At 40.8% G+C, this 72,089-nt stretch overlaps 1 protein-coding gene across 2 annotated transcripts; it reads left to right on the forward strand.

Moving 5' to 3' along the window:
- Positions 1-26,019: 26,019 nt before the first annotated feature.
- On the forward strand, positions 26,020-43,279 carry Agr3 (anterior gradient 3, protein disulphide isomerase family member). Of its 2 annotated transcripts, XM_051144982.1 has the most exons (7): positions 26,020-26,151; positions 30,701-30,764; positions 40,747-40,799; positions 41,411-41,487; positions 41,683-41,746; positions 42,200-42,283; positions 42,808-43,279. In XM_051144982.1, the coding sequence occupies exons 1-7, from the start codon at positions 26,046-26,048 to the stop codon at positions 42,855-42,857; spliced, it is 498 nt and encodes a 165-aa protein (XP_051000939.1). In that variant the 5' UTR covers positions 26,020-26,045; the 3' UTR covers positions 42,858-43,279. The 2 variants fall into 2 exon arrangements, with proteins under 2 accessions (XP_051000939.1, XP_051000947.1); XM_051144990.1 differs by lacking the exon at positions 42,200-42,283.
- The last annotated feature ends 28,810 nt before the right edge of the window (positions 43,280-72,089 follow it).

Genomic DNA, 72,089 nt, shown 5'->3' on the forward strand with positions numbered 1-72,089 from the left:
TAGATAGATAGATAGATAGATAGATAGATAGATAGATAGATAAAGTCCAAAGTTCTGTGTCAAGGTCAGAATACAAAGAGAAAAAAATAAGGAGAAAGAGGAGGAAAAAGTAGAAAAAGAGGTAGAGGAAGGAGGCCTTGCCTACCCTGTAACTGTGGTCTCTACCTTTCTCAAAATGTAGCAAGGACTTGCAAGCCAATGTTCTTCATCATCTAATACACACACACACACACACACACACACACACACACACACACACACACACAAACACCACACACCACCAAGCAAATGACTAGGATGCCTTTGAGTTAAGGGAAAACCACAATAGACATTACAAACTTTTGTAAGAAGACCGATGTTGTGAATGAAACAAAGACCTGAAATATAGAGAAACTAGTTGAGGGTTGTCAGGGAGGGCTGCTCTGTGGGACCTTTGCACACCTCAAAGGTGAGGCGTGGAAAGAAGTCAGCTGAAATGGAAGTTTCTAGTTTCTTTAAAAACTCAATTGTGTCATGTGATGGCTTTCTGGAAACTGTGTTTTGAGAGAGCACACCATGTTTTTCTGGAAGCTGTCTTATGAGAGGACACGTGATATTTAGAGAGAATATAAATAGAGCCCCACAGACAGTTAGATGGTGCTTTTGTATTGCTACATTGTAGAGAAAAATATGCCAGAGAATTTCTCGTGGTATTCTGGCTGATTCTGGCAGCTTCCCCTGACTCGTGCCGAATTGGCGGAGCCCTGCTGTTTCTGCTAGATCTTGCTGCAGCTACTGAATCATGTTGTTGTTTGGTGTTTGCTATTGAACTGCACTGCTGGTATCCAGACAACACAGAGTAGAATTGGCCCAAGGAACTATGTCTAAACAAGTCCACAGCCACCTTTTCCTATTAACCTTCTTTGCCCCCTACCTCTGGTTGTGGGTTAGAAGGGAGGTAGAAATGTTTAAGAACCCTAAATAAGGTAGGTTTTGGAAAATCTAAGTGTATAGTCAGTAGTGAAAAAACTTGGGGTGGAACATTCCAGAAAACGAAGAACAGTGCTTTTGTGCTATGGCCAGGAAGACAGGCAGACTGCAGGAATTTAGGAGAAAAGCACCAATCCTGGAGCGCACAGAACATGAGCAGTTCCATGAGAATCAGGAGTGTTGAATTGAGAAAGAACAGAAACATACTCATGTTAGCCTGTATGGAGTTTGGACAATATTGTCAGCCGTTAGGAAATCATCTATTCAGTGGGTTTTATCTGATTTTCTTTTTATAAAAAAAAAAAAATCACCTTTCCTTCTGTATTTTGAAGGAATTGGATTCTTCGTGGGTAATTTGTAAAAATGCTGTGAGGGACTCTTATAGCTCATGGTTTTCTTTTTTCTTTTTTCTTTTTTTTTTAATATGAACAAAAGACATATAAGGAACAGTAGGAAAACATCTGGGCATGAGAAACGCCTGCACAACATAGTCTCATAACCAACATCCTTTTATAAATAAATCCAAGTAATTTGAGACAACTTTCCTTCTCATGTTGTTTTTGCTATGTTAAGCAGGCTGTATGCAAGAAAGAAGGCTGTTCTGTGTCCCCAAGCTTTCGTCACTGGCACTCCTGTATGAGGCAGGAAATACGTTCCTGGTCCCCGTGAACTTCATTCTAAGCTTGTCTGATCATGTCTCTTAACTATAGAATGCCATTTCCCTACTAGTGATGGATTTTCTGGACTTTAATTAAAATACCTTTTTGTCACAAGTTAAATTTATAGTTCATTGTGAGAAGCAGCTGCTGACAGAAGAACATTCTAGAACTACACAAAGGAAAACCCATCGTCATTTTTCATCCTTTTATAGTACACATCATTTTGATTTAGGATCTTATTTGTGTTGGATAAAGCAGAACTGACTGCCAACTATGAGGTTTTGTCTTTTTTCATGAGTCTCACCAAGTGGCCTGTGCAGACTACACAAGTGCCCAGGACATTATGGGTTGGTAGGCTCCAGTAAAAAAAAAAAAAAAAAAAAAAAAAAAATTACCCTGTTGTGTGTATTGAGAGCTGAGGTTGCTAAGCACAACATTGGAGTATTGAAGTCAGTGACTCACAGAATCCCTCTGTTAGACTTCCCCAAAATGTAAGCAAAAACTAAAGTGTGCTGCTGGGTCATGGAGTCACACATGTGGCATCAAAGAAGCACTGACACTCTTGGTGTATGGCACAGGTGGGTGCAGAACCACAGAGACCTAAAGCATCTCTCTCCAAGGATGCAGGCTTGGCCCACGGGTGTGCAGCTGCATCTCTGTCTGTACCACAGTGGAATTGAACTGAACACTTGGGTCTAACAATAGGAAGATGAGCAGCTACTGCTCTCAGTTTCACACAGAACATTCCTCATTCTATTTATGGATTCTTGCAACGTTTAATGGTTTTTAACATTGACAGCCTATCTGGTTTTCTTTTTTTAATTTTTTTTTATAATTTATTCACATTACATCCAGACTGTTATCCCCTCACTCTTATCTTCCTGTTCCTGCCCTGGCTCCCTCTTCCACTCTAGTCCCCTCCCCTAGACCTCTGGTCGAAGGGGACCTCCTCTCTCACCTTCTGACCACAGCCTATCAGGTCTCATCCGGGTAGCCTTCCAATCCAAACACTAGGCTCAGCAGGGCACAGAAATGTGGACTCTGCCCTTGAAAGGATAAGAAACAAGATAGCTCTACCTTCCTCCCCTTCTCTGCCTGCAAGTACAGAATGGGTGCTGTGGGGAGGGGAGAGCTGCCAAGCAGCCTCAGAGTTTAGTTAAAACAATCCTGCAACACACGGCTTCCTGGGGCCTCCATCTGCAGCCAGCCCATTGCGCATGTGCCACAACTCAAAACTTACCAACAAAAGTCAAAGCAATTTTAATTTATGTGGCTTTGTTCTATATCTTAGGAAGTTAAATGTATCTTAAGGTAAAGTGCTGTCTGGGAACCGTCCCTATGAGTTAGAGCAAGGGGTGCAGACTTCAGGTAACAATTGGCAACAAAGCCTGCATTACATAATGTGATTGCACAGTACCCACATGAGAAGACATGCATGCCTGTGTCAGGACAGATTTTTAAATAGTGACTAGAAATTCCAGCAGGCTTCATGTTAAGAAACTGAATGGAGGCCTGACACCTACTGGATTTGCCTGTCCACAATGCCAGGAAGCAGAGCCCTCTCTGCTATATACCACACCCAGGCAGGATGCTCTTTCATCTGCAAGAATTTGCAGCACTGTACACACACACACACACACACACACACATACCCCACATGAAGATAGTAAAGGATTTGTGTGGGGAGTAATAGGAGTCAGAGAAATGTTAGGAAGGGTAAGGGTTACAGCAATGAGACTGTACTTCATACATGTTGAGGCACACACACTTGTCTCTGCCTCTCTCTGTGTCTGTCTTTCTCTTTCACTGTCTATGTCTCTCTCTCTCTCTGTCTCTCTCTCTCTCTCTCTCTCTCTCTCTCTCTCTCTCTCTCTCTCTCTCTCTCTCTCTCTCTCTCTCTCTCTCTCTCTCAAACATTAGGCCTTGCCTACCCTGTAACTATGGTCTCTACCTCCCACAAGAAGAAGCAAGGACTTGCAAACCCATGTTCTTTATTATCTGCCCCACCCACAAGCAAATAACTGATGCCTCTGAGTTAAGGGCAGGCTCCCCACATCATGGGGAAAACTCATAAAAGTGAAGGCTCTCTCGAACGCAGCTCTCTTCCTCTCCCTCTCCCCCTCTCCCTTTCTTTCTTTCTCTTGCTTCCTCTCTCCTCATCCTCCCCTTCCTGTTCCCCTTTCTCTGCCTTTTCCTCCATTCAGCCCCACCATGTCATCCATGGCAGCTATCTCTCACACTCCTTTATGTTAAATTATCTCTCTCCGTGAAGCTTCTCTCTGGGTTTTAAGGGAAACCTCTCTTTCTCCTTAAGACCCCATCATCTTTCTCTGGAGAGAGGCTGTAGCCTCCTAAATGCCTTCCTACTTCAAGGACTGATCATGGCCCCCAAAGTGAATAGGCTCTGTCCCCTAATAAAGCTCATTCAGAAGAGTACTTGGCCTCAGATTCCTTGTGCATATGCCAAGTGAATCTTCAGCTCACTGTGTCCTATAACAGCTACAAAATAAAAAGCAGCATCTTTCCTAAGTAACAAGTGTGCTGGCCACAAAGGGAAGCGATCTGACAGACTTCAACAGTGCTGCAGCAAGTGGTCAAATCTCCTGGACTCCACCCAAGTTGCCGTCCTGCTATAGTCTGCTGCCACCTTCTGCATCCTCAAAGTCACCTCCTAAAAAATGCAAGGCCAAAGTTCCTTGGGGGTCTGAAGCAGAAGAAGACATAGCAAAAGTAATTCTTCTTAGGAGGAAATGGGCTCAGGAAAGATATTCTACATTTAGCCTTTGCATCTAATCATTAGGAGGAGATAAAACATAAAAGGCATAATATCCACAGAAGTCATACTTTAAAATCAGACTCTAAAGAAAATAACATCTGTAAGGGATCATGCATTGGAAGGCAATAAAGTAAGAAGTGAGGGTTTCTGAAGCTAAACGTCAACCAAACATTGCATTTTCTTTTCTTTATTTTCTTTCTCCTGCTCCTCCTCTTCCCCCCCCCTCCCTCTCTCTCTTCTTTTTCTCTCTCTCTCCCTCCCTCTCTTTCTCCTCCTCCTTCTTCTTCTTCTTTTCTCTCTCTCTCTCTCTCTCTCTCTCTCTCTCTCTCTCTCTCTCTCTCTCTCTCTCTCTCTTTCTCCCCCTTCCTCTTCCTCTCTCTCTCAATTATGAACTAAAGACATGTTATGAACACAAAGGTGATTTTGCTTAAAGACTTTATATTTAGTAGCAATCTTACTTAAAAGAGATGGTGCCAATTCCAAACTAATTGTTTCAAACTGCCAAAAGGGCAGGTCTGAGAGTGGGATTTGCATTTAGTCGGAGGCCAAACTTCAGACATTCAGAACTAAAGCCTGCGGATACGTACAAGGAGGCTAGTAGGTCATGTTCCAGCAGACATTCATCAGTCATCAATATGCTGCCATCACCTCTTACAGATGATGGGGGAAAGCAGATGGGACATAGAGCCAAGACATCACACAGCCCCTGAAAGGAGAAGTCAGACTGTGAACTTGGCTTACTACTGAGCACTGAGATCCCCCCCCCACCCCCGAAAAAAAGGTAGAAAGCTAGGAAAGAAATGACTTGTTCTTTAGAAATGGAAATTTGAATTTTTCTTCCGGACAGATATCTACTACCATGCAGTGTTCTCTGAAAAGCAGCTGTAACAGCCGTGGGCAAAATGAGGGATGAGGTGAGGATGTGCTCAAGAGGATTAGGTTGCTTGGAGAAATAAGTCACAACTGAGGAAGCAAGGGTAGTAGAAGGGGCAGAGTGGTGATTTTACAGTAAAGCGACAGACTTTGCTAGGAAAGCTGGCTGCATTTTTGTCTCATAGGTGAGCATCAGGGAGCAAAACATGACCCCAGCCATTTCTTCAGTTAAAACACATTGAAGGCAACTCCATGTCTTATGCTTTGAGTTGGGTGCCTGGATACAGAGCAGAGATAAACACAACCTGGAAGGAGAGTAGAAGTGGTGTGTTGTGTGTGTTTGTGCATGCTGTGAGTGTGTGCTTTTGTGTTTGTATGTGTATGTGGTATGTGTGTATGATTTGTGTACATGCACACACATGTGAGCATTTTCTACTGGGCCTGAGTCTAGTAGGTTCCAGTAGAGGAACTAGAACAGTATTTGAGCAGAAATGAAAATCAGTTTTTTCACCAGAGAAATACTTTGAACTTATAAAACATTTCAAATAAGCCTTACTTCCAGTCTACTCCCTAGACAAATATTTTTAAAAATGTGTTTTAATCTCTATATAAAGGTAACACCTCACCCCATTCTTTAAAATGTGAGTTGGCTCTAGAAAGAGTCTAACCAGCCGAACACCTCTGGACTGGTGCATAGTTTGAGCCTGTCTCCAGTGTCTCTGGTGTCTAGGGAACGTGATCCATGATGGGAAAAAAGCACATCTCATGGGAAGTGATTTGATTGAGAAACAGAATCCAGCACTAAGGTAACTTCTGAGAGCCAGAGCCCAGCAGCTCCTTAGCAAGAAGTGGGCTGTCCACTCATCTTTTATCTAGAGGGACATAGGACATTGCAATCTCTTAAATATGAATGAACCCACCAGCTGTAGAGACCCCCAGGGTAGCCTAACTACCTTTAGAACTCTGTAATCTCTGTAAGACATCTACTTCAATAATTTTGCCAAAAAGAAAAAAATACTCAGGCTGTGTTAGGCTCTTTGTGGCTTATTTCCAATATGTTAGAAATTAAAGCAACAGAGCTGTATATAAACTACAGACCAGCAAATAAAATGGTGGAAAGAACACTAGAAAGTTCCTCTTCTAGTGGACAAACGCCACATGTTCTCTCACAAGTCTGCTTCCGGCAGACAAACACCACACACCATCACACAAATCTGCTTCACATCCCACACCTGGGATCAAAACAAAGATATGCTTACATCCACTAGGTCCTCGCCATCCGTGGTCCTTGGTTGGTGCATCAGTCTCTGCAGCTCACCCCTCCCCCACCCAGATTTGTTGGCTCCCTTGGTCTCTTTGTGGAGCTCCTGTCCCCTCCAAGTCTTTCCATCCCCCAACTCTGCCATAAGACTCCCTGAGATCCACCCCAAAGTTTAGCTGTGAGGTTCAGCATCTACTCCAATCCCCTGTTGGGTGGAGTCTTTCAGAGCTTTGCAGGTTCTTAATTGTGGGGACCTTGTGGTGAACTGATGAATAACTCTCCTCAAGAATGTCCACAGATGCAGTCCTCAGAAGCCAGAACCATGGCGCTGCCTCACAGGGCAGCAGAATGTTGCAGTATGGGGTAGGATCCCAGAACAGGGAGACATTCTTAGATATCCAGGTAGGGCCCATGTTACCGCAAGGGCCCACTTGAAAGGAACAAAGAAAGTGCAAGAAATAGAGATGGTCACACAGTGGTAGAAGCAGGGGCAAGTGACACAACTACATAAAAAGGAAGACAGTGGCCTCTGCAAGCAGGGAAAATGGACAACATCCTCCCCGGAGTCTACTGAAGAAAACAGCAGCCAATTACTTTGTACAAAGTAGGCTTCATGTCAGACTACTGACCTTTAAAATTGTATGATAACGGTGCTGGGTTTATCTGGTGAACACAGACCATGTGTTACAATACAAAAGAGATGGATGTGTAAAGTATGGGTGTTTGGAACATTGCGGTAAGTAACTCATAAAACACACTCCATGTCTGCTTCACCCTTGGCAGTTCCTTTAACTCAGAGCTCTTGTTAGCTCCTCACAGATAAGCTGGGATTGGCCTGGCTTCCTCTGATTGAAACCCCTGTAACCACACAAAGATGGTGAGAATATGTAGTGCAGAAGGCCAGCCCCAGGAGATACCAGGATGGACAGTGACAAACCAAGGCGATCATTTTCTCTCCCTGAGTGTGTGACTCCAGGATGGTTGCAAAGATGCAGGGAACAGAGAGCCCTGACTAGAGATGGAGAGGGGCAGGGGTCAGGTCATGGAGACAAATGAGACAGGAGAGAAAGGAGCAGTGACCCCACATTGCTCTCTGGTTTCCATAGCAACAGTGACCCTACCCAGGCCTCAAATGAGCCCTGAATGGATGAACAATAGTAAGCTGCATTCCAGCTCTTCACGAGACTCAGGGCAGCTGGCCAGATGGATCCCTCCTCCCCTAATTTCCTGAGAAGGTTCTGTTCTTTGACAACTCCATGGAGCCCAGTCAGGGTTTCTCAGTCCTAATCCCATCCTTTTTATCCTTTTAGAAAGTCAGTGAGGGCAAAGGACTGGAGTAGAAACACCAATAAAGAAGTGTGTGAGTGGCCAATAAGCTCATGAAAGTATGTGTAGTGTCATTAGATATTAAAGTACTAAAAACCAAAGAGTACAGTGAAAGACCCCCCCCCCCCACACACACACACCCAGGAGAGCTATACTCAAAAAAAAAAAAAACATTAGGCTTGAAGGCAGGTAGATATTGGGTATGCATACAATACTGGTAGTAATACTGAGAAAAGCTTGGCAATTTTTAGTAATTTAGACTTTGGCAGAACAGCGTAGTTAGAATAGGGCAGCATACAGCACAGTCTGCTCCTAAGTGTATAGCCAAAAAGGTTACAGAAGAGATATTCAAATGGAGCCTGAGTTCAAATGTAGCCAAACATTTGAATACAGAAGAGGTATTCAAATGAAACAGTATTCATCGTGTTGCTAGTCACAGTCCTATAGATGTGCAAACAACAAAGCCACCATGAGTAGTACATAGACAAGTTTTGGCATCGTCATGGAATGGAATATGACTCAACTATGAAAAGACTGAACACTGATACACACTGCCAAACGAGTGGCCCTTGAAAACACTGCTATAGGAAAGAGAGCAGCCACAGGAGGCTGTACAGTGTGTAAATCCACTTCCAAGAAACATCAGTAATAGGCACAGCCACGGAGACACAAAGCTGAAGACCAGCATTTGCCAGAAAGAGGAAGCAACTGTCTTGGGTCTATAGGTTCCCTTTGTGGTCACAGATCCAGCTGCACAACACTCAGGAAGCACTAAATGCACCATTGCCCTCTTCTGGGTGGTTAGAATGATGCATTGTTATGGAAGGAGGGAAGGGAAGGGGAGAAGAAAAGAAAGGAAACAGCAAGATAGAAAATGGTTAGGCTTGATTTTAGTGAGCATTTCAGAGAAGTAGAGGCTCTTCTGTTGGCGTGGGAACATAGATGCATATGTTATAGCCATGCCCATAATTTTTAATATATTACATAATCTTTAATTTAGAAGACTTATATAGTCATGGTTATAATAACCATTTCAACTTACAGTTTTGCTATGGATACAGGAAACACTTGGTATCTTGGCTGTGCTCATGGTACCTTTGTGATCTGGGATGTTCTTGTCCCATAGAGGTCCAGTCTGGGCTAAACAACACTCAGATTCTCTGAGCAGTCTCTCAGAGGCAGACCTCCAACTTCACAGGAGCGCTACAGTCAGCCTGGAGCTTGGCGTATGTTTCTACAATGTGGTAAAAGCCTTCGATTGGCAGGTGCCTGGTTAATTTGGCTGGTCTAGTCTCTGAGTGGAAAGCAATACTCAGTGCAGATCACTTGACCTTTTATGTCACTACTTAAATTTGATAGTGACCATTTAAACTGATTCAATGATGGGGGCCAGTAAATAGAAAGATCAATATGCTGATATTTGATACTTCGAAAGAACATTATAGAGCTTTGCAAAAATGATGTACATTTCTCACACAAATGACAGAGTGGCCATCTGTACTAAAAAAGACACCAAAGGAAACACCCTTGCATTTTATTTATTTTGCTTATCAAAATAGTCCAGAAGTGGTTTTCCCTATTGATCAGCAGGTGGCGCTGTGAGCATATCTTTGAAATTGAAAAAAAAAAAAGCAAAGGCCTTGTTCTTTAAATTCTCAATTATGTGAGTTAAGCCAGAAGCAGAAAGACTCAAATGGTATATACTCACTATTCCAAGGGACATGTCCCATGAAAGTCTTCACTTACCAGGAAAGTGGGATAGAGGTGAGGACATCCCATTGGGACTCTAGGTGAGAGAAGTATGGGAGAATGGAGAAATAGAAGGATCCAGAGGGTCATAGAAACCTACAAGAACACTATGACGGGTGGATCTGGGCCCAGGGGTTCTGCTCAAACTATGGCACCAACCAAGGATAATATGTGCAGTGAGCATCAAACCCCTACCCAGATCTAGCCAAGGGACAGAACATTCTCCACAGTTAAGTGGAGAGTGGAGACCGACTTTCACATGAACTCTGGTGCCTATTTGACCATGTCCCCTTGATAAGGAGGCCTGGTGGCACTCAAAGGAAGGATAGCAGACTACCAAGAAGAAACTTGATACCCTAGGATCATATTGAGGGGGAGGAGGTCCCCCTTAGTCACAGTCATAGGGGAGGGGAAATAGGGTGAAAGCAGAAGAGAAGGAGGAATGGGAGGATACAAGGGATGGGATAACAATTTAGATGTAATATGAATGAATTAATTAAAAAATTATAACGCAAAAAATAATAATAAATTCTCAATTATGGAGGACAATTGAAAAGTCCTATTAAGTGACAAATAAATGCTACTATTAGTGATACCAGATGCTCATAAAATCCCCTCCCCGTTGTTAATTCAATTATTTCATAGAAACATCTTCTCCAATATATCTGAAAGTTTAATGAACACGACTGGGTCGTTTTGTAGATCTCTCTTGATTACAGCTCACACAGAAGTATCGTATACTTAATCCTGGCAAACCCAGATAGTATTATACCTGATTTTCAAAGAAAAAAAAACTGAATCTCACATAGGTTACATACTTTACCCAAGTCACATACCCCAATGAGGAAGCAAATCAAGGGTCAGAATCAGGTCTGGCTCCTGAGTGCTTAAGCATAGCCATGCCAAGGTACTGGAGCGCTTCAGAAGCAGGGTAAAGTTGGTGAATGTGCAGGTAGATTTCCCTAAGGACTGAACATGCTGCCAGCCCTAATTCAGGGCATTTAAAATGCAAATTTCATTCAACCCTAAATGCCATTTGTAGCCAAGTCCCAGAGACTGTTTAAAACTAAAACAAGCCTGACCTTTTTTTCTCTGTGGGGAAAGTTGAGGATGAACAGTGCCAGGAGTCAGGAGTCAGGCTGTGCTGGGCAATGACCTGGTACCACACTCCCACACTCCTGTAGGCTGAGACCATTCCCTGTGGAAAGGGGGTGAGCTGTGTAAGATGTGTAGGGAAAAAAATGTAGCTAGCACAAGCAACTAAATATTAAAAAAAAAAATTTGTCCTACATGACTTCGTTTAGAGCTAAGCCTAATATATAAACACAGAAAATATGGGAACTGCTTGGCACAAAGGAAGTTTTAAAGTTGGTGGATACTTTGTATGTAACTGTTATCCGTTACAAGGATACACACTTTCTTAAAGGTCATTAGGTATGATTTTTAAGTGTTAAGCGAAATACACTTCACCATATTCAAATTAAACATTAGTACAGATGTAAGAATACTGTTTTCCTATATTCAAATCATGGCAGCTCCAGTAACGTCATCCTCAAATCAGTCTCCCATGGATGATGTACATTCTGGTCCCTCATATTTTCTAATACGTTGAGATAGAAACCATTGCTGTTGAACAATGGCCATTAGTCAGGCACTTTTCCCTGTGTCTATCACATTCATCAAGTTGGCTTCAGGCCCCTTCTTTATACTGAGCCCCACTCTTCCCTTTCAGCTTTGGTCAATGTACACCTACCATCAGCAGAAAAGGGTAGGACACACAACAACCATGCAACAACCTTTGCAGTCCTGTGTCTCCCTTTGCAAGCCTTTGCTTCTCTCCCTTTGCTTCTTCCTACATCTGAATTCAATAAAATATATGATGTGACTATCCTACTTTGGTTTGTCAAGCTTGCAATTGTTAAAAATAACATACTTGGAAGCCATCATAGCATCAATGTAACGTCTCATCATGGCAAGAATACAATCTAGCTATTCTGTGAAATCCCTAGCTGGGCAATTGGCTCAACCTTAACAATCACATTATCAGCCATGAGTGAAGGCACACACTTTTAATCTTAGCACTCAGGAGGTGGAGGTAAATAGATATCTGAGTTCAGGGCTTGTTGTATCATCTTTTAAGAAAAGGAAAACACCAGTTTGTGGTGGTACAAACCTTAATCCCAGCACTCAGGAGGTAGAGGCAAACAGACTTATGTGAGTTTGAAGCCAGCCTGTTCTGCACAGTAAGTTCCAAGACAGCCAGGACTACCTTGTTGCAAAAATTAAAAAAAGAAAAAGAAAGGAAGGAAGAAATGAAGGACAGATGAAAGGAGGGAAGGGAAGGGGAGAAGAAAAGAAAGGAAACAGCAAGATAGAAAATGGTTAGGCTTGATTTTAGTGAGCATTTCAGAGAAGTAGATGCTCTTCTGTTGGCATGGGAACATAGATGTGTGGATTTACACATACCTATTTCACTGCCAGATCCAAGTTAAATGTCACTGTCTACTTGTTGTCTCAGCTCTTCTTTTGTTGTAGGGCTATCAGACGTCAGAATCCAAGATTATATTCTGCTCTGGTTCCCAAGCTTAATGGGCTCTTGGGTTATAAGAACAACTTCTCTAGGGACAGACATTCTCTGGGATAATTTGCTGAGAGAGAAGAAAGACGAACATTCCCTTCCTCACTTCCTTTCTCCACCCATCCTCCCTCTCATCACCAGTCTCTCACTCCCTATCTCTCTCTCTCTCATCATCCACTACCCCTCTCCATCCATCTCATGATCTCTCACTCCATCACTCCTGTTTAGTCATTCATCCTTCCCTCCCTCCAGCTTTCCTCTGTTTTGTCTCAATTAAAAAAAAAAAAAAAACAAGGCAGGTAATGCTACCAGAAAAATTCAGACATCTGATGACTAGGGAAAGAGGATGGGCTAGAGAACACAATGTGGAATAAAATTAAATGTAATGGTATAAACATAAGTAAAGAAAAGTCCTTTCTCCATTCTGTTGTATGAGAAGTATTCTAGTATGCTATATGGAGCCCATGGAATTGTCCAGAGACTGGATATCCATACTTGAAAATGGACTCTAAACTAATATGTTGCTAAAAATAATAAAGCAGGCACCTATTTGTTCGGAGGTATCAGTGACCACAGACACTTCTGAGACTGTATGGTGCTCCACTTTCACTGGCAAATCTAGAAAGAGCAGGGGGAGGTCAAATTTGTTATTATTAAAACATTTCACATTACAAATCTCAACCTAGCTATGTCTCATCTTCCGAGTAATAGTGCCTTTACAAAATCATGTGATGTGGGAAAATACCTACTGTGATACCATCCAACTGCCCTTTAGTTTCTAGCCTGAGCGGCCTCCCGTTAGCACTTGTCATAAGACAGCAAGAAGCACTGGTGAGTAATGTGACTTCATTATCAGCTATCATCTTCACAGTCACTCATTTTCTTTTTCTTTTACACAAAGCAGCACAACTTGGGCTTGGCCTGTCTTATCTCAGAACCCTATGTGAAAGCTGATGGGTCGCCCACCCTCCCCCCTGGGGATTCTCTATCTGCTTCCAGCGACCTTTTGTTTCTCTCTTTAGTCCCTAACCATTCTGCATAATGCGAATATCTCTGTTTAAAACAGTAGTTGTCTGGGATCACATCAGTAACCAAGATTCGGACTTAAACTCAAAACTCCCGGTCCTGGAACAGAACAGCAGGAGACTAGAGGCCGAGGGCATAAGACTGCATGCCCATTGCTCGGTCTGTTTCTCACAGCCACATACTGCTATGGACCCGCTAAGACAGTGACAACAATGGCAGCAAAGGGTTAAAACCTGTGCACTGCTGTGTGTGAAGGCCAGGAAATCTCTTCTATCTTGTTCTTGCTTCTTCCCCAGTAGGTACTGAAGAATCTGTTCCCCATGATGGCCCAGCAGGAGCTGCATACAGAAATTGACTGCTCTGCTTCATAAGGGCATTCATGCCACACTGCTATGTGTGTAGCCTCCCTTCCATAGTGGAAGTGTGGACTATCTAGATTTATAGACCAGCCTCTCTATTTGTTGTGGACTTGAGCAAGTCACCCAGCCCTAGTACTGGGCTCACAGAAATGAGGTAAAAGCTAGCTTCCAGAGAGGTAGCAATCTGCTCACATTCTTCTAAGCTCTCCTTTGCTGTTTGTACTGCCTAGTTCTATGCCAATTTGACACAAACTAGAGTCATCTGAGAGGACAGGACTTTGAGGAAATGCCTCCATAAAACTGAACTGTAGTCAATGCTGTAGGGAAATTTCTTTTTCAGTGATTGATGTTGTAGGGCCCGTCCACTGTGGGTGGAGCCACCCATGGGCTGGTGGTCCTGGGGTCTATAAGAAAGAAAGCTGAGCAAGCCATGAGGAGCAAGCCAGTAAGCAGCACCTCCTCATGCACCAGCTCCTGCCTCCAGGTTGCTACCCTGACTTCCTTCAGTGATGGACTGTTAAATGCAAGGATAAGTGAAGTAAACCTTTACCTCACCAGTTTACCTTTGGTCATGGTGCTTCGACAAAATTATAAAAGAAAATTTTCCTAACCTAAAGAAGAGCATGCTTAGACAGCTACAAGAAGCTTTCAGAACACCAAAGTAGATTGTACCAGAAAAAGAAAATTTCCTTGCCACACAATAATCAAAACACTAAACATAGAGAACAAAGGAAGAATATTAAAAGCTGAAAGAGAAACACAGTCAAGTAACACATAAAAGTAGACCTTTTAGAAATACACATGACTTTTCAATTGAGAGACTAAAAACTAAAAGAGCCTGGACAAATGTGCTGCTGACTATAAGAGACCATACAAGGTTCCAGACCTTACTTAGTAGGCTCTCAGATCTTAGCACAACTGACTCCATGATGGAAGTACCATTTACGCTGTAAAACTCAGTACAGAACCACCTCACAAAACTAAAACAAAAGCCTAATCCATCAAAGTCCATATAGTCCTGGGAAAGTCTCAAAATGTACTAACCTTGCTTTTTAGCTTCTGTAGTTCCACTTCTGGCTAACAGTTCTCATTAACTGAAGTATGTCGATCCAGAATATGGGTTTTGTGCTTAAAAGCTCACCCTAAGAAAGGCTCGGTGCTATACTGGGATCCCAAACACCCAATGTAGTTGCCGACTGGCTAATAAAGACTTTCCATTGGCTTAAACCCATGTCTGAGCACTCTTCCCTGGTGGAAACCCTGCAACATTTCTGGAGGCTCCAGTGAAATCCTAAGACCAGAACTGGAGACGCAGGGTGTGGTGTGGTCTCAGAGCCCCTAGGAATGAGGAAAAATGCTGCGGTCAGTGGCCTTCTAGGGGGTGTGCAACCTGAGATGTTCCGGGTCCCGAGAGCTCCCTTTGATTAGTCACTGCCTAATGCTTCAGAGGGGTCTGAGATCTCCATTCCAAAAAAGAAACAAATTAGAAAGCCAAGTGGCTTTTCACCTCTGGAGGTAAGTCTGGTTAAGGCACCTTCTGTTGGGATACACAGGGAAGGTACTGGACAGCTACTGATCCAGTGTCCAGGATCCATGTGAGACGTCACTGGATTTTTCTTTCTGTTCAGGTATATGAATGTGTCTTAGCCACCTGTGGTGGTCTTTACTGTGTTCCACTGTGTGTTTGTGCTGCTGCCCTGGCTGCATGACAAATGGCCTTAAACCAGTGGGGCCTATTGATATTCTGATGACATACCATGACCTGGTACTGCCCAAAACTCCATGGTAAAAAAGAAATGGATGACTCAAACTCACAGGTTGATGGATGACATGAGAGAGAAAGATCATTCTCCCAGAAGCAACTCATAGGACCATTAGTAGGTGACCTTCACCATCCTGCACGTCTGGGGTCCACAAAATTTTCTAACTTGCTCAGACCAAGGTACATTATATGTAGACTGTATGCCTAGTGCCAGATGCATCAGGTTTGTGCTTAAGTGAATTCAAAACAGAGAGCCCATACCCAACAGACCAGCACCTCAACCACCTCTGGAGAAATTGCATTTACCAAGATCTGGCCTGTTGGGGAGGTTAAAAGTACTTGATAGCTTTTTAAAAAATAATTTATTCAGACTACATCCTGGTTGTTATCCCCTCACTTGTATCTTTTCCCATTCCCGCCTCAATCCCTCTTTTACCCTATTTCCCTCCCCTAGACCTCTGACAGAAGGAGACCTCCTCCTCCTCCTCCTCCACCACCACCATATAACCACAGCCTATCAAGTCTCATCCAGGTAGCCTGCTTCCCCTTCCTCTATGTGCCTCTGTGCCTCCCTACTGAGGAGAACTGGTCAAATTGGGGGCATCAGAGTTCATGTCAAAGGTGGCCCCTGTGCTCCCAAAAACTGTGGAGAATGAACTGTCCATTGGCTAGATCTGAACAGGGGCTCAAGATTTACTGCATGTATTATCCTTGCTTGGTGCAACAGTCTGTGCAGGGCCCCCTGGGTTCAGATCCGGGAGTCTTGATGGTCTTCTTATGGGGCTCCTGGAACCCATGCTTCCATGCCACTCTCACCTGGAGTCCAGCAGCAAGTCCCAGCATCCATCTGTCCCGATCCCCACCTGAGTGGATACTCTCAGAGGACATCTATGTTGGGTTAATATCCACTTATAAGTGAGTATGTGGATACCTTTTCAGGATAGGTAGAATCATTCCTCACTGGAGCTGAAACTGCTCAAATAGTAGCTAAGAAGCTCCTCCAGGAACTGGTCCCCTGATTTGACCTCCCCCCCCCCTCCAACAATGAGGTCTGATAATGGCCTGGCTTTTATAGCCAAAACCTCTAATAGTAAAAGCTTAAGTCATCGATTGAAAACTTCATTGTACATATAGACCTTAGAGTTCTGGACAGATAAAAAGAATAAACAGGACATTAAAAGAAACTTTAACAAAAATCTCATTAGAGTCTACCAAAGGATGATAGGTTAGTCTCCTGCCTTTGCTTTGCTTTGGCTTGATGCATAGGGAATGATTTAGTCTCCTGTAAGATTATGTTTGGAAGACCTCCTTGTAGAAGAATTTTAATTCAGAACATGGCTGCTCTGGAAAAGAGATTACATCCAAAGACAGTACTGTGTGACCTGGCTGGAATACAGACATATCCTTAGTATAACTTTTAGTCTCAAACAACGAAGGTCAAATTACTTGGTAGAAAGAAACATCCAAGTTTGAAAGTGATGTCTAATTGAGAGATAGACAAAGTGAAAAATCAGAAAAAGATTTGATAAAACAGGATATGCCCAACTCTCATGAGAACAGAAAGGAAGGGGAGTTATTTGAAAAGGGAATTGTGGAGGGAGAGAGAGAGGGGGGGGAGAGAGAGAAGAAGAAGAAGAAGAAGAAGAAGAAGAAGAAGAAGAAGAAGAAGAAGAAGAAGAAGAAGAAGAAGAAAAAGAAGAAGGAGGAGGTAGTTTTTACCAGGACAGATGTACAAAGAAAGAACAAGTTAGACACAGATGAAGACATAGCAAGCAAGAGAAAAAAAAGGGGGCCATAAGATTAGAACATATTGCCAAAGTTAGTATGAGTTCAAGCAGAGAAATTCAGTCAGAAGCGGAGAGAAATCTGTTTAAATCCGTCAACATGGAGAGGAATTTGAGCCAGAACAGCTGAATTGAATCAGCCAGCCAGAGCTCAGAAAGAACTAGAAAAGATGAGCTTATTTGTCAGTAAGTCTCAAAGGCTGGAAACACTCTGGACCTATATTATACAGAATCTAGAAGCTTCCAAGACTAGGCCTAGGTTAGCAGACAAACACAGTTAGCCTTGGAGATGACAATTAAATCAAGTGAATAAAAGGTACTCTAATACCTCCCCAACTGTTTCTCAGGGTCAGAGACCAGCAGTTGGCAAAACTCTCTAACCATTTCTTTCTTAAGTCACTGCAGGCACTCCAGTCCTCCATAAAGGCTAATCATTGACCTACTCGAGAGACCCAGTCATCATCAGTTATCTCTTGTTCCAGTCCAGTGGCACCGTCTGAATCAGGCAGGTAGCCAAAGGGGCACTGAAACCAACTTGGAAATGACTCCACGCTGTGATTCTCTCCAGCCCTATGGCTGTAAAGATAGCTGCCATTACACCGGGGACTCACCCTACCCAGGTAAACAAAGTAGAAGCCACTGATGCTGCTGCCAAATGGCCTGTCTCCAGACTACAGAACCATAAAAATTAAGCTTTCATTGGTTCCTGGACTCTTCCACCATCTGCCTCTCTACCTCCTCCTAATACTTGCAGTGGGTATGAATACAGGGATATGGTCCAACCCTCATGGCCCTGAGAACTGAGGAAGACAGATACAGAGAAGATATTGGCTTGGGTGACTACAGACCAGCAACCTACATTCCATCTTGACCTTTACTTGCTGATACCTACTTCAGGTGTCTGGTTGTATGAAGAAAAGGAAAGATAGGAGAATCTGTCTTTTGAGATCAGAATACAGAGATTATAATTCTATATATATGCCTTGGGCTTGGGCCCCTGGTTTCTAAAACCAAGGGAGTTTCCAGTGGGGAGAAAATGGGACTTAAAACTGAGGCTTCCTAAAGAAAATTCTTTAAAAGATTCTGGCCTTTGGAGAACAGAAAAAAAAAAACAAAAAAACAAACAACAAAAAAAAAAAACAAAAAACAAAAAACTGGGGATACAGGAAGCATTGCTGGAGATGGAGTTAATCATTTCCAGCCAGAAATCAGCGAGGATTGCTTAGACACCCAGCCCCTGTACTACGTTGGCCCTAACCAGGCTGTCAGTCCATTGATTGACAAAATTCAATGTGACTTGGGGAAGCCTGAATTAACATTAGAGAGTTAGAGGGGCTCAACTTATCTAATATCCAAAACCTTTAATCTCAGCCCTTCCCCTTATTCTGATGCCGGCTATTCTGCCTTAAGGGTTAGTTCATATGGATGGCAACAATATTACTGGGCCTCTAAGATGACTTTGTGAACGTGTACTAATGGCTTGACTAAGCTTGCCTCTTCTGATGCTTTCCAAACTAAGCAGATAGGTAGATCAGGACCTAGAGGTATTGAAAGTTTCGGTTTCTGAATTAAAACAATAATTAGACTCCCTTGCAGAAATGGTCTACAAAATTGGAGAGGCTTAGACTTCTCAGAGATAAAAGAAACAATGTCTGGCTTTGGAAGAAACCTGTTGTTTCAGGTTGTAATTAGAAAAAGATCTGACCATGGCTGTGGAAATAATTATATCAGTCTCTGTTCTCTTGGTCCCTCTGGCTAACTACTCTGCTACCAGCACTGGCTGGGCCTTTTAATTTTCATTCTGATTGGCTTAACAGTGAAGTCCTGCATCTTAAGCTAAAACAGGAAGGAGTCCATGATTCGACTCGTTCTCTAAGACCAGTGGGGAATGTAACAGGGCCTCAGACCTTAGTAGGCTCCAGACCTTAGCACAACTGACTCCATGGTGGAAATACCATTCAGGTGGTAAAACTCAGTACGAAAACAGCACCACCAGCCAACACTAAAACCAAGGCCTAATCCATCTGCCTTAGTTAGAGTTTCTATTGCTGTCACCACAGCAACTCTTATAAAGGAAAACATTTCATTGGAGCTGGCTAACATTTCAGAGTTTTAGTCCATTATCATCATGGTGGGGAGCATGCTGGCATACAGGAAGACACAGTACTAAAGAAGGAGCTGAGAGCTCTACAGGCAACAGGAAATGACAGTAACACACGAAGAAATGGAGAAAGAATATCCAAATTAACTACATAAATGAAAACAGGGACATAATGACAGAAACTGAGGAAATCCAGAGCATCATATGGCATACTTTCAAAACCTGTACTCTGCCAAATTGGCAAATCTAAAAGAAATAGATAGTTTTGTCTATAGGTACCACTTACCAATGTTAAATCATAATCAGATAAACAATTTAAATAGTCTGTTAACCTCTAATGTAAATAAAAGCAATCATTAAAAGTGTCCCAACTAAAAAAGCTCAAGGACAGATGGTTTTAGCTCAGAATTCTACCAAATTTTCAAAGAAAAGCTGATACCAATACTCCACAAATTATTCTACAAAATAGAAACAGAAGGAACATTGCCAAATTCATTTTATAAAGCCACAGTTACTCTGACACCAAAACCACATAAAGACTCAACATAGAAAGACAATTACAGATCAATTTCCTTTACATGGGTTCAAAAACACTTAATAAAAACTTGCAAACCGAATCCGAGAACACATTAAAGTGATCATCCACCATGATCAAGTAGGCTTCTTCCTAGAGATGCAGGGATGGTTCAGTATACAAAAATCAGTCAATGTAAACTAGATAAACTCAAAGGAAAAAATACACAATCACCTCATTCAATGCATGGAAGGCCTTTGACAAAATCCAACATCCCTTCATGATAAAAGTTCTGGAGAGATTAAGAATACAAGGCCCATACCTAAACATAATAAAGGTCATTTACAGCAATACAAAAAACAAAATCAAATTAAATGGAGAGAAACTCAAAGCAATTACAGTAAAATCCGAAATAAGACAAAGTTCTTCACTCTGTCCATATCTACTCAATTTAGTACTTGAAGTTCTAGCTAAAACAATAAGACAAGTGAAAGAGATCAAGGGGACACAAGTTGGAAAGAAAGAAATCAAAATATCATTATTTGTAGATGATATAATAGTATAAAAAAGTGATCCCAAAAATTTCACCAGGGAACTTGACAACTGATAAACACTTTCAGAGAAGTGGCTGGATAAAAGATTTAAAAAAAAAAAAAAAAAAAATCGGTAGCCCTCCTATATACAAATGACAAATAAATAAGAAAGAAATCAGGGAAACAACATATTTTACAATAGCCTCAAATAATATAAAATATCTTGGGGTAAATCTAACCAAGCAAGTTGTATGATAAAAACTTCAAGTCTTTGAAAAAAAGAAATCAAAGAAGATATCAGAAAATGAGAAAAGATAGTTCATGCCCACACACCATCATTAGGACGAACATAGTTAAAAATGGTTATTCTACCAAAACCAATCTACACATTCAATGCAGTCCCCATTAATATCCCAACAAAATTCTTTACTGTCAATCCTTTAAAAGGCAATTCTCAACTTAATACAGAAAAACAATTGAACAAACAAAAACTCCAGGATAGCTAAAACAACTGAACAATGAAAGAGCCTTCACTTCTCTGTGGAAAGATATTTTGCAGGCTACCAAAAATGAAACCTGGACACCAACACAGCCACAAATCTCTTGATCTACAATTTGGCTTCCCTCCGATACGTGCTAGGGCAATGGTGGCTCAGAACTTGTGACAGTGGCCAACCAACATCTGGTTTAATTTGACATCCATGCCATGAGAGAGAGCCCTGCTAGACACTATTTGGAGATGGCCAGAAACTGGAGACTAGAGAGGACGGAGGCCTAGGATAGAACCAAACAGGCTGGCCTAAAAAAAAAAAAAAAAATTTTTTTAATTAATTAAATGATTTCTAAGGATATTCTGCTACACTCAGAGATGGGTGCCCTGTCCAGTCATCATCAGAGAGGTTTCCTTTGGCAGCAGATAGGAGTGGATGCAGAGACCCACAGCCAGACATTATGCAGAAAGAATCTAATTGGAGGTCTCCAACAGGTCCCTCCCCTTAGAACAAGGGAAATCAAAAATAAATAAATAAATAAATAGAAAATAGGCTCTCCTCTTATACAATACATCCCTCTCTCCTCCCAGGCTCCCCCCACCTCCTCTTTCCCCTGGATCCACTCCCCCTCCATTTCCCTTTAGAAAAGAGCAGGCCTCCCAGGGTATCAAATGACTATAGATTAACAAGTTTCAATGAGACTAAACACAAACCCTCTTATCAAGGATGGGTGAGACAAACCAGTAAGAGGAAAAGAGTGCCAAGAGCAGGCAAAAGAAATCAAAGACACCCCAACTCCTGCTGTTAGGAGTCCCACAAAAATCCCAAGCTATACAACCATAATGTTTATGCAGAGGATGTAGCTCAGACTAATACAGAGTTCCTGACTGTTGCCTTAGTCTATATGAGGCCCTGTTTAGTTGATTCTCTGTCCACGTTCTCATGATGTCCTCAACCCCTCTGGGTCCTACAATCCTTCTTCCCCCTCTTCTGAGGTCTTCCCCAAGATCTGCCTAGTGTTTGCTCATGGGTCTCTTCATCTGTTCCCATCAAATGCTGGATGACTCCTCTCTAGTGACAGTTGGGCTAGTCACCGATCTATGATTATAGCAGAATATCATTAGGAATCATTTCATTGACTTTTTTCTCAGTGATGTTCAGTTCTATTCTAGGTCTCTGGGCTATCCAGCCTCTGGATCCTGGACCTACAGGCAGTGTCATTGGTGGGCTCCATTTCTTGGTGTGGTCCTCACATTGGACTTCAGTCATTGGTAGTCATTCCTACAAGTTCTGTACTACCATTACCTCAGCACAGCACATCCTACAGGAAGGACAAAAGGCAGGTCAAAGGTTTTATAACTAGGTGATATCTCCCACCGCTAGAAGCCTTGCTTGGTTACAGAAGACAGTCAATTTGGTGTCTTCACCACAGTCACTCTTGCCAATTCCAGGGAATTTCCCCAGCACTAGGTTTCTACACTGGCTCCCAAATGCCCCCTAATTCAAGTTGTCTCTCCTAGTACTCTCTCCCTCCATCCCTTGCCCCACCCTACTTCTGCTTTTTCCAACTTTTCTTGATACCTCTCTGTTACAGGATGTCCACATCAAGCTAGAACCGAGCTGGAAATTTCTAAGCCAAATATTCTAGAAAAAACTTCCACGACTTACTGTCTCCAGTTGGTCAGTGTTAGAAAAAGGACAATGCCATCAACTAAAGGCTAGAGGGGCAGATGTCTTTGGGGAGCTGACTTGCTGCCACACCAGTGGACCCATTGTTCAGCTTTCAGGAACTTCACTGCAAGTCAGTTAAATACAACCATTCTCTAAAATTAAATGAGATAAAGCCACAGTGTGTAAAATATCCAGAATAAGCAAAAAGGATCGCAGAGGACAACCAAATGATAAACAAACAAACAAATAAAACAAAGCCTCTCTCTTCCTCCCTACCTCTCTGTCCCTCCCTAACCCCTTTCTCCTGCGCATGTGAACACTTTCACAAAGAAAAAAGAAGGAAAGAAAGAAAGCCTGATCTTTTTAGCTCTGTATTATATTCCTGTAATCCGAGCCATCATGAGGAATTCCTATTTGCTTCGTATCTAATTCCCAAAGCTCGCTGAACTCCCACTGGGAACAATGGAGTACACACAGTTTCTACCTTCACTGCCCGCTACTTCTGCCTTTCCCCTCTGTTTTCTTTTTTCTTTTTCTTTTTCTTTTTTTTTTTTTTTTTTTTTTTTTTACTCACAATGTTGAAATCCAGCCAAATGTCCAATTACCTTGGAAAGTAAAAGGTAGAGGAGAAAGAAACACAAGTAAGCCTATGGTGTCATTTTATGAAGACATGTGATCTTAATTCAGAGTGAGGAGTGCTTTTTTGCTTCACGGCATGAGAACTGGAAAGAAGTCAAGTTCTTTGGACAAGCCTGTGTTTGTGACTGCCCAGGTGACAGCGCTCTTGTTGCCATGCAAGTGCAGTTGTAGGTCAGGTGTGTGTGTCTATAAATCCACACCCCTTTGCTGTGAATACATGAGTGCACCCATGCATCCAGAATACGTTTCTAACAAGAGCAGTGAGCAGCTCAGGTAAGCAGGCAAAACATACAGACTACAATTTCCCAACCTCTGTTTTTTATTGATATTTTGCTGTTTAAAAGTGAGACTTGTGGTCAAAAGTGGAGACTATGAAATGAAACTATATTCTGTTGCTTCTGCTGACTTGGTTTTCTGTGCTGGCTTCATAGTTTCACTCTCGATTCATTTTAATGATAGAATACACTAGACAACTTTAAATTATTTCTTTAAAAATTTTAAACTTTTTATATATTAATTTTATGTGTTAATTTAAGTATTTTTAACTTTTTAATTTATTTGATTTTATGTCATGTGCACTGGTATTTTGTTCGCATGTATGTCTGGGTGAAGGTGTTGGGTTCCCTGGAACTGACAGGTCTGAGCTGCCTTGTGGGTGGTGGAAATTGAACCTAGGTCCTCTGGAAGGGCAGTTAATCCTCTTAACCAGTGAGTCATTTCTACTGCCCCCAACCTTTTGTTTTAAAATGTGGAATTTTTCAATATTGAAGTAAATACTTTAATTAAATTACTTTTCAAAAGTACAGAGACAAGGACTGGTTGTCCCAAGAACAGCATCAGATGCTGCTGTAATGTAAGAATCATCTGAGTTCCTCCCAATACCTGTCGCTGCAGCTGGGACTCTCAGCAAGACACACGGGAAGCACCACTGATCCCAAAACAACAAGAGACAAGCTACATTGCTTTGAATACACTCACTCCTTTCTTTCTTTCTTTCTTTTTTTTTTTTTCAACATCTAACAAAGGTTTTTTATTTTGAATATAGAAAGGGTGCTTGATAATAGTACATAGTATAATTCTTTGACAATTGGGAATTATTAGGTTCCTCCTCAACTTTGAACATGACTCGAAAAGAGCACAAATGCTGAAGTGGCACGTTCCTTCTTTCTTGATGTAGATTCCACCCACCCACGCAGCTCTGTTTCCAACATTGAGAACCTTCCAAATACTTTCTTCAGATTAGCTTTTCTTAGCTCTCCCTTCTAAGATCCTAAAAAGAATCTGAAGCATTTTTGGACATTTTTAAGGAAGCTGAATAGATAATCTTTTGGATTTTTAAAATTAATTTGCCACCTGTAGCTAGCTCATCTGTGTAGACCTTCTAGAAGCTGATAGGACTCTATTTTAGGTTTTTTTTTTTCAACATCTCTACTGCAACTTTCAGCCTGATGGAAAATGAACTTCCTGAGTTGTGCTTGTTAGACCAGGCTGCCCGTGCTCCCTGCTAAGGCCTGCCATAGCTTTCATTTCATCTTCCAGGTACAAGATGGCCTCTTTAAGGGAACATTCTGAAATGTTTTATGACTTAATAAGCTATAAGAACTGAAACAGATAGTGTTATCAGACACAGTTACTGCTTAACAGGATTTTTTAGGGCCTAGACACAAAGAAGCCAATAAATGGTTCTACTGGCAGTTATGGATGGAATTCCAATATGACTAACGTGGGGTGGCAAGCATCACCAATTCAGAGATGGGACAAGAAAGGTGTCATTGAGAATGGAAACATGCTGGAACGAGAGGGATAAGAAAGCGTCTAGAGGGGGCTGGAGACATGGCCCAGTGGTTAAGAGTACTGTCTACTCTTCTAAAGGACCCAGGTTCAAGACCTAGCACCCATTTAGCAGCTCACATCTGTCTGTAACTCCAGTTCCAGGTGATCTGACACATAAAAAGAAAAATAAATAAATGTTTAAGTTTTTTTTTAAAGCATCTAGAGAAACCAGGGTTTATTTACTTCCACTGACCTCTTGTCCCAGATCTCAGATGCTATTTTACCTTCACTATCACAGTGACCACCTGTTTCGCTGGGACTAAATTATTGCGTCTTACTAATCTTCCCGTTTCCCACAATTCTTAATAGAACTAAATATAGGCACAGTCAAGCAGAATCAGTTAGTAGCCATTCATTGCATTTGAGCTAGGAAATTTCATTATTATGGTGGTGTCCACTGCCAAATAACACAAATCTTCAGAAAAAAAAAATGTGTTAAATTTTAGACAAACATGAAGGCTATCTGTACATCTATTTCTACTCTGCTATTCATGTTTTGTTTTAGCAATGTGACGATACTTGTTGGTTTCCAAACAGAACACTTGTAAACTGAGCGTAAACGGCTCCATGGCTGTTGGAAAGCACAGGGGAGTGGAGGGAATACAGAGGACTGAGAACAAGGCTTGTCCACGTTCTACTTTGCTTCCTGCTTGAAGCTGAAAGAATGTTCTTTTTTTTTTTTTTTTTTTTTTTCATATCTAGTCTCACTTTGCTATAGAGTTAAGGATATTGTTTTCAGCTATTAGGCCCAGAAAGGAAAAAGAAAAAAAAAATAAGAATCTTGATGCCGAGAGTCAACTTGGCTCTGCACAATGCAGCTTGACAGTGATTAACAAGCAGGACTGTGTCTGTAGAACTACACACACCACAGTGACCTCAGGGGCAGCTGGGCATCCTCAGCCTGTTTGTAAATGTCACTCTGAGTCAGGATTTCCAGAACCTTCAAGAACTTAATATCTACTAAGATGGTTCAATGTTTTTAAAATGATACCAAGAGATTATCCGTGTGAAAAAAAAAAAGAGCCTGTCATCATGGGGTTTGTCCAAGTATCTTTGAGTAACAGACTGTTGAAAAATGACCTGATTCTGAAAAATGATTTTCTACATCTAGCTGCCTCTGGGTGACTCTCTAGGAGACACGATGCTACAGTCCGTTCTGGCTCTCTGCCTCTTCCTGATCACAGTTTCTTCCAACCTTGCCATTGCTATCAAAAAAGAAAAGAGACCTCCTCAGACGCTCTCTAGAGGTACTGTAATTTCACTATCATTTCTATACTCAGCCATTTCAGCTGTTCTGAAAATATCTACTGTATCCATCTATAGTTTGATTACAAGCAGAGGAAAAACTAGACTTTTTCAGTATATGACTTTAAAACAAACTTCTCTAAAGGGTGATCATTGATTTCAGATAGGAAATAACCAAATTTCAAATAAATACTAACACTTTGAGTTTGGGGAGTTGTTATTGTTTTGTTTTATTTTTGAAACAGGGTCTCTCCACGTAGCCTTGGCTGGCTTGGAACTCATTGTGTACACCAGGCTAACCTCAGACTCCTAGAGATCTGCTGTCCTCTGTCTCCCCAGCTTGGAGTGCAGTACTAGACCTGTCTCAATATAAAAATGTATCTTTTGTAGATGTCATAAAGAACTGCCTTGATGTGTACGCTCTGACTATTAGAATCTTAGAAAAGAAATCATTCATCGATGTCATAAATGTTGTCCTGAGGGTACTTTAAGATTCTTCAGAGCTTATTCAAATTTCTGGGCCTCTGCTGAGCTGTTTGTATGAAGATTCTGTGGTTCTGGTTAGAATCAGCTGTGTGTCCATAATTGTTTACCTAAGTGAATTCATCCAGCTTTAGCTCAGCAATCATAACCTATATGTCTAGAAAGCCAATCTATACTGAAAAACAAATAAAGAGCAAAAATACTTCCCTGGATAAAATGTGTCACAGTGGAGCTGAGCGGCACTGCAGTAGAGCTGAGTGGCACTGCAGTAGAGCTGAGCGGCATTGCAGTGGAGCTGAGCGGCATTGCAGTAGAGCTGAGCGGCATTGCAGTGGAGCTGAGCGGCACTGCAGTGGAGCTGAGCGGCACTGCAGTGGAGCTGAGCGGCACTGCAGTAGAGCTGAGCGGCACTGCAGTGGAGCTGAGCGGCATTGCAGTAGAGCTGAGCGGCATTGCAGTGGAGCTGAGCGGCACTGCAGTAGAGCTGAGCGGCACTGCAGTGGAGCTGAGCGGCACTGCAGTGGCTACACTGTAAGACACTGGTATTCTGTGAGCCCGTTCAGATGGTCTAAAACTCTGTGGCGAAGTCTTACTCCATATATTTACTCAATGTGTTGATGTCAGAAGACAACTTGCTGAGTTTGCTAAACTCTATTCTCTCCTTTTACCATTTGGGGTGCAGGGGTCCAACTACTCAGGTCACCAGTTTTGGCTGTAGGTCCCTTTACATGCTGAGCCATCTTTCTGGCCCTGCTCTTGGCAAACCTTATGAAAACAAACTGGAGTATATATGGCTTCCTTTGAAGACCTTGGTTCTACCACGTCAGATATGAAGACACTGTTTTAGTAGAGAGGATGACAGCTAAATCAGAGAGTCACTGTGCTGAGAGCTGGTTTGTATTTGCTGATCCTTTTGCTATCTATTTCTATGTTGGAAATAGCTGAGAGGCTGAGGGTAGAAGGCAGGAGCAGGTGGAAGGAGCAGACTACAGAACCTTAAGGCAAAGAACAGTGATAAAGAGTTAAGGCAGAGACAAGTTGAGAGAAAACAAATGATTAGTGAGAAAAGGAATAGGTGGTTTTTAAAAATACACACACATACTGTGATCAAAACTATCTTTCCCCAAAAGAACTAAAGCCCAGCATAATGGTGCCTTTAATCCTAGGCAGAGGTTGGAGAATCTTTGTGAGTTCAAAACCAGCCTGGTCTCAAAATCAAAGGAGCTGCCCTAGACCTGGAACAAGTGCTTAGCATATAGCAGATATTCAATAAATGGATAACTGGTGAATTAATAAAATCATAGAAAACCAAAAAGCACAGCCAAAGCTAGAAACAAAAGTATAGCCATAAATCCAGACCTGGGAAAGAATTTAGATTCTGTCATATTTTGGTCCATTATGATTATAGCCTAGACTGTATAAAAATAGCTGACATGATATGCCCCCTACAGAATTATGGGCAATTGGGAATTTATATTATTTTCTCTTTTTATTCCTAGGAACTAGTGGAGCTAGGCTGAGTAGAAAAGGAGAATTAGGATATTATTGCTAAAGTTCTAGTAATTGGGTGATGTTTACAACAGATGAGGGGAGCTGAAAATATGGCTCAGCAGTTAAGAGCACTTGCTGCTCTTCCAGGGAACTTAGGTTCAAGCCTTGGCACCCAGATGCCAATTCAAAACCATCTATAAGTTCAGTTGCAGGGAATCTAATCCTGACCTTCACGTGTACCAGGCATAAATGTGGTGAAAATAGACATACATGCCAGCAAAACACCCATAGACAAAATATTTTAAAATATACATAAACCTTTTAAAAATACAAGCAAAGAAAAAAAGGTAATCAAGAAGTTGCTCTCATATTTCTAGAGTAAGTGCTAAATGTGCTAAAGCAACGCCAGATCATCTTTCAGCATCTTTACAGAGAAGAGGACTCTGGCTAGGGTGAGGCACCAAAACGACAAGATGTCTTCCAATGTTAAGATGTTAGATCTAGCACAAACATAGCTATTATCTTGCTGTAATTGGCACAATTATTTTGTAGAACAAACTAACACCCCTCAGAAACACTCAGAAAATTAAAATGCAAGCCAGTTGTGGTGGTGATCACCTTTAACTCCAGACCTTGTGAGTTCAAGGTTACCCTGACTCCAGGACAGCAAAAACTACATACCGAGAGCCTGTCTTTAAAAAAAGAGTTGAAATGAAGTTACCATTTAACTCAGAAATTTCACTTCTTCCTATACTCCCCAAGAAAATGAAAGTACACACCCATCCACAAAAGTGTTCTTATATGTTCACAGCAGCATTATTCATCAAAGTCAAAATTCCATCAGCTGATGAGTGTATAAAAAGTGGTTGTCTTAGTTACTATTGCTATGATGAAGCACCATGACCAAAGAAACTTGGGAGGAAAAGGGTTTATTCAGCTTATGTTTCCACAGTATTGTTCATCACTGAAGGAAGTCGGCACCGGAACTCAAACAGAGCAGGATTCTGGAGGCAGGAGCTGATACAAAGGCCACAGTAGGGTGCCATTTACTGGCTCACTTCTCATGGCTTGCTTAGCTTGCTTTCTTGTAGAACCCAGGACCACCAGAGCGGATGGCACCACCCACCATCGGATGAACCCTCCCCTATCTGTCTTTAAATAAGAAAATGTCTTACAGCTGGATCTTAAGGAGGCATTTTTCTCAATTGAGGTTCCCTTCTTTTCGAAGATTCTAGCATATGTCAAGTTGGCTTGAAACTAGGCAGGATAATTGACCCCTTGGCAACTTGACACTCAAACATATCACTGTTAAACCATAGCCTTTCCTTTCTTGTGCATTCTCAATCAAGATCACACATTAATATCAACATCACAACATAAAATATTTTACATTTTAGCCCAGCATGGTAGCACACATCTCTAATCCCAGCACTCAGGAGGTAGAGGCAGATGGATCTCTGTGAGTTCAAGCCCTGCAAAACAAGTTCAAGACTGCCAAGGCTACACAGAGAAACCCTGTCTCAAAAAAACCAACCAAACAAACAAACAAACATCCCACAGTCTTTACAAATTCAAACACTTCAAAATCCAGTCTCTTTTTTTAAAAAAGCCACTCTTTTTAAAACCTGAATGTCTCTTTAAAATTTTATTCTATTGATTGGGGGCTCCTGTAAAATAAAAAACAAATTGACTCACTGAGATAGGAAAATGTTTTCTTTAAGGTTGCCAAATACAATCAGTCAAAACACTATGAACGTAACATGAATGTCATTCCTGAATGTTCTGTGGTTCTTTTTGCTGTATGTAGTTTTTTTAATATAGATGTAATAATATAAATATATATGTAAAAATTTTTAATTAATTTTAAAAAGAACTTTTAAAAATTAAACACTTTCTTACTTCAAGAGGGAAGAACAATCTGAACAAAGCAAAATCAAACTTGAAAAGTGTAAGTAACTTGCCCAATTATCTCAGATTCACTCACAATTACATCTATCTCCTTTCTAAAGCTAACGGATTCTCTCATCACAGCTCTCTCTTTCCCACTATTGCACTCTTTGGTTGTTTTCAGAATGTGTGTGTGTGTGTGTGTGTTTCCAAATATAGTATTTTCTTCCTTAAATAAAATGAAAAAGTAAAGTAGAGTTTGGAATTCCTTTTCTCTAATGTGCACTACGTAGAAGCAGTCAGCGTCCTCTGGCACTCAAGATACAAAGAGCACTTTTTAGTGCAGTGCAAAAGACTCGTGGAAGTTTTCTTAGAACTATGTGATGATAACTATTGTTTCATGTCCATTCTGAAAGCTGGAGCTTCTGCATGACTAGAGATGTCTTCTCAGGCACCACCATCCAGCGCTGATCAGTATCGATCAGGTTCAAGGTTGGGTCTTGAGCTTTGATGCACACTCCCAAATCCTCCAAAGGGCACCACTTCTCTGTATCCAGATATAGTCTACTATTTTTTACACTGTCTTTCAGTCAACAGCTTTGGAGCTATTATAGGTCTGGAGGTTGCCATCTGCTCATCAGACAGAACCCTATGGCCCTGGGATAATGCTTCTATTTATCTCTTCCTCAGGGTGGGGAGATGACATCACCTGGGTACAAACTTATGAAGAAGGTCTCTTTCATGCTCACAAAAGGTAAAATCCTTCTTAGTTACTGTTCCCATGCCATCTGTCATGCCTCATGGACGAGCCAGAACCAGTCTTATTAGCTTATGAAAGAATGCTGTTGTTCTCGTCCTGTTACTGGATGCTGTGTGAAGTCACGCTTGCTGTTTTAGTACTGTTTTAGCTGTGCTTCCCATACTGTAACCAGACACCTAGCCAGAAGATTTGTAAAGGGGGAAGGATTTATCCTGAGTCAGGACTTGCACATAGAATCCATCATTGTGAGGAAGACATGGCTGCAGAGGTAGCAGGTCCATCACACTAGCAGTCAGCAAACAGAGGGTGGGGCCAGAACCAGGACCAGATGTAACCTTTGAGGATGTCACACAAGCCCTCACTCTCTCCACTTTTTTTTTTTACTTTATTTTTTAAATTAATTTTTATTAATTAATTTATATTACATCTCAGTTGTTATCCCATCCCTTGTATCCTCCCATTCCTCCCTCCCTCCCACTTTCACCCTATTCCTCTCCCCCTGTGACTGTGACTGAGGGGGACCTCCTTCCCCTGTATACGTTCATAGGGTATCAAGTCTCTTCTTGGTAGTCTGCTATCCTTCCTCTGAGGACCACCAGGTCTCCCATCCAGGGGATGTGGTCAAATATGGGGCACCAGAGATCATGTCGAAGTCAGTCCCCACTCTCCACTCAAACTGTGGAGAATGTCCTGTCCATTAGCCAATGGACAAGGATTGGCTAGGGACAGGTAGGGATTCAATGTTTACTGCATGTATTGTCCGTGGCTGGTGCCATAGTTTGAGCAGGACCCCTGGGCCCAGATTCACCCATCAAAATATTCTTCTTGTAGGTTTCTAGGACTCTGTGGATCTTTCTATTTCCCCATTCTCTTATACTTCTCTCACCTAGAGTCCCAATAGGATGTCCTCCCATCTATCCCACTTTCCTGGTAAGCGAAGACTTTCATGGGACACAGAGGTTAAGAGCACTGACTACTCTTCCAAAGGTCCTGAGTTCAATTTCCAGCAACCACATGGTGGCTTACAATCATCTGTAATGAAATCTGGTGCCCTCTTCTGGCATGCAGGCAGAGCACTGTATACATAATAATAAATAAATAAATCTCTCCATTTTCTAAAGTTTCCACAACTTCAAAAAACGACACCTGCAGCTGGAGACCAATTGTTCAAACAAACAAGCCTATAGGAAACATCTCACATTCAAACCTTAACAAGTGATATTCTTCATTTGTAAAAGCTCTAGATCCCTCTATGAATTTCTTTATGGCAGAGGAAAGCTTTAAGTGTAAGCTGTATGAGCAAGGTGGGGCCACTCACTAGGCACTATGCAAGCTTAATGGAAAGCAGTTTAAGGCAACTGTCTTCCCACAGGTCTGGCCAGCCAGACACCTCAGGGAGCTTTATTTCACACTCATATTAATAATCAGCCAAGTAGTAGTTGATTGTCTTCTGCTGTGTGCCTGGCACTAGCCCAGGCTCACCAAATGTAACACAATTTTTATTTTTAAAGATCTACTAAATCTCCTGGAGAAAAATTTGAATATCTAAAGAACATTTATTTTCAATTCTCCCACTTAAAAATTTAGCTAAATGCTCTCAGAACTGAATAAATAATGATTTAAGACTACGAGTTAATCTGTTTAATAAGCCAATATTTAGGGCAGGTGATGTAGGTCAGCCTACAGATTTTTAGCAGAGCAGGCAAAAGCCCCAAGTTCCATCCCCACTGTCACCTAAAATGGACTCTGGAAGTAGGTGTAAAGGATCCGAAGTTCAAGGTCATGCCAGCTCTGTAGTAAGTTTAAGGCTTGCCTGGAATTCTGGAGGCTTGTGGAGACAGATGGGTCCCAGGAGCTCACTGGGCAGCCTAGATGAAATGGTTCACATCTACTTCAGTGAAAGCCTGTCTAAGAAAGTAAGGTAGAGCACTGATGTAGCTGTCAGTGACCTCCTGCTGTGGTCTCAGGTGTTTACAACCACACTCTCATGTGCATGTGCTACCTACAGATACCACACAAACACTCATGTGCATGCACCACTTTCACATACAACACACAGCACTCATGTGCATGCACCGCATACACATACCACACACAGCACTCATGTGCATGCACCGCATACACATACCACACACAGCACTCATGTGCATGCACCGCATACACATACCACACACAGCACTCATGTGCATGCACCGCATACACATACCACACAGCACTCATGTGCATGCACCGCATACACATACCACACACAGCACTCATGTGCATGCACCGCATACACATACGACACACAGCACTCATGTGCATGCACCGCATACACATACCACACACAGCACTCATGTGCATGCACCGCATACACATACCACACAGCACTCATGTGCATGCACCGCATACACATACCACACACAGCACTCATGTGCATGCACCGCATACACATACCACACACAGCACTCATGTGCATGCACCACATACACATACCACACACAGCACTCATGTGCATGCACCACTTTCACATACCACACACAGCACTCATGTGCATGCACCGCATACACATACGACACACAGCACTCATGTGCATGCACCGCATACACATACCACACACAGCACTCATGTGCATGCACCGCATACACATACGACACACAGCACTCATGTGCATGCACCACTTTCACATACCACACACAGCACTCATGTGCATGCACCGCATACACATACGACACACAGCACTCATGTGCATGCACCGCATACACATACCACACACAGCACTCATGTGCATGCACCGCATACACATACCACACAGCACTCATGTGCATGCACCGCATACACATACCACACAGCACTCATGTGCATGCACCGCATACACATACCACACAGCACTCATGTGCATGCACCGCATACACATACCACACAGCACTCATGTGCATGCACCGCATACACATACCACACACAGCACTCATGTGCATGCACCGCATACACATACCACACACAGCACTCATGTGCATGCACCGCATACACATACCACACACAGCACTCATGTGCATGCACCGCATACACATACGACACACAGCACTCGTGTGCATGCACCGCATACATATACCACACAGCACTCATGTGCATGCACCGCATTCACATACCACACACAGCACTCATGTGCATGCACCACTTTCACATGTCACACACAACACACACACAAATTGAAGTGTCAAATTGGTCAAAGAGGATATTAAGAGGAAATTTTTTATTGTTTTGAGGCAAATCAAAGTGGAAAGTCAACATACTAAAATTTATGCAATGTATTATAAACAATCAAAGAGGAAATTCTTCTGAATAAATATCTTTATTGACATAGTTTTCAAATAAGGATCTTTATCTTATTTTTTATTTGAAAGAAGAAAGTTCCAAATATGTAATAATGTGCCTTAAAGACCCATTCCATTCTCCCAAAAAGAAAGAAACTAAGTTCAAAATTAGTATTAGGAAGGAAATAATAAAAACCAGAGCAAACAGGAGAAAACAGTAGATAGGACCATACAAAGAAAAGGTGCTCTTTTTCTCTTTTGGAAGAGATAAAACCAACATAGCAGTAAATGTACCAATAAAGAAAAAGAGGAATCTAATAAAATCAAAAGTGAAAAGGAGAGATTACAAATGGTACTACAGGGGATGGAGAGATGGCTGGGCTGGTAAGAGCTCTTACTGTTCTTCCAGAGAACCAAAGTTCAATTTCCAGCACCCATGTGCCTGTAACTGCAGCTCTATGGAATCCAAAACCCTCTTTGGAGGTTGACAATGACATCCTGCTCTGAATCCAACTGTTTACAACTACATATTCATGTGTGTGCATTACATACACATACCACACACCACACTCATGTGCATGCACTACACACACACAAACACACACACACACACACACACACACACACACACACACACACACACACACACATAAATAAAAGTAAAAACCAACTAAGGGGAAAAAAACCAAAATGGATCACAAAAATAGTCATCAGAGACTATTTTGAACAACTTTTAAGTCAATAAAATAAATATACTAGCAGAAACATAAATTCCTATACACATAAAACCATTAAGATTATATCATGAATGGAAAATTTGCGCAGACTATTGAAGAAATTGTATTCAGAATTTTAAAAGTTTGGGTGTGAGTCCCAGCTTCTGTCCTGTTCCCGTGCTGGGTGGAGTCTCTCAGAGGACATCTATGTTGGGCTAATATCCACTTATAAGTAAATATATACCATGCATGTCTTTCTGAGCCTGTATTACCTCACTCAGGATGATTGGTTCTAGTTCTATCCATTTGCCTGCAAATTTCAAGATTTCCTTGTTTTTAATACCCGCGTAGTATTTCATTGTGTAAGTGTACCACAGATTCTTTATCCATTCTTTGCTTGAGGGACATCTAGGTTATTTCCAGATTCTGAGGATCAGGACAGATGCTGGGTCTTGCTGCTGGACTCCATGTGAGAGTAGTGTAGAAGGACCCAGAGGGTTCAGGAGCCCCACAAGAAGTCCATCAAGGCTGGCAAATCTGGACCTAGTGGTGCCTACACAAACTGTTGCAGCAACCAAGGACAATGCATACAGTGAACAGAGACCTCCTGTTCAGACATAGCGATTGGACAGCTCATTCTCCAAGGTTCTGGGGGAGTGCAGACTGCCTCTGACATGAACTCTGGTGTCACCAATTTGATCACTTCCCCTAGATGGGGAAATCCTATGGGCACACAGAGGAAGGGGAAGCAGGCTGTCTGGATGAGACCTGATAGTCTGTGGTCATATGGTAGGAGAGGAGGTCCCCTCTGTCTGAGGTCTAGGGGAGAGGAAGATATTAAGTGAGGATATTAACTGGGATATAATCTGAATAAACTATAGTAAATTAAAAATTAAAGACCAATTCATAATCTCTTAAGAAGAAAAAAAGAAAAGAAAAAGTTTTCCATCACTGGGTGGCAGCAGGGCACACCCTTCATCCTAGCACTTGAGAGGCAGAGAGAACTCTGTGAGTTCGAAGATGATCTGGTCTACACTGCAAGTTCCAGGACAGCCAAGGCTACACAGAGAGTTCCTTTCTTGGAGAGAGAGAAAAAAATGTCTTCCATTAAAGTAAATACCAGGATCTAATGGATTAACTTCTAGGATCTAGTAACCAGTATCTAATGGTTTAACTTTACCAAACTTCTAAACTTTGTGTTTGTTTTTGAAACAGTTCTTCTACATGCCAACTGGCCTCAAATTATGCTCCTGCCTCAGCTCCCCATGTGCTGGTTTTACAGCTGTGTGCCAACACTGCCTGCCACCTACTAAACTATTAAAGAACTAATACTAATCCTCCTGAAACTCACCTAAAAATGGAAAGGAAATACCACATTTAAATTCTCTTAATAAGGCTATCATTACCCTGGTAACAAAATCAGATGAACACTACAAGAAAAGAAAACTGTAGATCATACCTTTGCAGTGGTTTGAGTGAAAATGCCCACCATAGGCTCATAGGTAGTGGCACTATTTGGAGGAATAAGGACATGTGATCTTGTTGGAGAAGGTGTGGTCTTGTTAGAGAAGTTATCTCACTTGGGCTTTGAGGTTTTTAAATGCTCCAGCCAGGCCAAGTGTCTCTCTCTCTCTGCCTGCTATCTGTGGGTCCAGATGTAAAGCTCTCAGCTACCTCTCCAGCACCGTGTCTGCCTGCATGCCACCATGAGTGATAATGGACTAAAGCTCTGAACCTGTATGCAAGCCTCAACTAAATGCTTTCTGTTAAAGAGAGTTGCTGTGGTTATAGTGTCTCCTCACAGCAACAGAACACAGACTAAGACACCTTTGATGAACACTAATAGAAAAATCCTTAACATCCTAGCAAATAGAATCTAACAGTACATTTAAAACATCCTTGGCTATGGTTGAGTAGGATTTAACCCTAGAATGTAGGATCAATTAATATATGCAAGAAAGCATGTGCAAATATCCTATATTAACAGAATGAAGAATCATATGATCTCTTAGTAGATACTGATAAGCATCTGACAGAACTTAGCATCCACTCACAGCAAACTGGCTGGGGCTATCCCTCCCCATGATAAGAAACACATGACTTTAGGTCATATGCCCAGTGGAGAACAGTTGGAAATCTTCCTCTAAGGGAAAAAAGACAACAGTGCCCACTCGCACTGCTTCTCTCCCACATGACATCTCCAGACGGCCTGACCAACCTAACTAAAAATGTAAAAGGCATCCAAATGAGAAAGGAAAAAAATTAAACCAGGTGCACAGGAAATGATTGTATACACAGAAAACTCCAAGGGCTGTTGGATCTAATAAAAGATTTCAAGTATTGTGGGCTCAATGATGAAAAAGTAACAAAACACAAGAAACTAATATTTATGATTATATGACTTTTCTGTATAGCCAAAAACCATATGCAATGGAAGAAGAGAAGAAAAGAGGAGGGGAAAGGAAGGACTATATATCACAAGAATGAATTTCTCTAACACTGAGTCTTCTTTAAAAGAAAAGAAAACCTTGTCAATACAGTGAGTGAAGGACATGATAGTTCACAGAACAAATAACACACAACTGGAGAATATGAAAGTAATGTAGCAGTGATCGTTTTTCTTTTCATATATTAGGTAAAATAATTTAAAACTGATGTCCATTTTAACAGAGGAGCTTCACAAACATGTACACACGGGTGTGAATTCTTACACAAATAACCAGTGCATGTTTACAGAATAAGTGTTTATTTAAATGTCCTAATCTCCCAATGGGAAACTGAGGAGGATTTAAATATCCATTTTTAAGAAGACTAATTAGAGAAGTTCAAATATATTTAGTGGGATGATATATTTAGAAAAAAATCTATGTAATAACATCTAAGATATAAATTATATTGGCAAAAGGAAAACGAATACTTGGCAGTGTTTGTGAGTTCTCTTTTATTTTTAGAGAGTGGGTCTCCCTAAAATGCCTTCCTTGGCTTGCCTTTGAGTTCTCCATCCTCCTGGCCAAGTTCTCCCAAGCAGCTCCTGTTCAGATGCCTGCTCAACACCTGTCCTGTGCTTTTAGAAGTACACACACGCATGCACACAGGTAGAGAACATGTCTATCAGACAACACACATCTACATTTGGGAAACGGGCCCCAAGAATGTGTGGAAGAAAACAGGAATGATAATACAGCTTATTTATGGAAAGACGGATCTGGAAGGAAGAACTTCAATCTTTCCAAGTTTTCAGTCAACTAAATTTAAAATCAAATTTTAAAAGAAAAACATGTACAAATTGAAAGGGCTATCTACCAATGACGACAATCTGTGAAGCCATGGGCAGCCTCTATGTTTTAGAGCCTCAAAAGCTCAGATCCTCCCTCCCTCAATGCCTCTCACAATTGCACATACAGTTTTAGATCAGGGAATCACACATTCATACAGTATATGAACTCAAAACTGATATTCTACTTTAAAATTTTGGGAAAAATAAATATATAGTATTTTGTAATGTGAAAATGGCACTAAACTCACATTTTAGTGTTCACAAATGCAAGGGTTTTTTTTTTGTTTTGTTTTTGTGGGCGTTTTTGTTTTGTTTTGGGTTTTTTTTTTTTTTTTTTTTTTTTTTTTTTTTTTTTTTTTTTTTTTAACACAACCATGTGTAGCTACTTCTATGTGATAATGCCAAAGTGAAGTCCTGGAAATGAAAATGTGGCCACAAACCCTTAGGTATCTACTCTTTTCAGCTGAAAAGACACAACAGAAGCTGAAATCTTGATTTAGACTGTGGCCACTTCAATTCCCACTGTCGAGTCTCAGTGCTTTTCTCTAAATGGACTAACAGCTCATTTGCGAACTGTTAACAGTGAGTCGTCCATACAACTGATGGCGTTTTCCTTGGGTTCTAATTGCCATGATCTGATGCTGAAGTTAATTCTGCAAGACTTTTTTTCCCATAAGCACAGCTGACCCCTTTCAAGATGTCTTGCAGATGCTAGGAAGAAGCAGTGGCCAGTCAGAAAAGCAGGGTGGCCAGTGCCCCAGATGGGTGTCTAGGGATGCCTACCCGACTGAGCTCAGTTAGAAGAGCTGTGTAACGGAAAGCTGATGCTTACAGGCTGAGTATAGACCTGCCTGTGGGAGCATCATTAAGCACCTTAGGCTCAGGAGGGCTCAACCTAGTTTGACCTGTCTGTGAAAGCCTCATTGAATAGCTTTAAGTTTAGCGTGCTGCTCATAAGAACTGGGTATGGCATTTCACTCATCACAGCTCAAGTCTGCAGCTTTACCAATGTCTGACGCAGGTGAATGGATGCTTTCTAACTAGCCTATACATCCTGAAGGTAATTTGGACGAGTCTTATCCAAAATGCACTGTTGTTGTTGTTGTTGTTGTTATTGTTGTTGTTGTTGTTTTGCTTTGTTTTCGAGACAGGGTTTCTTTGTGTAACCTGGACTGTCCTGGAGCTTACTCTGTAGACCCAGGCTGGCCTCAAAATCAGAGATCTGCCTGCCTCTGCCTCTGCCTCCCAAGTGCTGGTATTAAAAGTGTGCACCACCGCGACCTCTCCTCAAAATGTACTTCTAATCTAAGTTTGATAAGTGAATGAAATTATTCACTCAAAGTTTGTGTTTAACATTTACTGGGACTAAGAAAATGCTGAATACAGCACAGACTTATGCAACCACTGAATTTATATAATTATATTTTGTAATTGGTTTTGAAAAGATTTATGCTGGCCTGGGAATGTAGCCAACTAGTAGAGTGCTTGCCTAGCATGTCGAAAGATTGATTACCAGGATTGTCAAATAACCTAATTAATTAATACATAAAATTTTTGATGAATAACTATGCCCCCAAATCTCTCTTCTGATGCATATCATCATCTTAGTAGTAAAACCATATTTGAAAAATATCACTATATATATATATGTCTTAGTTTTATGTTGTTATAATCAAATATATAAAGCTGAATAATTTGTAAAGAAAGAGGTTTACTTAGCTTCCAGAAGTTTAATAGCATGGACATCAATATTTACTTGGCTCTGATGAGGCTTCATGGCAGATGGCATCACAGGATATGATTGTGTACAAAGGGGATTAAAAGATCCCAGCCTCCCAGTAATGCACCCATGTGGGACCTAATCCAGCCCAGGAACTCAGACCCTTTCCCAGGAGACACAGTAACATCTTGAGGACAGAGCCATTTATCTAACCACCTTCACGTTTCCACCACCTCACTACCCACTGGGGACCAGGCTCGCACCACAAGAGCCTTTGGGGGAAAGATGGAATCTAAACCGTGAAAACATCCCTATCATAATCATGTAGTCCTTTCTATAATTACTATTCTCATTTTGCTTAGAGTTAGGATGTAAATTAGTTACTATAATACCTTTGTTCAGAAAAATATATTAATAGAGGACTCTCTTGAATTATTTGTAAATGTAGGTTGACACATGAATGAGAGGATATGAAAATGATCAAATATGAGTATGTTGTAAAATCTTAAAGGACAAATTGAGAATGTTTTAAGTTGACTTTCCTGAAATCATATAGCATGTTTTCTTTAGAAATAAGTGTTGTTTATAGCGGCCCTTGACTCCTGGAGATAGCATTGTTTTCTAATTATCAGCACATACAATAGTGTGCCTAAGTGCCACCTGCCACTTTAAGCTACAGTTTCTGTAACCCCCACCAACAATTCTCACTTCAGTAAGCTGTGCAGCCTGTGAGCTAACACTTTTAATATTGTACATGGTTAGTTCTGTGGCCACGTACTGGATGACACCACCTACTATAGGCTACATTGCCATGACGTAGGAGTCTGAGATTCTTATTTAAGTCTAGTCAATCACACCAACTTCAAGTCTAATTCCATTTTGTAATTTAGTTCATCACTAATTACTTAATTATATTAACTTTATTTATTAAAGTAAATTAATTAATTAACGTTATGCTTCCTCTGTTTAGTAACAAGCCATTGATGGTGATTCACCACCTGGAGGACTGTCAATACTGTCAAGGTAAGTTTAGCTCCTGGGACCTTACTGTACATCCAAACCTAAGGCGGAGTAAGCTGGTAAGAATAGTTAAGAAGGCACCCACACAAACCACATTTTAAAAACGTAACTCCCAGAGTACCAATCCTACCTAGATGCTTAAAGCTCAAGAGAGAGCCACCTAGGGGCATCCTCTGGTAACTACAGCAGAAGGATTGTGAGTCAGAGGTAAATCGGACTAAGCAGTGAGGCACAGTCCAGACAAAAGATTATAATGATTGTTTATATCTGCTGAGTGTGAAACTATGATGCGCTTTCTTAAATATGATGCCCACTTCTTAAAAGTCAAAACTGAGAGGGAAAACTTGCTGACAGAAATGTTTCTAACTAATGAGTTCCTAAGCAGTGTAAATGATAAAACTACCGTCTTCATTAATGTAATTTGTCCCTTGGCATCTCCGTGTTCAGATTTTACTTCATTGATTTCCATCCATGGACTAAGTGGTAAAAGAGCAACAAATCCTTTACACCCATGTCAGTGACACAAATGATATAAAAAAAACATACGAACTTTGATATTTCATCGACGATATCTTGACCCTTTAAGCAAACTGACATTTTGTTCTCCCTCACAGCACTTAAAAAGGAATTTTCCAAAAATGAAGAAATACAAGAAATGGCTCAGAATGACTTCATCATGTTGAATCTCATGGTACGTGGTCTCAGCACTATTTCCTTAATATCAGAACATCATGGAGATTTTGAACTTTTTTTTCCCCTCCAAACATGCAGGGTCAAGTATTACTACAGAATTTTAAAAGACCTTAATGTATAATTTCCTGAAATTGTAGATTTCAAGAAGAATGCTACATAGTCCAATAACTTCATTTATTTCATCTTCTGCCAGCATGAAACCACGGACAAGAACTTGTCACCGGATGGGCAGTATGTGCCGAGGATCATGTTTGTTGGTATGTGTGTAACTTCATGTCAGGTGTGCAAAGTTAGTAGGAACCTCTGCATTCTTACTTTTATTTGCTTTGAGATTTGAACTTAAGCACTGTTTTTTTTTAAAAGAGGGGCCATTTCAAACCCAAACAATAACATTATGTTCTCGTTAGATCTATGCCAAATTTTTAATTTTTTATTACTACTAATACATTTTATTTTTATTATTACTAACAAATTTTATACATTTATGCTACTAAATCAAAATATCCATGCACTGTTAGTACAATACCCCAAAACAGACTAACAGAAAGCCATGGATCTCTAAGAGGAAACTGTAGCCTAACCCATCCACATGATGAAAACTGGATTTGCTTGTAAGTTTGCCTAACTGTGGTTTGAGAGGAGAGTGAAATAACTTTCGGAACATGTTAAGTAGTGTTTGAGTGATTTTGTTTCATGTTGTTTTTTGGCAGACCCTTCCTTGACGGTCAGGGCTGACATAACTGGAAGATACTCCAACAGACTATACACATATGAACCCCAGGATTTACCCATGTGTGAGTGTTCATAAATTACACCGGATAGTAGTAACACATGACCCTGACACACTAAAAAGATGCAAACATTAAGAGAGAGATTGCTTTCTCCTTGTGTCAAAGACTCAATGTCATGTTCTCAGATGACAATAATGGCAATTTTGCCCTCCTTAAATGTCTATAAATAATGAAGTATGAATTTACTTAGGACTTTAACCATTTTTAATAACAGTCACTATAAGCCGTAATTAAGAAGATGGTATTGGTCGCAATCCAGCAATACTGGATTAATTCAACAGCTAATTAAAAGGAAAACTCTTAATGCTCTCTTAATAAAACTGCTTATTGTAAGTGAACCTGATAAGCTACCTCTCATTGATGTAACCATAAATTTGCAAATATTCATTTTGTTTATTAATATAGCATGCTAATGAGCCAACTAACATAAAAGTATAAACAATCCAACTTTATTTACTATCAGTTAGATTCTAACATTCACTACTTTTGTTTACTAATAGAACAACATGTGTTTACTCTCATTTCAGTAATAGACAACATGAAGAGAGCACTAAGACTTATCCAGTCAGAGTTGTAAGGAATGATGGAAAGATGCTTCAACGCTAAAAGGTCAAATGTGTGACATAAACATCTGGCTCACTAACAAACACCAAATGTGCAAGTTCATGGATTTGTTAACATCATTATTTAGACTTATGACATGTCTATGATAATTTATGACACTAAAATTATATTTTAATAAATGTTTAGCTGCATGGTGATGCTAGAGTCCAATGTTTACCTATATCTCTAGCAAAGATGGTTTGCCATGATCTCAGAGTTGCTATGCTTTGCATATGAAATGTCCTCACTGCCTCATGTCTTGAAGGGTTGGTTCTCAGAAAGTAAAGTTCTGGAGACTTTAGAAGGCAGGGTCTAGCTAGAGGTCATAGGTCATGATGGGTAGCTCACTGAGGGCATCTGGTCTCTGCTACCTTCTTATCTTACTCTTTACTTCCTATGGACCAAGAAGAGTAACCTCTGCCATACACTGCCCACAAAAATTGTTCTGCCCAAGTACACGGGCCCAGTTGACCATGGACCAGACCCTCTAAACCATAAACCAAAATAGAACCTGCTTTCCTTCCTTATGTTGTTGATGTCAGACACCTTGGTCATAGCAAAAAAGTACCTAATACAGTTCTAGTGGAGGAATGCCCTTAATAAGAAGTCACTGGTTACTTCCACTTCCTCAACTCTCATTCACTATGTCCATTAATCTAAGTTTACATCTATCCTCTCCAACATATCAAATCTGCTGGTGTAGGCAACAAATGATGTCCTTGTTATGTATTTGAACACTTAGCAGAATATTTCAGAGTTAATCACTTATTTGTTTCCCTTTTAAGTTAAGATATGCATTTGAAAACTAATTCAAATAAACCGAATATATTTTAAAATTCAACTGCATGTTTTCCTTGGTTTTAGTAGATACTTTAAATTTTTAATGTTCTAAGAAAATTAAAGTTGTATCAGTAATATTAAAGAACTTCTCCAAATAATTGTCTGAAAAAGATGATATACCCTCCTCCTAAAATGATCAGATAGCCAATTCCTACTTCAGTTCTTCACAGAAAGATACCAAAAGGTTGACAAAATGTTGCATGTCCTTTTAAATAACAAGAAAATTTCTGCCAAAAGGAACCCCACAGTCAGTCAGGAAGAGACAATTGTCAGAAGGCAGGACACCTCTAGATAGTTAGTGTTCCTAACACACAGAATCTGACTGCATTTCTGAGGTGAATTGAATAAGAAACTGTATACTTGAGCTAGACACACACTGTCTGATACTCATGCCTCACTGACTCCAAGATTGGATGAGAGAAACATTGCTCCAGGTGTCATTTGACCACCATCCTGATGGTTTTAAATAATACTTTTAGTAAACTGATCTATGTTATAAGACCTTACGTGGCCCTTCATGGATAAAAATAAAGACACCAAGACATTTTAATATTTCAAAGCTTTGGCCTTAGCTGGGCAGACGTTCAACTAGCTTATCTAAGCTGACCCTACCATCTAGCCCCATCCAGCCTCGTGGCTAGCTATGCCTTCCAGGCATGAAGTGAGATCCATTTCTTCCCATGTCTCCTGGTGAAAAGCCTTTCCTCTTTATTCTTCCTAGAGTTCTTTTCTCCCTACCAGGAAGTCCCTCCTTCCATGTCCATTACCCAAGAGAACAACAAAACCTACCACCCCAACCTAAGGGGATAGGATGTTGTTCTTATTTAGAGTGTTTCCTGTTGATTTGGGGTGTAGGATTTGGGGGGACAGGGAAATTGGAAAAATGGTTAGGTCTTAAAAGGTTGGCTGTAACATTTGTTGTCCATTCTCTGGGTGTTGTGAAAGTTCAGGCTTAAGTGTAGTCTTTACTAGATCAATCTGTAAGGCTGGATGAATTGAGGTCACCTGGGTTCAGTAGCTTTCTTTGACACTGCCCTGGAAGCTAGCCTTGATGAAACAGCATTTGAGGCAGTCTCTAAGGCTGAATCACATGGACTATTTATTTTGTCTTCTTTGGTGTTTGGTCCTTTTGCTCTGTCAATATATCAATTTTCACAAGTATTTAAATCTCAATTCATGTTATATGAAAGGATGGATGTAATATTAAGTCAATGGGATTCTGGAGCCAACAAGACTTATTGGCTATGCATAGACATTTATGCCTTAGATAGTCTCAGAGATGTATCCATGTAGCAGGATCAGCAATACAAGTTACTTGCTTGTTCTGTTGTCTACAGCCAAGATCTTCAGGATGCCTTCCTCAGTCAAATCTGAGTCTGTTCTGAATATATACATATATATGCATATATATACCCAATATAGGAACTATCTAATTGTGCACATTTGTATAGTAATACAGTTGATAGTTGATTCCATTTCTGAGTACATAGGAAAGAAGGAGAAAAATGTCAGTAGTCATTCAGTGTGACCTATAGAAGAGATTCATTGACAACTTAGTTTCTAAAAATTAAAAAAGAATAATCATTTCTTTTTATTTAGAGTGAATGGTAAATGTGTCACTGAATAAAAATTGACTTTTGTTTGTAATACAATGTATATTTCATTATACATTTATATATAATTGTATTATTCATAAATTTAATATAATTCATTTTAAAGGGTAAATTTGTAATAATTAATATTATTGAATATAATTTTGGAATCTTTTATTTCCTCTAAACTTTTTTAATTTTTAAGTTCTATAGCCTACTTGATGTTTCTAATTAATAGCATCATTTCACAAAATGACTTGCTTAGAACCAACTACTTCTAGATTTGCTCTTACAAGTTGTGTTTAGGACTACACATCAGCATTTGTGGGAGGTTCTGGGGTATAAATGTTTTTATTTCCTCAGATGAGGTGATGAGAGGAAAGCCATTCTCAAGCCTTTAGTTCTTTCTGAACTCTCCCTGGCTGATTCAACTCAGCTGTTCTGGCCTACACTCCTCTCCAAGCTGACTGATTCAAACGGGCATCTCTTGGCTTCTGACTAAGTTGCTCTGCCTGGCCTCAAACTAATTCTGACAATATGTTTTGATCTCTGTCTCATTACATTCTCTGGCTAGTTCTTTCTTCACCTGTTTTCGGCTTATTCTCTCTGCAACCTGTCTCTATAAAACTGTCCTGGTAAGTAACTTGCAGTAAAAACTTTTGCTCTCTCCCTGTGCTGCTCTTATGAAGTCTCTCTTTCCCGTCCCGTTCTCATGAGAGTTGGGTGTATCCTATCTCTGACTCATTCTGTCAAATTTTTCTCTGGTTCATCACTTTCTCTGTTCCTCAATTAGACAGTACCTTCAACCATGGCTGCTTCCTTCTATAAACTCACCTTAACTTCATTGAGATTAAAGGTGTGTTCTAAGGGCATGTCTGTATTCCAGAAGCTCATACTGTTATCCAGAGCATGTCTGCATCCCAGCCAGATCACATATACCCAGAAGGTCTTTGGATGTGATCCCTTGCCAAAGCAGCCATGTTGCTCAATTAAAATTTCTCTATACTAGGAGAAGGTTCAAGCATAACCTCTTTCTAATTATTTATGCATATAACTTCCAAAAATTATTTCTCCCCTGATTTACTCAATATTTAGAAAATATTACTAATATCAGCTCTCTGAAACTGTATGTACAATTCTGTGTGAATGGAGTTTGTATAGAGGGATTTATTTGCATTGCAAAGAGATATAGTAGTCAAAAAGTTAAATATTCAATACTAAAATATAGGGCACCAAGTTAAACTTAAATAAGCTGCTGTTCTGATGGATATATCTATAAAGCTACTACTATACCTAAAGCTCAGGAATAATTATAGAAGAGGGAGTAGAAAGATTGTAAGAGCCAAAGGATCAGGGAGTTTGCCGTGAGATTCTGTCTCCTAGTAACATCAGAAGCTACACCCACAAAATCTCACCAACATGACTGCTGAAACAGGGCCTAGCCAAGAACAAAGACATGTCAAACTTGACAGAGAAAGTTCATGAGGCCTCAATCCTCCACAAAGTACAGACATCTAAGAAAATCTGAGAGTGGGAGAAATAGTCTTCTAAACAGAAGAGCACATCAACTAGTTAACCAATGCCAAATTCTCATTCTGGAAGACATAAATAGAACAATAGTATGCATATTGAGCAGGCTATATTTAGGAGTGTGTGAGTGTGTGTGTGTGTGTGTGTGAGAGAGAGAGAGAGAAAGAGAGAGAGAGAGAGAGAGACATAAAAAAATAGAGGCCATGAATTTTAAAGAGAAGAAAGAGGAGTATAAGGTATATAAGAAGGTTTGGAGAGAAGTAAGAGAATGGGAAATTGTGTGATTATATTATAATCTCAAAAACTAAGAGACACAACTTTTTTCTTTTATTGAAAATAAATTTTTCAAACAATATATTCTGATTACAATTTGCCCTTCCCTTAGTCCTCCCAGTCTCTTTCCGCTTCTCTTTCCATCTGGACCCACAACTTTTCTGTCTCTCCCTAAAAAAAAAAAAAAAGCAACAGGCATCTAAGAATTAATAATAAGATAAAATAAGAGGGGAAGGCATCCTATTGGGACTCTAAATGAGAGACGCATGGGAGAATAGCAAAATAAAAGGATACAAAGGGTCCTAGAAATCTACAAGTAGAACAATATGATAGGCAGATTTGGGCCCAGGAGTCCTGCTCAAACTAAGGCACCAGCCAAGGACAATACAGGAGGTAAACTTTAAACTCCTTCCCAGATCTAGCCAATGGTCAGAATATTCTCCACAGTTGAGTGGAGAGTGGGATATGACTTTCTCACGTACTCTGGTGCCTCACATTTGACCATGTCCCCTGGAGGGGGAGACCTGGTGGCACTCAGAGGAAGGACAGCTGGTAGCCAAGAAGAGACTTGATACCCTATGAGAATATATAGGGGGAGGTAATCCCCCTCAGGAACAGTCATAGGGGAGGGGAATAATGGGAAAATGGGGGGGGGGGAAAGGGAGGATACAAGGATGGGATAAACATGGAGATGTAACAAGAATAAATTACTAAAAAAAATAAAAACAAACAAACAAATCAGAATAGAATAAAACAACCAAACAAGAAAACAAGCTAAAGAAAAAGTACAAGAAGCACATATAGATGCAGAGACACACACATTCACACACACAAGAATTCCACTCTAGTGGATGTAAACATATTTTTGTTTTGTTCCCAAGTGTGGGATATGAAACCTACTTGTGTGAGGGTATATGGTGTTTGTTCAATGGAAACAGACTTGTGGGAGGACACATGGTGCTTGTCTACTAGAAGAGGAACTCCTCCTGTGGGGGCATGGTCTTTGCCAGCTGATAAACATCTTAGTATGGACTCTGAGAGGAGATATATATATGCCCAAAACAAGAGGCTTGGCTTTTTGTTCTTGGCATTGTTTCCTATTGTTTGGCTGTTCATTGCTTCACTTCCAGATGCTCCTAGAGAGAAACGCTCCAGAGAAGGCTTTGAGGATCCAGGTGCCGGCTGCTGCTCCAGATTCTGGCTGCTGCACTTGCAGTCACCTTTGCTGAATTGCTGGCTTGCCATTTAACAGGTCTGCTGAAATCCTGGCAACAAAGAGTGGAAACGCTCCAAGGAAATGAGTCTTAAAAGGCCTCCTCCTCCTGTTCACATTAGCCTCTTTTCTCTCCTGTCTAGGGTAGTGGGTTGGAAGGAAGGTATGAGCATTAAAGAACCCCAACTAAAGTATGTTTGAAAAAATTCAAAGCCTAAATTCCATAAAAAACACAAAATGGGAAGCCATAATACATACACAAAGGACAATTATGATTTAAAAACAACATCTGTAACAATAGAGCCCTGGCTTAACTATGCAACAAAGAACCTCCAAAGATGTCATTAAACTCTTGTTGTGTTGGCAATCTACCGCTGGGAATGAGGCCTACCCTCATTCCCAGTGAGACTCCGTTGGAGAAAACTAAGATCTCATTTGCAAGTGGTTATCACTGGAGATAGCTTCTGGGTCAAAGATGAGGTCATTTTTTTTTCCAACTTTACTTTCAGTTCTTGGGTCCCATTTGATCCCCTACAGGCCCCGTGCCTGTCCTCTCAGTGTCTGAGTTTATGTGTGCACCAGCCCTGTTACGTCTAGAAGGCCTTGGTTCCATGGTATCCTCTATCCTCTCTGGTTCTTACACTTTTTCTGTCTCTTCTTTCAGAGTTCCATGAATCCTAAGGAGAGAGATTTAATGGAAACATACCTGTTGGGGCTAAGTGTTCCAAGATCTCTTACTTTCTTATATTGTCTGGCTGTGGATCTCTGTATTTGTTCCCATCTTCTGCAATAGAAGGCTTCTCTTATGATGGCTGAACAAGGCACTGATCTATGAGTGTAGAAGAATATAATTAGGAGTCACCTTATTGCTACTTTGCTTTAGCAGAACAGTAGTATTTGGCTTTCTCCTAGGTACACGGTCAGTCTAGTCTCAGGTACTTGGAACACCCAAGCAGAGTTTGGTATAGGTTCCATCTCATGGAGTGAGACTTAACTGAAATCAGATACTGGTTGGCTATTCCCACAAGCTTTGTGCCACTATTGCACCAGTGTGGTTTTTGCAAGCAGAATACCATTGTAGATCACAGAGTTTGTAGCTGGGTTGGTGTTTACCTTTCTCCTTTGGCAGCATGAAGTGTACCTTCCAAAACTATGAATACTGTCCATAGAGGTAAGGGCTCAAGGTAGGCACCAGCTTGACTTCTTCATATTTAATAAGTTGTGTATGTGTTGTTTTCAGCAATGGGGACTTACTGTCACTTTGTGTAGAGCCACTCATAGCTTTGTCAGTAGCCTGGGTTGCTTGGGGATTCCCATAGTACCTTCTTGGTGAAGAATTCTATTAGATGTAACCCATTCCTGGTACTGGGACTGCATTTGGTGAGGAGAGATGTTTATTTGGAGCTCTGTCTCTTCCATTATTTGACAATTTCATTTATATCACTTTCATATATGTATATATTTCAGGAGTTTTCTACTACATTGGGTTTCCATATGGCCCCTCGCATGCTCTTTTGTTCTAGCTGTCTATCCTTGCATTCCCTCCCTCACCCCCTCTCCCTTCCCTATCCCTGTTTGATCCTCCCATTCCAGGGCCCCTTGTTCATTATAGAGTAAAGAGAGGGCCCCATTGGTAAATTGCTTCCCCTGAAAGCCTGAAGACTTAAATTCAAATCCAAGAACTCATATAAATAAATCCAGGCATGATGTTACCCTCCAGTAATCGCAGTGCGTGGTGGAGACACGTAGATCCCTGGGGCTCACTGGTCAGCCAGTGTAGCTCCACTCCAGGCCAGTGAGAGACTCTGTCTTAAAGCAAGCAAGCAGACAAAACAAAACAACACACATTCACGTGCTCTAGCATACACACAAAGACCATATTTTAAAATCTGTAATCTTTCCTAATTAACCAACATCTGTTTTCTATTTTGTATCAGATAGGGCATTTGTTACCATATATGCAAAGACAGACTGGAAAAAAATTAAAGCAACCTCCCTCTTCCGCAGTAATGGTAATGGTAAGAAGTGCATACGCATCAGTAGTAGGAAACAATCTGTGCTGCGTCTTTGACACCATGGGGCCAGTAGAGGGAGACCAGCTCTCTCACTGTGCTGTCAAGTTGCATACAAGCTGTAGTGCCCACGAATCTTGAGTAGAGTGAGAATGTGTTCTATCTTCCAATTTGACAAAACAGAAAGTATATTGGGGGGGGGGGGTCCAAGATTCATTTATTTAGCCCTAAAACACAAAAGTGTACACAGGCTCATTTTTTATCTCAGGGTTTTATAATTAACAACAATGTGCCAAGCTTCAGGAAAACTTATCTTTCTAGAAAATTGTATGTATACATACACATTAAAATTTGCTAAGGACTTTACATGATACTTATTAAACATAATTATATGCAATTTACATATTCTGGATCAGTCTTGCTGAGTAAAGAAAAATGAGAATTTTCTTTTCCGCCTTTTAAGTGTGTTTCCTCCCCATGGGTTTTTCACTAAGTAGAAAACTCCTGGAAACAGAGTCTTCCCCTGTGACCCATTGCCTCTCTTGCACATCTACACTGATACATAATGTCGCAAAATTGTTTGGGTGTTGTGCAGGCAATGGGATTGTGGAGCCTGTCGCAGCCAGAGGCCACTAAACACTGGACTGCACTGTTAATTGCCCAGATTTGTTTTAGGACTACTGAACACACTTTGTCTACTATAGATCTACCAGAACGCAACTGGGTTCACACTAGCCACTAGTGACCGCCACTTGTGGAAATATACTACAGTGATTTTTTTTTTCCAAAGAGAATATTCCATCACACTGAGCTACATTCATTTCTATTGCTGTGATGAAACACCTTGACCAAAACACACACACACACACACACACACACACACACACACACCAAAACAAAACAACAAAAACCCAGATTAAATAGAAAGGGTATACTTTAGCTAGCAGTTGCAGCTTACAGTCCATAATACAGGGAAATCAAAGTTGAAGCAATGGGGCACATCACATCTCCAGTCAAGATCAGAGATAAATAAATGCATGTCCTCAGTTTGCTTTCTCTATTCTCATGCAGCCTATAACCCAAACCTGGGAATGGAGCTGTCCACAGTAGCTGGGTCTCCCTACCTTAATTAAGGCGATCAAGGTGATCTACCACAGACATGCCTACAGGCAAACAGAAACTAGACAATTCCTTACTGAGAGTCTCTTCCCAGTTGGTAATTAAAACTAATCATCACATACAGGTTGAACACATACAGGTAAACTCTTCTCATGCTGAAGCCTTTGTTCTTGTTACTTCAGACAGTATCTTTCTTAGAAATAGGGACCTTGAGGGAAGACATTGTTACAACACAGACATACTGGACTAGAGTGTGTCCCAACTCCAGTGTGATGATGGCATCTTTACAAAAAGGAAAACTGATTCTCTGGGAACCCTCTCTCTCTCTCTCTCTCTCTCTCTCTCTCTCTCTCTCTCTCTCTCTCTCTCTCTCTCTCTCTCTCTCTCCCCTCAAAACAAGTCCCCCAGTCTTATCTCAAGCTCTGTAGCAGACTACCTGCCCAGCTTCCCTTCCCCTCCCTGGCCCAGTCTCCACTGAATCACACAGATCTTCCCCTTGAAACTACTTTCCCTTTACTCATCTCATTACCCCAGGCCTCCCTCCCCAGCAGGCATGCCCTGGGAACCTCCAGGCCAAATCAGCCAGGGAAGCAGGTAGGCCAAGTGCGGATCTTCACCTCTCCTTCCACTCCTTCAAATCCAATCCCCCTGTCTCATGATCAGTGCTGTAGTAGACAACATGCCTCAGACTTCCCTTCCTCTCTGCCCCAATTCTCAGTGGATCACACAGCTCTTCTTCTACCACCTTCCTTTCCCCAACTCACCCCTTTATTCCAGCTCCAGGCTTCAGCAGGCATTCTGGAAGAACCTGCAGGCCATAGCCAGGGAAGCAGGTATCCTAACTGATGGTCTTCCTCTTTCCTTCTCCAAATCTAAACCCTCAGGCTCAGCCCCAGCTCTGTAGCAGACTCTCTTGTGTCCTCCCCTTACTCTCTGCCCCTATTCTCAGGAGAGCTAAGAATCCCTGTGGAACACCTTGTTTTCATCTCTCCTGTGAAGCACTGTCAGGCCCCCAGCTCATCCCCATTCTAAAAGATCAGTTCCCAGTACCTACAAACACATTTACCTAGAACACACCGCCCGCCCCCAATGACCACAGTTATCAAGATCCCAAAGAGTTTCTTACCAGGCAATACACAGCAACTTCACTCTCCTAAGAATGAATGAGAGCAACAGAAACCAAGGAACAAAATATCGAACAAAGATAAGACTAGATCGCATCACCTAGAATTACAATCTCCGAAAACCCAGAGCTTACAGACCAGCATAAAAACAGCATCTATGACAGCTAGGGCAATATGTTTCCACTATAGCCTAGCAATCCTACCACAGTAGGCCAGGAGAATTACAAAATAGCTTAAGCACAAAGCAAGGACCTTAAAATAGCTGTTATTAATATGATAGAGGGTTTTTAAAAAGAAATTAATAACCCCTTAAAGAAATCTATGAAACCACAAATAAACAGTGGAAGGAAAAATTTTAAAAAACCGTTTAAGACATGAAAGAGGAATAGAATCAATAAAGCAAACTTCAACAGATACAAGAAAATTGAGAGAACTCCTTGCATCCTATATGACCACGACAGGTTAATGCTACATATTAACAACAGAAGCAACAGAAAACTTACAAACTCATGGAAACTGAAGAACTCTCTACTGAATGGGAAAGGAGTCAGACAGAAATAAATAAGTAAATAATTTCTAGAACTGAAGGAAAATGAAGATATAGCCTATCCAAACTCAGGGAACATTATGAAGGCAGTACAAAGAGACAAGTTCAGAACACTGAGTTCCTACATTTTTTTAAAAAATGGCAATATTTCATGCTAGTCACTTAACAGCACACCTGAAAGCTCTAGAACAAAAAGAAATAAGCACACGTAAGAGGGGTATGGCAAAAAATAATCAAACTCTGGGCTGACATCAAAAAAATAGACATAAAAACACAAAGAATCAACGAAAGAAAGAGTTGGTTCTTAGAGAAAATCAGTAAGATTAACAAACCCTTGTCCAAATGAATGAAATTAGAGACAAAGGGGGAACATAAGAGCAGACACCAAAAAAATCCAGAGAATCATAAAATGATAAGAATCTGAACTGATGCTCAAAATGTTATAGAGAGTATTGGATGACTGCCCAGGCAGCGAACTGTCTCTGTCGTTTGTTGTTGTTGTTGTTGTTTTGTTTTGTTGTTTGTTTGTTTGTCTTTTCATTTTGGAAGCCGCTAACCTGCACTTCTGGTTCACTCAGATATTTAAGTTTTATTCCTTCTCAAGTCTCTGATGAGGTGGAAGACCACATAGTTTAGTCTTACAATTAAGCTTAGTTGGTTAGGGGTTGGTTAAGATGTTTTTAGATCTAGATAGATGCTTTAAGTTAATAGAGATGAGATATGATAGACATTGATTTTCATTCTGAATTTTAGATTCACCAAGATAGGAAAGATGTTTACTTCAAGTTTGCAAAATACAAATAGCCAAATCACTATGAATGTAACATTTATATAATTCCTTATTAGTCCGTGGTTCTTCCTGCTGTATGTAGTTTATTTTATTTATGTGTAATAATATAAATGTATAAGTTAAAAAGAAATATAATTTAAAAAGAATCTATACTCCATCAAATTGAAAAATTTTAAGGACATGTGTCATTTTCTCAATACGTATTACCTACCAAAGCTAAATAAAGTGTAGATAAGACATTTAAACAGACCTATGACCCTCAGTGAAATAGAATCAGTCATTAAAAGTCTACCAAGGGCCAGATAGTTTTAGTGTAGAAAACTCAGAGACTTTCAAAGAATTAATGCCAATACTCCTCAAATTGTTCTACAAAATAGAAGGAGCATTGCCCAGTTTGTTTTACGAGGTCACAGTCACCACATAAAAACCTAACAAAGAAAGAGAATTACAGATCAATTTCTCTTATGAACATAGATGCAAAAATTCTCAAGTAAATTCTTGCAAACAGAATCTAAGAACACATCAAAAATACCACCCACCATGATCAAGTAGGCTTCATCCTACAGATACAGGGATGGTTCAACATATAAAACAAAACATGAACAAACAAAGGCAAAAACCACATGATCATCACATTAGATGCAGAAAAAGCCATTGACAAGATCTAATACCCCTTTATGATAAAAAGTCTTAGAGATATTAGAGATAGAAGGGACATACTTAAACATAATAAAGGCAGTTTGCAGCAATCTCATAGCCAACATCAACTTAAATGGGGAGAAACTCAAAGCAATGACCCTAAAATCAGGAAAAAGACAAGGTGGTCCACTCCCTTCATACCTATTCTCTAACATACTTGAGATGTTAGCTAGAGCAATAAGTCTACTGAAGGAGATCAAGAGGATACAAATTGGAATTTAAGAACTCAAATTGCCTATATTTGCAGATGAAATAATACATATATATATATATATATATATATATATATATATATATATATATATATATGACTCTATAATTTTTGCCAGGAACTCCTACAGCTCACAAATGACTTCAAAAAATTAGCTGGATAAAAAAAAATGGCTAATGAAAATCAGTAGCTCTCCTACATACAAATGACAAATGTGGGCCCTGAGAAAGAAATCAGGGAAACAACACCTTTCAAAAGTTATAGCCTCGAGTAATATGAAATATCTTAGGGGTAGTTCAAACCAAGCAAGTGAAAGACTTGTATGATAAAAACTTTAAGACATTGAAGAAAGAAATTGAAGAAGATATCAGCAGATGGAAAGATGTCCCATGTTCTCCACAAACTGAATAAGTCCCCGTTGCTGAAGACAACACCTACACAGCTCGCTGAACACAGAAAAGTTGAGCTGGTGCCTACACAGAGCCTTCACCTCTACGTGCTAGAATCTTTGGAACAAGAATGCACTCTGCAAGGCACCAAAGGAGAAATGTAAACAACAACACACCTTCATATCCTTTGATCTACAAAGGATATGTCCTACCTATAAGACATGCTAGTGCAGTGGTGACACAAAGCTTGTGGGAATAACCAACCAACATCTGAATTGACATAAGGCCCACCCCAGGAGAGGCCATTCCTGAGACTGCCTGGTTAATAAGGAATCTGAGTCTAAATGGGCCAGGAATATAGAGTAAAACCAAATACTACTGTTCTAAAACAACAAAAGTAGTAATGAAACGATCTCTAGTGACGTTCTGCTATGCTCATTGCTCAGCCATCATCAGAGAAGCTTCCTCCTACAACCGATGAGAATAAATACAGATACCCAGAATTGGACAATATGCAGAAAGTGAGAGACCTTGAAAGCATCAATGTTAAATGGGATGTCTCCATCAAGTCCCTCCTCTCAGGGCTCAGGGAACCTTGCAGAAGAGGAGGCAGAAAGAGTCTAAAAGCCAGAACAGATAAAGAACACTATGGAATCAAGGCCTTTTAGACACAACAGGCCTGACACACAGATGAACGCACAAAGACTGAGGCAGCATGCTAAGGGCTTACATGGGTTTGCACAAGATGGGGTTCTAGATCTGAAAAGAGAAGTGGACACATGCCCCATCCCTATCCCATAATATATTTCCAATTCATAACCACTTACAAGTGAAATTTTAGTTTTCTCAAGGGAGTCTCACTGCAGAAACAAACTACTCTTAAGGGTAGACTGCATGCCCAGCAGTAGATGGCTAATACAAAATGAACTCAATGGCATCTTTGGAGGTAGCTTGTCTCATAATGTTATGTCAAGGCTTCAAATTATTATTATTATTATTATTATTATTATTATTATTATTATTATTATTATTATTATTATTATTATATTTTATTATATTCTTTCTTTTTATCCTATAGGTACTTTGCACATTTATTATGGTTTCGAGCTGAGCGGGTGGGTTTTGGGGAAGGTTTTTTGTTTCCTGGTTTGGGGTTGTTTGTTTGTTTTGGGTTTTGTTTTAGTTTTGGTTTTGGTTTTGGTTTTTTGAGACAAGATTTTGCTTGTGTAGTGTTGACTGTCCTCGGCTCACTTTGCAGCCCATATTGGCCTTGAACTTGGGGAGATTCACCTGCCTCTCCCTCCCTGAGTGCTGGGATTACAGGCATGCACCACTGAGACCAGTCAGCTTAGTGTTTTGATGGGATTCCTGAGTGTGCAAATGATTGGATGTCTGTTTCTTGTGCCTTCTATTTGGCTCCTTTCCTTCTATTTGTTTATTTTGTCCTATTCCAGTATGTTAGTTTTTGTTTATCTTATTTTATTTTAGTACTATTCTTCAGAAGCCTGTTCGTTTTCTAATAAGAGACAGAAAATGGGTGGATGAGGAGAAGCTGGGAGGAGTAGAGGGAGGGGAAACCTAGTCAGAATATATTATGTGAAAAAAATCTATTTCAATAAAAGGGAGAAATTTGGATACAGCAACATTCACACATAGAGAAAACACCAATATCTTGGTCCAAGATCTCCAGTCTCCAGCACTGTGAGCCAACAATTTTTAAAGCCACACAATGTGTGGCACTTTGCTATGACAGCCCTAGAAAGTTAATATAGCTGCGAATCCCTCCCATGTCTAACTTGTAGAATTTCCACCATGGGTAAGGAAATGCCAAACCTTCCCATGACACACTGCAAAAGAAACCTTGATACTATGAGGCAGCCATGTCTCACAATTAGCCCTTCAGGCTCTATGTCTGTCCTCCACACACATTTCTGCTCAGTTTTGCATTATTGCTGGACTCCAAGTTAATAAAGTTCATGAAATACATAAAGCCAATGCTGCTGTTTCAACTCAGAAGCAAAAGTCATTCCTGGGGAAGAGCTGCTTACTCCAGTTGATGTGTTTAGATGTGACATTGACTCTTTCTATGTTCCAGGCCCAGTGGTGATATGTTCCCTTGGCTTTATGCATTAATACGCTTATACCCATGGGAAATTCTGTTACCCTCTCTTAACTTGGGAGTTAATGGGGACCTGACAATGTTCCATCCCTTGGTTAAAAGGTCACTGATAAGCACATTAACGGATTCAGGACTCAAATCCAGCAAATCTAGATTCTGTGTCCATGTACTCCACGTCATAGTATTCTGCTTTTTATTTCTATGATATGAAGAGTATAAGGTAGACTGGTGTCGTGTGTGTGTGTGTGTGTGTGTGTGTGTGTGTGTGTGTGTGCATATACATGCACATATATGTGCACATGTGTGGAGTTGTCTGTCAAGGCCAGAAGAAGGCATTGTATCCACTGGGATTACAGATGGTTGTGACTCACCTGATATGTGTATTGGGAAGGCCTTAGGAATACTCTTAACCTGGAGAGGTGTCTCTCCAGCCCCACTTGTTACTTTCACATAGATCTTTCCTAAGTCCAGAACTATCCATTTTTAGTGTCAGCTGCTGCCCAGAGCCTCTCCCCTCCACAGACCTGCTCTCCTTACTTTGGAAGTGACTGCTCTCCTCAGTCCCTCTGCTTCCCTCAGTCTTTCAAAGCCATCTGTCCCTTGGCCACCATTGCTTAAAAAGGTTACTGCAGCTAGCTAGAATGGCCTTCCTCCAGGTATTAAGATCAATGTTGTTTCTTTTATAATTCCCTGCTTGCTTCTGGCTTGTTGGTGCTGTTGTTTGTTTTTAAGACAAGATTTTGTGAACTCCATGCTGGTCTTCAACTTACTCTGTAGCTAGGGTTGACCTTACATTCCTAATCTTCCTGTGTCTGCTCCCAGAGTGCAGAGGTTACAGATGCCCACCCAGTTCGTGCAGCGGTAGGGCTCAAACTCAAGGCTTCATGTGTGTCAGGCAAGTACTGTATCAAGTGAGCTGTATCAACAGACTCCATGGTTGGCATAGCAAGCCAGGGGTGCCAAAGTTCTTGAGGTTTGGGTTATCAATAAAATAGCAGAATTAAGTTGGGTCCTTTGACTACCTCTCAGACTCTACTATCTACCTTTGCCTGGATCTATTACCATGTTAAAATTATATTTTCTTGAATCTATTAGGCCTATGAAATTTACACTTATCATATACTTATTTGGTGTGTTTTTAAAAAATCTTTTATGCCGGGTGTGGTGGCGCACGCCTTTAATCCCAGCACTTGGGAGGCAGAGACAGGCAGATCTCTGTGAGTTTGAGGCCAGCCTGGTCTACAAAGCGAGTCCAGGACAAACAAAGCTACGCAGAGAAACCCTGTCTTGAAAAACCAAAAAACAAAAAACAAAAACACCAACAAAAAAACCTTTTATACTAATTTACCCCAAATAGTCAAGTTAAGCTTGCCGTGTTTTCATACTTGGATTTGACAAAGAAGTGTACAAACTTAGAGAAACCACCAGGGAGTCTGGGAGATAATTTTGTTTTTTAGTTCAGGGATCTTGGTATAAAACTAATTTAAAAATCTCTTTATAGTTGGTCTCAAAACTTCCAGGCTCTAAAATCGAGAAGCCAGTCAACTTTCTGTCTTCATTTTGTGTATGGATTTTCTAAAAGAAAAACCATGCCGGAGGCAAGCCTTCAGGGTGACCCTGTGTGAAAGTAGAGAGCTGAAGGGTGTGGTCCCTAGAGGCTTCTGTTTCAAGGAACAACTCTCCAATCCAAGCTCACTTTCCAGTTCCTGTAAACTCACACTTAAGTGCCCAGAGCAAACACTTGAGGGAGACCGCTAAGGTTCAGTTAAGTTAAACATCTCCCGTTTAAAACAAGGCTTGGTGATCATTTGAAAGACGCACACCCACACCGCTGTGAACTGAGTGTCTTTTTGTGCTTTTGCCTGCTCTGTCCTTGCTAGGAATGGAGCAGTGAGGCTCTCCTTCCATAGTACCCAGTCCTTCTAACATCTACAAGGGCAGCACGCCAAGTGGTTTCTTATTTACCCCCAATCGTCAGAACAGAGAATCTACAAAAGCATCCATTTACCTAAAGCTGATGATAATGCAGCCTCTTTCTGACTCCATTACTGTAAAAAAAAAAAAAAAAAAAAAGATTTGTGTAAAAGAACCTGAAAGCAATCTTTATGGGCTGCGACAAATACACACACCCTTTCCGACATTGTATCGGGCAATCTTAGCATGGGGCAGCTCAAACAAAGCAGGGCCCCATAGCGTCAATTGCCTTCTCCTCAGAGCTAGGGAAACCGGATACTAGCCTGGATCCGTCTCTTTACAGGTGGGTGTTGGCTCATTGTAACCAGATGGTGGGTCTGTGATTCCAGGGTGCTGTCTATTTCTTAATAGACAAATATTTGCATTGGGCCAGAGTAAGTAATGGGGGGGGGGGTGGAGGGTGCCTGAGCTATACTTTCAAAGAATGCTTGAAGTTTAGGACACCTCAGCATTCAGAGGACTGAGGGAAGTGAGCAAATGAGTCCCAAAGCCTGCTCTTCCTGTCGCTTAGACTTAAAACCTGCCCTAGCAGATAAAAGTAAACATTTGTAAGGCACAAACACAGTAAGGCGTGTTTGAGAATCAAAATGTTTCCTCCATTCAAAGAGATCTGGAAAAATCGATGGTACAAGCATCATGGTTCTACTAAGAAATGACACTCCCTGCACATTAAGTAAGGTACATTACATGTACCTGCAATGTAGCCTGTTGGGCTGTTTTCTCCCACACTTTTCGCTGTTTCTTCCCATGGTCCGACAGTGTTCACTTTTCCCCTGGACAGGACGGCACCGCTCTGGAAACTTGAGTACAAGGTTGAGCTGCTTTACGAGAATTCCAGTTTCCCCTTACACCTTTAGAGCGAGGGCGTGCGGGCCTGTCTTTTCTAGCTCGTTTTTCTTGTTTTTGTTCTCTGTGCACCTGTAAAAGAGGGTGGGTCTTAGCATTTGACCTAGCTTCCCTGCTAGGGAAGGCTTGTACTCTACTCCAGGACTGTGAGATGTGGATTTTGGGGGGGGGGGGGGGACAGCATGGAAAATACGGGATCTTACTAAAACAGCAATCAAATCCAGCCACTGGAAAACAAATCTATTTGGTAGACTCAGGGGTGATTATTTATTTATTTATTTATTTATTTATTTATTTATTTATGTTTAATTCCTCTAAAACTTGACACTGACTTCTGAGCATCAAGTCTCTCATCCAACATGGCAGAAATCTTACATTTAAAGTAGAAGACAATTTGACTCATCTGAGCTTCTCTGGATGGGGACATTCATAAGCGTGAGATAAGCAATGCAATTCCAAAGGGCTCCTGGTGCTCCCAAGTGCTCAGAGAAATGGAAGGATTGCGTCCTTTGCTCAAGAATGGCCTCAGGTGGCTGATGCTGGGACAGAAATAACAGAAGCCTCTAAGAAAGGGAGTGTGAGGACTTGTGGAAGAAGGTGAGACACAGAGTACATTGAGCATGGGTAACAGAGATACTGAGGAAAATATGACGATAAACAACTGTGTGTGTGTGTGTGTGTGTGTGTGTGTGTGTGTGTGTTGCCCTCATCACTGCTGCATCTCTCCTGCACGTCTGAAGGAGTTCAAGACAAGAAGGGGCACTCGCAGCTGTGAGGCTGTTGGTTATTGTGCGAGTTGCCATTTGCTCTTTGAGAAATGCAAATAAAATGGGAAGTTTTTACATCCTTTTATGGAATGGAGCCATTTGATGCCTCCGTTATGTGAAATTAGAATCAGTCCTTTAGTCAAATATTTGGCTTAGTTACAATCGTCCGCAAAATCTTGTCTTCAGTGTATTGATATAAGAACAGAAACAGAAAGCATAGTTACATTATTTTACAAGCACTTGCAAACCTTCAGATAGCTCCGATTTCCATCGAGCCTGAGTAACCTGACAACTGCCCTCCTTGCCTCCCTCAACCAGTCAGGATTTCAGTAGGAAAGCCTCTTTCCAACCTGTAGTTATGTCCTGTGTGTGTGCCTGTGTGCCTGCACACTAGAGTGCCTGCCATGGTGGACGTGGGGAGCTCAGAGAACGACTTGCAATAATTGGTTCTTCTCTTCCGCGATGTAGGCTCTAATGATCAAATTTAGGTCATCAGGCTCGGTGACAAGGGCCATGTCACTAGGCCTGAACAGGTTCCTTTTTATGTAACTGTCACGCCCAGCACACCGGATGTTCACCTGTGTTTTGGTCCTAGCATCCTTCTAATCTATCTCCACGTCTTGAAAGAGGGCTCCATCCTAGCTTCTGTCTGATTTGTGTACTTATATAGTCTCCCTACAGTTTACCTCATTTAAATCCACGGATTTGGAAATCTACTTTTATGCTGATGAGTTGCAAATTTCTCCCCTAGCTCTGATTTCTCCACTCAATACCAGACTCAAGAATAAAACTACATATTCACTTTCCCCGCCACAGAGAGACAGGTCCTCAAGCTGCAGCCCAGCCAGAACCGAAACCCTTGCTCTCTACCCACGTCCCTCTTAGCTCTTTCTCATAATAGTGGATAGCTCCACAGTATGTTTTCAAATCTAAATCTTCTCATGGGTTCCGGGAAGCTGCCTGTAATGATCCTATTTCCCACCGCATGCCCTTCATACAAACTATCAATTTTATATGAAAATATATATTTTTTCTTATCTACTTCTCCCGGTCTGCAGTGTCATCATCATAGACACAGTCACTACAGCTTTTCACATACACTGCTACGATTGTGTTGTACTTTTCTTCTTGCTCTTTTTTTTTTCTTCTTCTGTGTATCAATAAAACCCCCTATCGTTAAATCTTGAATAATCTCTTTTTTAATAGAACAAGAACAAGTCTACTCCCTGTCATAAAACAACATAGTAGTAGCCCAATGGACTGTGACTCTGCATGCTGAGACAAGAAAACCCAAGTTCAATTGGCTTCAACAGTAATGAGTAGACTCATTGTCAAAATCCTCAAGCAGAGCATCTCAAAACCACACCCCCCCAAGTCCCATTTTCTGTTTCCTTCTGCTATAAAGTGTTCAATTTCTCCTCATGGAAGTTTATAAAACTATATGATCAGACTAATGAGATATCTGGTTTTAAGGCCCAAAAGGAGTTTAGGAGTTAGAGTCATATATTCTCATTCATTCATTCATTCATTCATTCATTCTCTCTCTCTCTCCCTCTCCTTCCTCCTCCCCCCTCCCTTCTCTCTTTCCCTCTCCCTCTCTCTGCATAGGATCATGCCTGAAACAGTGGGTTGATCACAGGACAAAGTAGGAAGGCTGTCCTATATGTCCAAGTTGGCCATGACCCACTCATGGCCCTGGTAAGAACCAGCTAACCCTCGAAGTGCATGGGTTTGTGGAGGTGGATGAGACTGGGGGAGTCGGGGTGACAGGGAAGGGAGAATGGAAGTCATGGAAGCAGTGAACAGCATAATGCCCTGTGTGGTACAAACAACCCTTGAGCTTCCTTCTAATAGTCTTGGATCAATTTCTCCTTCAGTGACCCTGCTGAGGTCCACTGGTAGCCTGTATGGTCCTGTCACTCTGAGAATGTCTTTGCCACCTCACACTGTTTGCACTTGCTGCTCTTGCCCAAAACCTGCCCAACGGCTCCTCAAATGAAGGACTTCCTTTGCTGCCTTTTCTGTTGTACCCTGTCTAACAAACTGTGTTGTTAGGGTTCTCTGAAAGAACAGAACTGACAAAATGAACATATATCTGTATCTATAATTGTATGTGTGTGGGGTTGGGGGTGAAATTGAATACAATAGCTTAGGCTATGATCTGGGTAGCCTACCAATGGCTGTCTTCCAGTAGAAACGCCAATACTCTAATAGTTGTTCAGTCCATGAGACAGGATGTCTCAGCGGTCACTCTCAGGAGCTGCAGTCCTGGAGGATTCCTAGAGAGCTGATGCTATTCAGCCTACCTTGTGCTCAAAGAAGTTAGGTCTAATGATGTGAGTATTCCCCCAGAGAAGACTGCTCAGACATGGGTTTAACCTAAACACTAAGCTGGCCAGGTTCAGTGGTGACTGCACTGGATGTTTAGGATCCCAGTAGAGCACTGAGCCTTCCTCAGTGTGAGCTTTTAATCACACGAGCCATGTCCAGGGTTGACATACTTCTGTTAACAAGAAAAGTTAACCACAAGCAGAACTACAGAAGCCAAACAGCAAGGTTAGTACATTTAGAGACTTTCTCAGATGTATGGGCTTTGGTGGATTAGGCCTTTGTTTTAGTTTGGGCAGGTGCTGTGGCTACATGCTGAGTTTTATAGCCTGGATGGTGCTTTCATCATAATAGAGTCAGTTGTGTTAAGGTCCGGGGGCCTACTACACTAACATCTGTGAAGAAATGCTTTGGCAGCAGAATACATGAACTTGACAGGGAAAATGAAGGCAAGCAGGCAAAAAGCAAATGCTTCCTTCTTCCATGTGTGTTTATGTGGGCTCCACCATGGAAAGGTATGGCCCAGATTTGGGTGGGTCTTCCACCTTCTAGTGACCCAGTCAAGAAAGTCCTTCACAGGTATGTTCAGCTGCTTGGGTTTAGCTAATTCCTGATGTAGTCACATTGAGAACCAAGTTCAGCTACCAGAGTTGCACATTTCAGTTTTGTATGACGTCAACCATTTGGAAGGGTTTTTGTATTATTGGCCTCCTCCCTCTCTGGGTGTAGATGCCATTCTTGTAGTAGTAGATTCTAGTACTCAGTGGGTTAAAATTGTAAAATATTTGTGCTTTCATCAAAATACGGAAGAGTATTCTTTTATATGTAACAAGAGAAATGAATTAATACAATGATTCAGGCATGACAGATTATCAATCCTAAAAAGCATTCTGACTTTCAAAGCTGTTAAAATGCTGACAAATGTGCATCATAAGATAGAAGACAATGTTAATACCAGTCTTGATAATTAAATTCAGATTCAGAATTTTATAGTTCCTTGGTCCCAGTTATAGTTCTTATGAAAATTAAAATAACTTATTCCATTTCCTAATCTTCCTTCTCTTCCCCCTCCTAGTGGAACCCAGGGTCTTGTACATACGGTCGGCAAGTGTCCTACCACTGAGAAACATCCTGGGCTGTGTTGCCCTCATACCTCCACACCTGGTGAATGAGACTCTTGACTACTGATTTTATAAACAAAGGTTTTAATTTGGAAGCCTTTTCATGAGAATTGTTTTTAAATGTATGTGAGTGCACACAAAGTCACAACAAAGTAAGTTGAGAAGAATTGAGTGTGTCGCTCTTATTTGTTTATTTTTCTTGCCTGAACTAGTTGCCTATGTTTTAAACCCTTTCCTTTCTCTTTTTGTTTTGTTTTGTTTGTTTCAACACATGGCTTCTCTGTGTAGTAGTCCTGGTTGTCCTGGACTCACTTTGTAAACTAGGGTGGCCTCGAACTCATAGAGATCTGCCTGGGTCTGCCTTCTCAAGTACTGGGATTACAGGTGTGTGCCATTGAGCTTGGCTTTTAAACCTTTTCCTAATCAACAAACATCTACACATTATTCACTTTTTTTTAAAAGGATATTTTCAAAATTAAGTGTAATCAGTTAATAGATTCTTGACTTGGAGAGATGGCTCAGTGAGTAAGAGTCTTTGAGGCTTAACCATGAGGATCTGAGTTCAGGTGCATAGAGGATATTAAAAAGAAAAGAAAACAAAAAACAAAAAAACAGGCATAGCTGTGACACAAGCCTGTAGCCCAGCAGTATACAGCACAGAAACAGAAGGACTTCCGGGCTTTCTGGAAGCTAGCCTAGTTCCAGCAAGAGACCCTATGTCATAGAAAAAGACATCCTACATCTCCTCTGGCCTTTGTGAGTGCGTATAATGCATACACATACAGTACACACAACACATGCAATGCATACACACACACACCTACAATACATTGAATAGAGGTTTTGTACTCTGCTGAGTCCACCCACTCCATACCTACCCCTCACCCAACTCTCACCCTGACCTCATCCTGGAGCTCATTAACAAAGTCAGTCCAGTGCTAAAACCTTGTTAGAAAGATCAACAGATCTGGAACTCCCCTAAACCCCCAGTGAACACTTCAGCCATTGCAGGAAGTAGCATAAAGTAGACTACATATAAATAGTCCATCTCCAAAATCAGACAGTAACTGAAACAAACTTTACCCCATTCCCGTAAAGTCTTCCCACCATCAGGTCTTTTCAATTCTCTCCTTTTAATATATATGAAAAACTACTTAAGACACACTTATGTCAATCTACTGATATTTAGTTTTTTATAAAACTGTTCAAGTTTTTTCTTTGACTGGTTGAAATCTTATTTACAACCATTTTTGTCATAGACTCACTTTTTCAACAACACATCAGAGCTTAACATCAACAAGCTAGCTATGTATTATCATAAAGTCCAAGTTGATATTGACACTCTTTCAAAGTGGGGGTAGGAGAACATTTCAGCAACTGGGCCTAGTAATACATGCCGACAGTCCCAACTACTTGGGAGGCTAAGGCAGGAGGATCACAAGTTCAATGCCTGGGATACAGAGTGAGTTTAACACCTGGCAAACTTAGTGAGCCCTTTATCAAAATAGGAAGTAAAGGGGGCTGAGGCCATCTATAGCTCAGTGGTGACATATTTTATTTGTATCCTTGAGATTCAAACAAAAGAATGTAACATTTAAGTTTTAACAGATATTATTAAATGTGTTGTCTCTGTCCTCTGCCGATCTGACACTTGCCAATGCATTAATCTCATTTTCTCACAAATGTCATGATTCTACTTTTCTTTAGAGATGAATACATTTTATTATATGTGTATAGTGTGTTTTCTTTACTAGTCACCATCCAGTGGATATTTAATTTGGCTCCATTACTTACCTAGTAAGACCATTAAAACAATGAATGGATGTGCAAAGTATCTCTGTGGTATGAGATGGAGTCTGTGGTGTATGCCTAGGAGTGGACTAGCTAGTCATATGCTACTTGTATTTTTAGTGTTTTGAGAACACTCAGCACTGACTTCCATGGTGACTAAGCCAGTTTTACTTCCAGCAGTAATTAAGGTTTCTCTCTGCCACATCTTTTGATTGTTAACATTGACCACTCTCACTGCGATGAGAAAGAATCTCAAAGCAGTTTTGTGTTTCACCCATGGCTGAAGAAGTCAACTGTTATTTTTTAATTATCCATTTGAGAATATTTTTGTAGAAAATGTCTATCCAGTTCATTATCCCATTCATTCATGTATCTATATTTATTTAGATTGACTTTATGCATCTGAGCGTTTGGCCTGCACAGGTGTACCTCATGTGTGCCAGGTGCTCGTAAAGTTCAGAAGAGCGTATCAGATCCACCGGAATGAGAGTAATGGATGGCTGTGAGCCACCATGGTTGAAACTGAACCCAGGTCCTCTGAAAGAGCAACAACTCTTAGTTCCTAAGCCACTTCTCCAGCCACTAGCCCATGTGTTGAAGAATTTTTTTGATGTTTAATCTTTGGAACTCTTCCTGATTATAAGATATTAAGCCCTGTGTGGAGCATGGGTGAGTAAGACAGCTTTAAACAGATGCTTTAAAACACACTCTTGAAGCTAACTTATTAGAAAGTCTCAGCAAAAGAACAGAGGATACAAATAAAAGTCAAACAGAAATTTTAAGATAGAAACGTGCAGTGACTAAACTAATAACAAAACAAAAACCACTCAGGGATGGGCTTGATTAGCAGAATGGAGAGCCAGGACAGAATTAGTGAATTTAATACTAGGAGGGGGCACTTTTGTCACAGGCATATTGGAAGGAAAAGAGAAAGACAACACTGAGGAAGTGCTAAAAAGTCATAATTTGGAAATCCCAAGTATTGTAAAGGATTCAAGTGTAAAGAATTCATGTGGAAAAATCCAGAATAATGCACCACATATATTTCTAAAGACTAAAGATAAAATATCAAAAACAAGAAGAGAAACAATGTAACATATTACCTATGCAGAAAAACTAATGAAATTATAACAGATTTCTTTTCAGAAGTCCTGAGAATTAGAGGAAACAGACAATTTGATCAAAAGTTGAAAAAAAACCACATAAACCTAGCATCCTGTTATCTATGAAATAGTCATCAAAAGAAAAGCAAATTAAAAGAAACCAGGCACTCGGGAAGATAAGGCAGATGGATGATCATGACTTTTTATACACACACACACACACACACACACACACACACCAGGTTATATAGCTTTATAGTGAAATCCTGTCTTAAAATAAACAAATAAAAATACATAATTTTAAATTGTGGAGATATTATTCTCCAGCAAAAGAAACAAAAGAATTGGTTGTCCACATTCGAAAGGATTGGCTTTGAACAGAAGACCCATTTTCCCAGAGTCCATATGGCCCTGGATTAAGTGAGATCATGAGAGCTGAGGCTCTTGAGCTCTGTTGGCTCGTGCTGAAGAGCCCTCAACCATACATTATACATTGGTAGAAAGCTGTCAGCTGCAATAATGTGAAGACTTTTCAAATAAATTTTCATACACCTTTTATTGACACTGATAATGTTGGTATATTTTATTTATTGGGTACCTATTACATAGCAGACATCTTGTAAATAAATAATCATTAATCCTTAAACCAAGCCCTGCAAAGCAGCTATTGCCTCACCTGTGTCTGTGCCAGAGTGTGAAATTGTCTCTGTCTGGCCCCTACCACTTAAACTATGGCTATACAAAGAATTGTATTACAAGATCTTAAAAAAGAAAAACAACAAAACTGTTTCACAGTGTTCTATTAAGAGGAGATCACAGAAGAAATTTCAAGTTCAAGAGAAAACAAGTGATAACAGGTATTAGAATGTTGAGACTAGGCACTTGTGCTGGCTGGATTTTTGTCAACCTGACACATGCCACAGTCCGTTGGGAAGAGGGAACCTCAACTGAGTAAATGCCTCTGTTGATTAACATGTAGGCAAGACTGTGGTATGTTTTCTTGATTGATGGATGATGTGAGAGGACCCAGAACACTGGGGCAGTACCATGCCAGGGCAATTGGTTCTGGCTAGTATAAGAAAGTAAGCTGAGCAAGCCATGGAGACCTGGCCAGGTAAGCAGCATTCCTCCATGCCCACTATTTCAGTTCCTGCCTACAGATTCCTGCTTTGGCTTTCCTTGATGGACTGTGACACCAAATGTGTAAGCCAAATAAATCCTTTCCTCCTCTTTCAGTCGTGGTCTTTATCAAAGCAATGGAAATTAACTAAGACAGCATTCTTGGCAACTGAAAATAATCAGTGTGTGTGGCTAAGAGAATAGACTGAATACATGAATAGCAAAACACAGAACGAGAGAGCAATCTCCTTATCATGAAGTAGGAGGGGAAGAGTCACACTATCAAGAAACTAAATCCAAATTATTGTACAAGATGATTCTAATATTCTGATTGAGTAGGAAATATTCGTGCATTGGGACTTGTGAAATGGGCAGGAAATAAACACTTTTGTATGCACAACATGTAAACTGAAGGATCAAGTTACAGGTAGATTTGGATGCAGTACCTGCGTTTCTCTTCACTTTCTAGAACATTCTTCACATATTTGTATGCCAGGAACATTCCTGACCTGGCTTGTAAATATACCCAGACCCTCTTGCTATAGCAGCCTTTCCTTGCAGGTGGAATGATGCCGAAGCTCTCCCACTGTTGTACTAAAGCAGTAGACTTTAATAAAAAGCCCACTGAGCCAAACAAGGTACCTAGAATTAATGACTTCTAAAATCATTTTCACGTGTATGTAAAACTGAAAATATTTTAGAGACAAACCAATATGGACATATCTTTAAAGACCATCAAGAGTAATTTGTGGACTTTCACAGAATCTAATCATTTTTATAAATATTAACACAACTTCACAACTTTGTAGCTTTTATTGTTCTTTAGCATTATTTAGTTTTTCCGACTGCCTAGAGCACACAACCATACCACTGTTTTCTCACAGCACATCTATTTTTCTATTTTTGTTTCCGCATAAAGTTGTCTTCCCATGGCAGCTAGATGGTACATAAGATGTTTTAAATGATGTTGAGTGAGAACCACCACAGAGGATGTTGCTAGTTCAGTACACACCAGTTTACAATACAACCTGAATGCCAATCACAAGACAGAAAATTATTTGACGCATTTGTGACTCAACAGCCAGCACTGCTGTGGCTGTCCGAGGAGCTGGAGCGACACTGTCTTCTCAATGACACTTCCTTCACATGAACGCAAAGAATAATAAGAATAACACTACCTTCCCAAGCAGTGGTCCTGAGAGCTAACTAATACAGTGTGCGAGAAGAAAACCTGTGCTCGCTGAAGTGCGAACACTGAGGGTGCAACTCCAACCTGCTGAAAACTGGCTACAAGAAAACTGGTTGCATTCAACAATTTTATCTATTTTGGTGAGATGCTGTGGTTTCTTCATTCAAGAGATCCTGAAGTTTGTTCCCTGGAATGCTGGATGTTTCATTAAGAGACTGTTGGTGAAAACCCAAACATCTTTCAGTCCAAATCACCTAACAGAAAGGCTGGCTAAGCAAAGCTAAACAGACTTTCTTCTTGCTGAACTTCAAAAGGGCTTTCAATATGCTAATGCCCAATCCCCCACAGGCCCAACATGACTGCATGATTTCCAGTCTTACTCAGCCATAGAACCGATCTCCAGAGGGCATCTCTTGGCAGTAATGTCTAGCAAGTATCATTTACGAAGCAAGGTGGCACTAATACCGTTTTCTTCTGTGAAACTTGCTGAATGAAGCAGAATCCTCAGTTTCACACCCCAGAGCTGCAAGTACAGCCACAAAGAATGGAGAGAGGGTAGTAAACACCGAATCTTGCTGCTCTAAGTACCTTCCTAAGAATATTAAAATAAGTAGGGCTTCTGGGCAGCACATAAATCAGAGAAAACATGTCCAATAAAACCATGAGGTAAGTGAATGACATTCTAACTAAATTCACTCAGCAGATCAGTCTCTGTCCCTGCTTCCTGCCCATACTCTAGAGGCCCATGTTGAGGTCTTTCATGTCCTCTCTGTTTTGAAGTGTAAGGTTCTACACTTTTTGGTAAACGATTGGGAATCTTAATGATAGACAGGTAAGGAAAGTGAAAAAAGAACTTCCGTGCGAGTCAGAGCTCCTAGGTGGAATGCATATCCAGTACCCAAAAGGGACCAACTGTGTGGCCCCAGGAAAAGACAACTCTCTTCCCAGGTCTTCCACTGCCTCCAGTATAAAATAAACCAAGAATATAAGAATCCTCAATATAAAATTTTAGTAACTTAGTAAGTCAACAAACCTGCTATCTAAATTCCCACTGCCCATTGTCTGAAAACCAGGAACCAATTTATCACTCCCCAATTTTTCTGCCCTATCTAAGTGATTTGAATTGATGCTGAAAGCCTGCCCCACAATGACATCTGGCCATTGGTATAAGTCCAGTTCATATGGCATCATCTTTCTTAAATCTTTCTCCAATTTTTATTTGACACAGGCTCATGACACTGTGACTATTTTAAAGGAAAGGTTATTTTTTTTACAGTTTACTTATGTATTTATTTGTTTCTGTAGCAAACGTTTTCTCCTTTTTTTTTTTTTTTTAAGACATGTAGCCCGGGCTGGCCTGAAATTCACTGTGTAGCAGCCCAGATTATCCTCCTGCTGAGGTGACAGGCATGCAACACCACACACAGGTGTGTGCAACTCTGGAGTAGAACCCAAGGCTTTGGACATGCTAGGCATGTACTCTGTTCACTGAGCTACATTCCCAGAGGATCTTCTTTAGGAAAGAAAAGACCATGAAACTCTGAGATTGTTGGCCTCATTTCTGAGCTATCTTTGCAGAATCCTATTTGTAGTATTTCAGGCATGGGAGTAACTTCTGAGCTTCCAATTTACCCTTCAGAAAAGAAACAAACGCCCAACCCTTCATGCCGCATGGCACTGGCAGCGAAAAGATGAGTCTAAAACTGTTCTGCAAAAGGCAACTTGGGACACTTAGAGAGGATAATGTCATTCCACTTGAGTCATGTCTTATTCTATTTGTGGGTTATAAGCTCAAAACCTCAGTCCCTGATCACCAAGCTCATATGAAGCCAGGGCCATCTTTGGATGCAGAGGAAACCAGAAAGCTTCACTCTGATTGGCGGCCAGCAACAGGGCATACTAGAAATAATATTCACTAATGCAACCAACATGGAAGGAACACCTTCCAGATGCCCAGGCATTTTGGTTCAGCCAGCCTGGCTGAACAGTGGGTCATGAGGCTTACTACCTACAGAACTGGATATTTATTAATGGGCATTTCTCCTCTCGCCTACTTTATTGCTGATCCTTATTAAGTCACGTACACTCTGCTCAGTAGTCCTTTGTTTGTAAACTTAGCCCTCCACTTCAGGAGAGTCCGACTTCGTGTTTCCTCAGAAGGAAACTTCACTGAGACTCTGCCCACCTATCGATAATGTATCGGGACAGATTTCCAGTGGCAATGCCTGCTTTGTTAGCCATTCCTTCTCCTCTCTTGGAAACTTAATAAACGTTATCTGAAAGGACATGGGTCCTTCCTGTACAGAGGCACTAAAGGTATTTGTGGAGCTTTTAATATTTAGCCAACCATTTACCCTTTACAGTCCCACTGTTTATTTTCTCCTTAGCAACCCTATGTGGTTTGTTACTGTCACATTCTTTGGAAATGAAGAAGCTCAGGCCCCAGCATGTACAGCATTTATCAAGGGCCGCCAACAATCTGTCCTTGTAGTTTTGGTCAAATGACAAGT

Source organism: Acomys russatus, chromosome 1 (assembly GCF_903995435.1).
Source record: "Acomys russatus chromosome 1, mAcoRus1.1, whole genome shotgun sequence".
In the NCBI taxonomy this organism is placed as follows: Eukaryota; Metazoa; Chordata; class Mammalia; order Rodentia; family Muridae; genus Acomys; species Acomys russatus.

Coding starts and splice junctions, on each gene's coding strand:
- Agr3 (XM_051144982.1), top strand. CDS start 26,046: ATGCTACAGTCCGTTCTGGCTCTCTGCCTCTTCCTGATCACAGTTTCT. Junction 30,765..40,746: donor CTCTTTCATGCTCACAAAAG/GTAAAATCCTTC, acceptor TCCTCTGTTTAG/TAACAAGCCATTGATGGTGA. Junction 40,800..41,410: donor GGACTGTCAATACTGTCAAG/GTAAGTTTAGCT, acceptor TCTCCCTCACAG/CACTTAAAAAGGAATTTTCC.